This window comes from Panthera uncia, chromosome B1, assembly GCF_023721935.1.
Source record: "Panthera uncia isolate 11264 chromosome B1, Puncia_PCG_1.0, whole genome shotgun sequence".
Lineage (NCBI taxonomy): Eukaryota > Metazoa > Chordata > Mammalia > Carnivora > Felidae > Panthera > Panthera uncia.
In genome coordinates this window covers 160370519-160442607 of record NC_064811.1, presented here as the reverse complement: position 1 = coordinate 160442607, position 72089 = coordinate 160370519, and the positions used below count along the sequence as shown (strand labels likewise).

The window sequence follows — 72089 nt, the reverse complement described above, 5'->3', positions numbered from 1 at the left end:
AATTTCATCCACTTCCCTTGAGAAAGTAGAGCTAAAAACAGAAACGCTGCTGAGGTCACAAGATAGGATAGTTAATGTTGCCGTTAACGTTCCTGGCCAAGAATGGCCAGATGGCCTGGAGGGTGGCTTGGCCAAGCTGCCTGAGATTCAGGGAAGGGCTGCAGCTTAGCAGCAGGGAGAACATCCTTCATTAGGCTACAAAATGAGAACTGCCCCGAGGCTCCTTCTGCCACAAAACAGAAACTTAATAATGGTTTATTGGTTTGGTTGTGATTCTCAGTTAGCCAGGACAGAAACTGTTATAAGTACAATATGAGAGGTTTCAGAAGGTTACTTCACACAATCTAGTGAGATACCCTAGAAGATATTTTATCTTCTGTTGGAATAGGCGCATAAAGGGAGAATCTCCAGGTCCCTGCCCAGCACGTGGAATCAGCAGAGCGATGGCTCCATCTACCGACTGTGGCTAGAACAGCAGTCAGCTTGTGTGGCCAGGTAGGTCCTTGAGCTCCTTCTCAATGCCCAAGGGATCCACAGCACTGCGGAGGAGATCTGCTGTCCTGAGAGACAAAGTGGGAAGAAGTTTCTAAATATTTCCTTTAAGGTTCCAGCCCATCATTCTTGTTTATTTATTTTTGATTTTAAATCAACTGAACAGCTCCAGAAGCCACCAGAGGTGCAATGGTTTTATAACGGATCAAGTGCTGTGAGCCTTCCTCCAAGTCAATCACATAGTCCCTGAAAAAGAAGGAAAAAAATGTATCCACAGAGTTGAGCTGGTGCCCCAATGGAGTAAGATTTCCCATGGTCAAGGACTCACCTCTGCTCGTCTGTTTCTGGTTCTACCAGTATGTTTTCCTGTCGTACTTTTACTCTCAGAAACACGTATGAATCTAGATCTGGTTTGGGAACTGCCAGAGAAATGATAATGCAGTCAGAAAATGTTCAGCAGCTCACAAGATCAACATGGGAAAGTTGCTGGGATTAACTGTCCCGAGCACTAAGGGACCCCTGATGTGAAAGCATTTTGGGGGAGGGGTAACTTTGAGGAGATATCTGGCTCTTTATGGGAACAGCACACTTCCCATCCATGGTTTCACACAGCAACAGCTCGTGCAATAGATGACAATATGTAAAATGTGCTGGGAATCCTGCCACACACCATGGAAGACACAAGCAAGCGTAACACATGGTCTCTTTGGAAAGGGCTACCAGCAGCATCTGATAAAGCCTCACAGTGGTGGCACATTCACTCAGGGAAGTGGGGAGAAAGGAGTCAATGCAGACTTAATGAGGAAAAGTGAGCCTGGGAGGTAATACCAAGGGCCAAGGTAGAAATATACATGACGTTCTGGGAGGACAGAGTGTATAAATCTAGTGAGCAATATTTTTATACAAGGGAGTGGGAGGAGGGAGAATGAAAAAGACTGGGTGATGGGATAGTCTTGAATGTCAGACTACGGAATACAGGCTTTCACCGTAAGTGGTCCTTCACTGGCTGATTACAGGGTAAGAGGCTGTTGCCTCTTCCACCATCAGCCAACATTTCATGTAAGGAGGTGCCCTGTGCTGGGTTGCTCGACAGCTCTTCACTTCCCAGAGCTCCATGTGTGCCCAGAGGACTCCCATCAGCTGCAGGTTCTGAGAACCTACTGGATAACTCTCAGTTCTAAGAGGCTAGCTCAGCATTCATGTTGCCCTTGATTCCCTCACCCACAGGTGGGGGTTCAGTATAATTGGCTCAAAGGTGTAAGGGGGTTCCCCGGGCCGCTCCACAGTTTGGGGCCTGCCAAAGAGACTCCAACTTCACAGGGTCAGTTGCCCCCACTGAGCAGCTACTCATTCTAGGGAACCCAGCTTAGACTTCAAAATGCCTTCCCCCACTCTGCCGGTGGGGTCTACAGTACTCCAGAGGTCTGAGGGGGACTCAGGGCACCTGGGCTAACTAAGCAAGACTGATTTCACTGGGGCAGGCGGATCCCCCTGCAAGCTTCCAATTCCAGGGGGCCTGGCTCTAGTCCTTGGAAGGGATCTGGGGCAAGTGGCATGTGAGTGTTTTAGAAGGTGTCCGCCAGCAATGAGTAGAATTCAGTTCAAGTCAGTTTCAGGAATTCAGAAGCATGCTCATGGCTGTTTGAATCAACTAGATTCGATAGCGCTGGGCAATGATTAGGCATACGGTCCTTGCTTCATTCCTATTCTTCCAAGGTGCAGACAAAAGTGGCCGAACTGGACACGGACTGGAGCTTTTGTTTTCCTCAGGCAGGTTCACCAACTGACCACTTCAGAGTTCCACAAATCTGCTATGGGTCTGCCTTGCTCCTGGTGTCATAGGCTGCACTGTGTCCCCTCAACACTCATTTGTTGAAGCCCTAAGCCCAGTCCTTCAGAATGGGAATGTATTTGGAAACAGCCTTTAAAGAGGTAATTAAGCTGAAATGAGACCATTAGGGTAGGCCTAGTCCAGGATGACTGGTGTCCTTATAAGAAGAGGAGGAGACATGAGGGGTTTGTGTGCACAGAGCGGCAGCCATGGGGGAGGCCCCAGAGGAAACCAAGCCTGCTAGCACCCCAATCGCAGGCTTCTGGCCTAGAGAAAATAAATGTTTTTTAAGCCCTCCAGTCTTCGTACTTCATTATAGCAGCCTGAGCTGAGACGCCCGGGCAACGATCCTCCTGCCACAGGGGTCACAGAGTGGCCCCCAGCACAGGATGCGTGGGAGATGAATTCCCAGGGCTCAGTTGTACTTAAACTTGTGGCCTCAGCACATTACATGCAGGTTGTGAACAAGGTGGATCCCAGAGAACGGTTTCATTTGGCCTGGCAATTTTGCTGGATGAGGTTCTGCTGGGATATGTCAAGCTACCACCAGCTGAGGGCCATGGACTTTAACCTACACGTCAGGGGTCCCCAACTGGCTGATCCAGGGTTGAGCGTGACTACCGTAACTCCCTTCCCTTGGCTCAGCAGGATGTTTGGGGGACTGTGCGAGATGAGCACAAAGGTGGCTTTGGCTGGGTTTCCCTTCTCCCGGCTGCCTTCCCTTTCTCCTCTCGTTCTCAGCCCTGCTCCCCTTTCCATGAGACACCCCACACAACAAAAAATACTGGGAGCCCTTCCTCTGGGTGGCTGGGAAGTGAGTGGCAATCACTGGAGGTCTGTTTAGCCTATTTAACTCCTCCTTGGTAGCTAGGGAGTCCCTGCATGGGTTGGAATCTGTGGAAAAGTGCGAGCCCCTTGAATGTGGAGACCTTTGCCTCCTCAGTCTCAGAAGAGTGTAGCATGCTGTGGATGCCCAGCAGATACCGACTGAAGGAATGAATGACTGAACATGAGCAAGTCTACATTTTTAATGGCAGTCATAAGAATTTCAGCCTAAGCTGAAGACCACAAAAGTCATGCTGAAATGGCTACCCTTACACCTGCTTTTAATGATTTGTTTTTAATGCACAACACTTCCTCTCTTCCCTTTTCTGCTTATCTACAATACTTACTTTTCCAGGCTTGAGAGTAAACATGAAGATCTTATTCCAAGGCACCTGAAGCTATGTCTGAAAAGAGAGCGTTCTGCTCACCTGACCTCAAGAGGTCCACCATCTGTAAGTTAGGAGGCATATGCTTTAAGGCAACATTCTTGAGGTACGTCTCTGTGTTAGCCATGTACCTGAAAGACAGGAATCCAAATTGCTGTGACCACATGACTGGCAGGAGCTGCCGGGTTGGTGGACGCACACCATGGCCCAGTCATCGGATCCATGGAGACAACCACCAAAACTCATGCTCACAAGCCAGGGAAAGAAAGCAGTCCCCCTGTGTCCTGCTTACTCACTGTTTGGCAAAGACCAGCTCCTCTGGAGAAAGACTAGATAGCTCCCCTTCGTGGGCTGTTTTCTCCTTTTCGAGGATATGAGGGAAAAACTTCTCTATCTGAGGATAAATAAAAATTGTGAAAATGTGTCAGGATTCAAGAGTCAAATATCCTAGTCTTCTGAAATGGGTTGAGGTTAATCTAGAATTGACTTCAAAAAATGGCAAGTCTTGGGGTGCCTGGGTGGCTCAGTCGGTTAAGCATCTGGACTTCAGCTCAGGTCATGATCCTGTGGTTCGTGAGTTTGAGCCCCATGTTGGGCTCTCACGCCGTCAGCACAGAGCCCACTTCAGATCCTCTGTCCCCCTCTCTTTCTGCCCCTCCCCTGCTCGCTGTCTCAAAAAATCAAATAAACATTAAAAAAAAAAAAAGCAAGTCTTCATGGTCATGACCCTTTCTAGACTTTCAAGATTTCAAGAAGGCAGGTTTCAAAGAATTCAGAGCAAAGATAAGTGCTCTAAAAAGGAAGACCATTTAAAAAGGATGAGAGGAGGGGTGCCTGCGTGGCTCAGTTGGTTAAGAATACGACTTTGGCTCAGGTCATGATCTCGCGGTCCGTGAGTTCGAGCCCCGCATCGGGCTCTGTGCTGATAGCTCAGAGCCTGGAGCCTGCTTCGGATTCTATGTCTCCCTCTCTCTCTGCCCCTCCCCTGTTCATGCTCTCTCTCTGTCTCAAAAATAATAAATAAACATTAAAAAAATAAATAAAAATAAATTAAAAGGATGAGAGGCTTTCATGAAAGAAAATCTGAAAATACAGTTGTAAATGATATTTATGAGGGAGATAGGGGATATCACTTAACATTTCTAGGTAACTGTAAAGGTTGTTTTCTATGAGATAGAACATACAAAAGCTGGAAAGATGAATACAGAATGCACAAGCAGACAGAATAGTGACTCTTAATTATAAGAATATAACTAGCAAGGATGAAGTCCACAATGAGGTGAGCTTGGAAAAATGTGGAAGGAAATGCAAGTAGGGAAATGACAATGGGAAGGACCTGGAGCCGAGATAAATGAGCGCTTATCTGTTAAAAGGAGTTTAAGTTTTGCAATTTCACTGCAAAGTTAGACATAAGTTAGACGACCTCAGAACTATAGCTGAACGTCAAGTTATCAGGGTCAATTTGACACTGGCGACAAGATGGGTACAAAATAATTTCTGAAACTGGTTTTCCTTTGGTCATTATTCCCTGGCCAACTGATGCAAACAACTCTTCAGGACTGCCATGCTGTAATTCAATGGGGCACCATCCACACAGCTGATAAACAGACTATAAATGTGTCCTCAGAAGTGTGCAACACATGTTCCATTCATGCTTCTCCAGAATAATCTTTTGTCCTCTTTACTCTTTAGCTACCCTGATACTGGTCTTTGCAGCACCTTCAGGCCCCGGGTTCTCCCAGGCCCCAGCCCAACTTCTCCCCCAAGACACTCAATCTATATTACAAACTGCACTGCCTTAACGCCCACAGGATCTCCATGTCAAACCTTCATGAGCCGACATCGCAAGTAGCTGCTAAGGACATAGCGGATCCTCTCCATCTCCATTCGATGGATACTGACCTTCAGGTCCCCTTTCTTGGCTCTCCTGAGATTTTCTTCCTGTTAAAAGAGAAAATGAAGTGTATAAAAAAAGATGATATTCAGACTAAGGACCTTCTTTGTTTAATCTGCACAATTCCACAGGAACTATCATCCCTGGCAGTGTTGAGGACTCAAAGACTACATTTAGGTCAAAGGAGAACCAAAAAACTCCTGAGAGTTCTCATTTGCATACACAAATAATATAGATGTGACTACAGCCTCATTATAAAAAGTTCAAACAATTCTCATTTACTTTTAGAAAACAACCATCTGAATCAAATCTGAATATGGTCAGTCAGAAGGGTCTAGAAGAATTCTGGTCTAATTGTAAAGGAGAGAGTATAGCAGAAAAAATGTCCAAGAGCAGTGTTAAATCACCAGTTGAGAAATGGTATAATACCAATGTTTTAAAGGTACTCTGAGGCTGATAAGGACTTAAGCTCAGCTCATGAAAGCCAAGGGCCACAAACTCAAGTGTCTGTGGGGGTCAGGCAGGCAAGGTATCTGAGAAAGGTGGGCAGTTAGGGACTGTGGGGAGCAGATAGCACATGAAAGGTGGAGGGGGGGGGGTTGCCCTTACCCAGCTCTGGTCAGCTGTTCTCATATAGAAATGTGGGTCTGGTATTGACAGGGTTTTAGACTTTTCATGGAGAGCTGATGTCTAGATATTCAAAGGAACACTCATGCTTTAGAAATGTAGGTAACCAACTCAATATTAAAAACAAAACAAAACAAAACAAAACAAAACAAGGCTGGGCCAAACAAAAAAGACTACAAACAAAACAGGCTACAACCTCTCACTATGCTGACAAACGCTTTTAAAGTTCTCTTCCTTTGTAACCCTGACATAAGCAATTCTTACCATGTGGTCTAGCTGTTCCATGACACATTCTACAATTTCAGACTTGCTTTCCAGCAGCTCAGGGGCAAACTTTTCATTCATCCAGGCCTAAAAAACAATGCCCCCCCCACCATATATATCACTATCATTCACAATGGAGCAAAATAACCCTGTGCATCTGTACATATCCCATGAAAACCACAGCTATTTCTGACAAAGAAAACTGTTTGCCTGTGAGTTGGAAATACTGGAAATGCTTTCAAAACAAGCTACGTTTATGATAGCTTTTCTATTTTTTTAGAAGGTAGGCTGTGTTTACAATCTTATAGTTAACCGACATTACAAAAAAAGAAAAATCACTTCATTCCAAAAATGTTGTCAGTATGATACCTACTACTGAGAGTAACACCACCTGGTGTTCAAACTGTACCTTTCACCAAATAACAACACATTTCTACTTCTTCACCTGCTACTTCCCACCAGGGGGCACCAGCACCATTCTATTGTAAGAGATGAAGTAACACATAAATCCACACATCTCCTCATTCTTGAAGCTTAGAGCCAATTTAAAAATACTTTTTCATTCATCACTATACCATCTGAGAGGAAATGGATACAGTTATCCTTATCTTATTAACGAGAAAACACAGATTATTTACTAACCGCCTAAAAGTATAGAGGATCACAATATAAAAGGATATTCATCTATTAAATAGTTTTGGAACAAGAGGTTAAATCCTTAATTTATGTATGACTCAGGCCCAGATGCTTGGTACATTTCAGAAATTACCAAGGCTTAGAGAACTGAAATATCCACGAGTGACTGAGGAAAACTAATCTTCTCTTTCAATTATAGGAAATTTAGTTTCAGCATAGCTCAGAATTACATGCCAATCAGGCTCACTTTATTCCTTTTGATGTCCTTGAGTCTCTGCATCTCCAATTATCACCACGAAGACACATTATTAAATACTAGGTACTGGTACTATCATAAAAATGTTTCTCACATGCTCAAGCACCTGCAACCAGACAGTCTGTATTTTCAAGTAGCATTATACGTAAGGAAAGCCCAAATTGTCATACAGGACTAATAAAGCAGGAGTTTTTCTTTTTAACTGATTTTATTAAATACTGAATAGGTACAGTAATATTTAGTACATACAACATGAATGGAAATATAAATACCTGTGTGCACAGAACTTCATTAACACGTATTATCATTACTTTAAAAGTCTCTGTGTCTCCCTCCCTCTTCAAAGGTATTCGTTAGCCTGACCTTAGTATTTAATTTTCTCCACAGTGTCACTACATTTGTTTGTATCTCTACATAACAATTCCCAATGATTTCAAAGAAAATGAAAGCACTTTCTGGGTATACACTGGGGTGAAATGGGGTAGATAAGGGAGATTTCTCATTGACATTATGAAATTATTTTGATAAAAATGTACAAAACATTAGGAGAAAATCTGTAGAAGTGTAAAACCTTCAAAAAAAAGTTTTTAATATATTTAGTGAGAAACTTACATTTAAATCCATGGGCTTTTTTTAACAATCAGGTTCTATGTTTGAAATAGCTGTATCTGGTTCCTGATCAAAAATTTTAATGACAAGCTGTTCATCATTATGGACTAAATTGTGTCCCCAATCCATATGTTCAAGTCCTAACTCCTAGCACCTCTGAATGTGCCTGTATTTGGAAATAAGGTCTTTACAGAGGTAATCAAGTTAAAATGAGGTCATTAGGTGAGCCCTAATCCAGTGACCTATGTCCTTACAAGAGGAGGAACTCTGAACACAGACACACATGGCAGATCATGTGAAAACACAGGGAGAAGATGGCCATCTACAGGCCCAGGAGAGAAGCCGCAGAAGAAACCTACAGTGCCATCACCTTGATTTCAGACTTCTGGCCTCCAGAGATGAGAAAATACAGGTCTGTTGTTTAATCCACCCAATCTGTGGTGCTTCATTATACAGCTTTAGCAAACTAATACAATCATTAAAATGAGAAAATCTGCACTGTAGGTAATAACTTTTAAATCATTTTTTTAACAGGTATTCATGAGTATCCTATACATGCTTCCGGAGCTGTGTTTATCAATGGCCTGTCAGGCTGCTCCTCAGGCCATGCTGTGCAGCCTCTGAGTCTGTGTCCGGCTCTGGCAGCTGTCCAGGTGGTGGACCCATGCCATGGCATACTCGGGGCACTGCAATGGAGCTTCAGGCCCGAGATGTGAGGCATGCTCACCTTCTGCCAACCGGGGCTGTGTTGTCAGACCCCACTATCCTCAGGCTTCCTTCCAAGGAGCCCCTCGTACCCACAAGAGGCAACCAGCCTGGGTTGCCTCTGGCTGTCCCAGAGGGTAGATGGTTAACATGATATGGCACGGCAGTGCACTAGTATGTGCCACAACGTCGGCCTCGAACAACAGTTTTGCAAATGGTGGAGCTTAACATAAATTGTTTCTTCAAAAACTTACTTTTTATTGTTCTACATTATTCTCTTGAGAGTGACCCATGTTGTGGCAGGAGCTACCTTTCACTCATTTTATTGTTGGTTTTTTCCCTGCTGTGTGTGTGTGTGTGTGTACACACACACACACACACACACATACATATATATATATATCTCATGATTTTTATTCATTCTATTGTTGATGGATATTTGGGCTATTTTTGGTTTTTAACTTTTGCAAGCAATACTATTAACATTTTGTGCATGTCTCCTGGAAGTTTTTTCTAGGGTTGTCCCTGGGAGTAGAATGATTGGGACACAAGATATGTATGCTTTCAACCTGACAATACAAGAACAAATTATTTTCCAAAGTGCACCAATTCACCACAGTATATACAGGTGTGCAAATGGCCCTACGTCCTTGCTTTATATTATTCACCTTTTTCATTTCTGCCAATCTGACGGGTATGAAATGGTTACCTTCTTGGGATTTAAATCTTCATGTTCCTGATCACTAAAAAGATTGAACATCTTTTTCATGGTATTACTGGCCATCCGGGTTTCCACTTCTGGGAGATGCCTGTTCGGACTTCATTTTTTCTATTGAGTAGTTTGTAAAGTTTGTTTAGATACTGTGGATACTAATATTGTGAACAATTTTCTCCCAGTTTTGCAGCGTGTCTTTTTACTGTCATCAAGGTGTAAAAAAAAAAAAGTTCTTAATTTTTTTTTTTTTTTTTAATTTTTGTACGAGCATTCATCCATTTTTTTTTCAACATTTTTTATTTTTTATTTTTGGGACAGAGAGAGACAGAGCATGAACTGGGGAGGGGCAGAGAGAGAGGGAGACACAGAATTGGAAACAGGCTCCAGGCTCTGAGCCATCAGCCCAGAGCCTGACGCGGGGCTCGAACTCACGGACCGCGAGATCGTGACCTGGCTGAAGTCGGACGCTTAACCGACTGCGCCACCCAGGCGCCCCAAAAAGTTCTTAATTTTAATGCAGTTGAATGTATCTGTTTTTTCCTTTATGCTTTGTGCTTTTGGACTTTTGTTTAATGAATCCTTTCCTAACAAACAGGGGCTCTTAAACTAGGTGGGCAGATTTCAGGGTGTCTGTGAATCTCCTGAAATTATATGTAAAATTTCTGCATGTGTGTGTATGCATATGTTATTCTGGACAAAAGAGCCAGTTTTCACCAGATATTCAAAAAGGTCTGTGATATAAAAACAAATTAAGAATTACTCCTTAATTATCATCATAGATTATCATATAAGGATACAGTTTTAAAATTATCCTTCTTTTGTCAGTCATAACATGCATGGTAGGACACAATGAAGAATACTAAAGTAACAAACATGAGGCAGTTCTGGAAAGGGGCTGTTAAAGGGAGAAGACAAGAATAAGGCAACGAGTGTAGTAGATGAAGAGCACACATTTTGGAGTCAAAGAGACTTGATTCACATTGGACAGTAACACCTACATTATTGGATTATTGTAAGAATTATTACTACTCACAGCTAACATTGAGTGCTAATCTTGTGTCAAACAATATACTAAGTGTTTTACATATATCATTTCATTTAACCCTCACAGCAACTCTGTGAAATAACCACCGTTATTAATGCGTACCTGCTCCAGCCTTTCAATGAGCTCTGCAGGAGTCAGGACCACCTCTTCACTACCCCCATCAGAGTCCTGTGCTGTGGGGTCCAGTTCCTCTGTCATCTTCTCTGAAACCAGGAACCTAATGGGAATAAAAGAACCAATACCCTGCAATGTGTTTTCCATATATTTGCAATAATATGCAACTGTATATCTACAACTGGTGTTATAGAGGCTCCCTGGCAGTGGCTAGTCAATTCATAGGCTTTGAATTTTTCCAACTCTTTGCCTCTTCTTTTGAACCTTAAGTCAGGTATCAGTTCCCCAAAGAGGTCACCCCTTAAAAAGTGTTTCCAGGTACATCTCGGATTGAGCATCTATCACACCAGGCAGTAACTGTTTGTCTTCCTGGTAGAAGTCCTTTCCTTGCGGGCTGTGTTCACTTCAGTTCAAATATAAATCACGCATCTGCTTTGTCCCTGGCACTTCTAAGTACTGGGACATCATTACCTGTGTACTCCTGCGCTTAGCGCCGTGCTTAACTCACTGGAGACACTTAAAACTGTTGGAAGAACTAATGAATGCTTAATTTCCTAGAGCCACAAGGCCCAGCAACATCAGACCAGTGATCCCAAAGGCTAAGAAGGTGGGCGGCGGGGACGAGAGGATGCCCTCGGAGCATCCGGGAAAGTGAGCATATTCCTCCCGCTCCTCTCGTCTCTCGGTGTCACAGGAGCACAGTTATCCCCTCCTCCAACACACACACACACACACACACACACACACACACACACACCCAGATGTCCCACTCGCCCACTTGGATGCTCACCTGGGCACCGGGGAGGCAGAGAGGCACTCCCAGGTAGCAGGCGGTACTGGAAACTCGTGGGGAGCTGCCCCAAATTCCCAAGGAGCAACTGGCGGTGGAACGACAATCTCAAGGCCTTTCCCGGATGTAGCCGACCCTTCTCAACTCCCGCGCTCTTCTCCCAAATTTTCCGCCCCCCCGCACGACGTCACCACGCTCGGGCGGCGCTGACCAATCACGGCCGGGGGCGGGGACTCGGCTCTCCGCGTCTAGCGCGCCCTGCGGCCTCAGGAAAGGAGGTGAGCCCCGCCCACCTCGCTCGGCCGCCTTCCTGTGAGTTCGCGTCTGACACCGCCCAGGGAAGGTCTGGAGGGGGCGTCTCGTGACTGCGGGAGTGCGTCGGAGGCAGCCTTCGGGTCCCTGGAATGCAATGCCCCGAGAGCGCGCCCTGGCCAGCAGGGAGGCCATCAAGAGAAATGGGCTTTGTTAAAATCAGGCCACTTCCGTCTCTTGGGTCATCTTCTCTGCCCACCGCTCTTGTGGCCCTCTGGTTCCTTCATCCTTGCCAGGGCTTCACTGTGGCCACTACGTCCAGGTCTAAAAACCTTGAGGCTAGTGGTTCTTAAAGGGTGGTACCAGACCACAAGCAGCAGCATTGCCGGGAAACCCGTGAGAAATGCAGATTCTCAGGCCTGACCTAGACGTACTGAGTCAGAAACTCTGGGGGTGTTTCAACAGGCTCTCCAAGCCAAACTAACGCAGGTGAGGTTGTAGAACGCTGCTTTAGGCTATGCTTCTATCCTAGCTGCTTCACTCTCCAGGTTTTGACATTTACTGTACTGCTATGCCTTATACATTTTTTAAAACGGTTATTTATTTATTTTGAGAGAGAGAGAGCACTCAGGGAGGGGCAGAGAAAGAATCCCAAGCAGGCTCCACGCTGTCAGTGCAGAGCCCGACATGGGGTTCAGTCCCACCAAGGGTGAGATCATGACTTGACCGGAAATCAACAGTCTGTTCCTTAACCTACTGAGACACCCAGGCGCCCCATCTACCTTTAATGTAGGACAAAAGCATATATATGTATATATATATTTTCTTTGCGTGATGTCAGGTTTTCTCTGAATTGCTGATTCTGTTCCTCTGCTCTGTTTTCTGTGCAAAGTGCCAGTCGCTGCTCCCCTGAAGTGTCACTTCCCCAGCAGTCAGAAGACTCTTTTCCTTGTGATGTTTCCTATGCCATACTCATATTAGAAAAAGAAGTTTGGCTAATTGACAGGTGGGTAGTACCTGCCTGATTACAACCATGTTTTGAAAATGGAATATACTGATTGGAAGAGTGGGAGTATTTACAAAGGGCTATAGAAGCTGGGGGGACATCAAAGAGGGATTCCAAAAGGAAGGGACATTTACATTTGAGCTTGTCTTCTCAGAATGAGTTTTGTTAGTGACAAATGGATGGCCTTTTCAAGGTCCCTTTCAACTCTGTTTCAATGGTTTGGTAGTCCAATGGTTTTCAGTCGTGACAGATTATGTTTTCCAAAGACAGATGCTCTGGTATAGATCTCATCCCATATATTCTTCTTACAATGTTGATGCTCTTCCACCGAGAGGTGGGGGTCTGTGTTCTTGCCTCTTAAATCTGGGAAGACCTTCTGAGACCACTATAGAAATGTAAAGATGGATGGAAATCAAGATGTAAACACTTCAGCAAGGCTTGACTTTCAACTGAACAAATTTTTCTTTTCCTAATTCTTGAAGCCTCCTCCTCCCCTTCACTTGTTTTTCTGTAGAATCCTTTGTTCCAGGAACTTGGTATTGATGCTGACATCTCACTGATCCTCAGTGCATACTCAGAAATGAGACTGGGATGGCCAGTGCCAGTGCTAGTCATGAGACCAGCTTGAGGGCATAATGAAGGTGGCTGGCAGCATGTACCAGATTCCTATTGAAACTACCTTGATCCTATATTTTCTTGTGAAACCCTTCAGCCTTTTACTGTGGGTGGGCTTGCAGTCCTGGGGGACATTAGCCTGCTGCAGCCTCTATTCCCTGGCAGAGTAGTAAACTATCTTCCTTCTTTGTACCCAAACTCTGTCTTCATGTTACATATTTTGGCTCTGGAGCCAAGAGGTCAGTTTTTGACAACACTTTGTAATTGTCTTGATCAGGAGAATGTGGCAGAAGTGATGCTGAATGACCTCCGGAGTTAAGTCGTAAATGGTTGTGCAGGCTCCACATGATTCTCTTTCTTGAGCTACATCCCTTGGGAGCAATGAGCTGATACGCAAGCTTGGGTCTCCTGTAGCTGCCATGCTGAAAGGTCCACATGGAAAGGTCACATGGAGATAGAGACTGCTGTCTGACAAGCCACAGCAGTCCCATGTTCTGTCCTCCAGATGCCTGAGTTGAGTGACCCTTGAGATGATTCTAACTCTCAGACTGTGAGCAATCCCAGCTAACATGGAGAGATGAGCTGTCCCTGCAGAACTCTGCCTGGATTGCAGATTTGTGAGCAAAATATTGTTTTCAGCTCCTAAGTTTTGGGGTGGTTTATTGTGCAGATTTAGATGATTAAAACATTAGTCTTTGAGCTCAATCCCATTCTTCCATAATTTTCATTACTGCATAGCTTTTTAGTGTCATTACTAATATTCTTAAGTGTTGTAGATTTGAGTCCAAGCCCTGATAACTTCTCCACACAAGTACCAATTAATTAATTTACTGACCCAGAGACTTCCCTTCTCTGGTGCCAACTGCCTTGTCCAGTCTCCCTCTTCTCCTTAACTGGGGAGCAGGGGTCCAATTCCTGCTTCCTTACTCAGTAGAGGTGTAGCCATAAACAAGTCACTTCTCTGGGCTTTAGTTGCGCTGCCTGTTAAGTGAGAACAATAGGTGTCTTCCTGAAGTCACAGGGATAGATAAAAAATCGAGGGGCCCTCTTTTACTTCTAAGATCTTTGACTCCAACTAACATGCATCAGACAAAACCACATTAGTAAAATGAGTTTTCAGAGAAAGATTTATACTGCATCAAAAAGGAGAATTTAAGATGTCCAAAAAAGAATACATAGAACTACCTGGGGAGAAGCAGCACAAACAATGATGAAACCGTTGGTCACATGGCAATGTCAAGTTCAGGAAGGTGGGAGAAAAGACACGTCTTAAGTTACATTATGGACAATGAAGACAGCAATCAGGAACACCTGGTTCGTGTGCACCCACTGTCAAGAAATTAAAAAAAAATGACTACATAACCATATAAATGGAATGCCATTCATTAAAACAATCACACGCAGAAGAGAATCACAGAGGCTATGATAGCAGTCGGGTGCAGTTTGATAAATGCAAGGCAAGTTCTGATGATTGAAGGGATTGAAGATGCACACGCTAACCTGGATTCAGACAAGTTCAACATGAAGCCACAAACATGGCAAAAGAAGGGAAAAGCTACTGCCCAAAGTTCCAGAAAATAGGACCCTGTACAACTGAAGAAACTGAAAAGTCCATGTAGTTTCTGGGTGTTGCTTAGTGAAGAAATTAATTGCAGGTATAGACACAGCAAATAGAAATAGCCAAAATATTTGTGGATCGCTATGGAAATACACATTAATAAGTGTGAATCTACTTTTTTTCAATCACCAAAGATAAGAGACAAAATATACATAATCAATACTGTATGGCAAACCTTTTGGAGTCGGTTGCTTAACTGACAGAGCCACTCAGGTGCCCTATTGTGTCTCTTGTTGAGTTCAACCATTCTGACAGGTGTGAGGTGATACCTCATTGTGGTTTTTATTTGCATTTCCCTGATGGTAATGATGACGAGCATCTTTTCACATGTCAGTGGCTTCTGCATGTCTTTTTTGGAAAAATGTCTGTTCATATCTTCTGCCATTTTTAAATTGGATTATTTGTTTTTTGGGTGTTGAGTTGTCTCAGTTCTTTATGTATTTTGAATACTAACCCTTTATTGGATATGTCATTTGAAAATACTTTCTCCCATTCATAGGTTGCCTTTTATTATTATCATTATTTTCTTTTGAGAGAGAGGGAAAGAGAGTGCGTGCACATGTGCAAGTGCAAGTGGAGGAGGGGCAGAGAGAGAGGGAGACAGAATCCCAAGCAGGCTCTGTGCTCTGCACAGAGCCCAATGTGGGGCTCGATCCCATGACCATGATATTATGACCTAAGCCCAAATCAAGAGTCTGATGCTTGACTGAGCCACCCGGGTGCCCTTTATAGGTTGTCTTTTAGTTTTATTGATTGTTTCCTTTGCTGTGCAGAAGCTCCTTATTTTCGTGTAGTCCCAATAGTTTATTTTTGCTTCAGTTTCCCTTTCTCTACAGACATATCTGGAAAGAAGTTGCTACGGCTGATGTCAAAGAAGTTATTGCCTGTGCTCTTTTCTATAATCTTTATAGTTTCAGGTCTCACATTTAGGTCTTTAATCCATTTTGAATTTATTTTTGTGTATGGTGACAGAAAGTTGTCCAGTTTCATTCTTTTCCAAGTGGCCATCTGATTTTCCCAGCACCATTTGTTGAAGAGACTTTTTCCCATTGCATATTCTTTCCTGCTTTGCTAAAGATTGACCATAAAATTGTGAGTTTATTTCTAGGTTTCCTATTCTGCTATTTTACATGGTTGACATTTTCCTTAGAGGAGAGTGAACAGAACACCTGTAAGGCCAGCACCTCCTTGCGCTTAGGCCTAGACTCCCGCACTGGAGCAGGCTGTTGGAGGACAAAGTAGACTCCCTTGAGAGAAGTAGGGAGGCTGGCAGGTGCCGGTGTGATTTTAGTCATTCTCTTGGAAAACAGTGCTGCTGATTTTCTTGTAGGATAGGTCTTCCTCCCTTACACCCTCTTTGCTCCAGTCCTGTTGAACTACTCAAGGACGCGAGGGATTTTGTCTCCTTTCTTTGCACATGCTGTTCCCTCTTTCCAGACTTTTCTCTTTTTATTTAACCTTGTCTGATGAACTCCTGTGCATCCTTCAAGACTCAGCCAAAGTAACTATTCCTCTGTGACTGCATTCATAACCTATCCACCCCTTCTTCAGGTCACCAATATACCTTATACTATTCTGGTATTACATTTATCATGCTACATTGCAGATTTAACATGTGTGTTTCTTCCAGGAGACTGTGAATTCCCCGAAGGTAGCCCTCAAATCCAGCACAGTGCCCATCATTCATGCATGCATTAGTTTCTTCATTCAACAAATATTTCTTGAGCATCTAGTGATATGAGTATCCGCTGTCAGGCTCTGTGTAGGTACTAAAGAAAAAGCAGTGAATAGGAAACACAGACTCTATGGTGGAAGACAGACAGTAAACAAATAACTATTTGTCAGGTGGTATAAAATAAAGCTGGGTAGCAGAACGTTGAGGGTGGGAACATTTTAGAAGGTTGGAGTAGGCATCTGTTTCAGTCCATTTGGGCTGCTGTAATAAATTGCCATAGGTTATGTGGCTTATAAATAGCAGTGATTTGTTTTTCATAGTTATGGAGACTGGGATGTCCAAGATCATTGTGCCCACAGAGTCAGTGTCTGGTGAGGGCCCACTTTCTCGAAAGCTGTCTTTTCACTGTAACCTCACATGGTAGAACAGGCAAAGGAGCTCTCTGGCTGCTTTTATAAGGGCACTATTCTCATTCATGAGGGCTCTGAATTAGGGGTTAGGATTTCAATATGAATTTTGAATTTTAAGGGGACACAATCATTTAGCCTATAGCAGCTTCCCTGAGGAGGTAGCATGTGACACAGTTTGCAGAAAGAATGAATAAATTCTGAGAGGGATGAATGGGAAACACTGTGGTGAGATATAAAAACAGTACTGTCACGTGCTCATTGCAGAATACACAATGACCACGCCTTTTCCTTTCTTTATTTTATTTTTTATTAAAGTTTATTTATTTTGAGAGAGAGAGAGAGAGAAGGAGAGAGAGAGAGGCAGAGAGAGGGAGAGAGAGAGAGAATCCCAGGCAGGCTCCACACCATCAGCGCAGAGTCCAACCTGGGGCTCAAACTCATGAACCATGAAATTGTGACCTGAGCCGAAGGTGGATGCTTAACTGGGCCACCCAGGTGTCCCACATTTGCCTTTTTTTTTTTTTTAAGCGATTTATCTTCTGAAAAATTATGGCCAATATACTACTTATCAGGTTACATAAAACTATTTTCTAAATTTCTGGATAAGAGTCTGCAAAGAGAAATGTCATCTTTCCATCAAAAAATTCATGTGATTTTAGGTCATGGGCATCTGATGAGAAGCTCATATGTCTAAGTGCTGGCAGGTCTTCGTGTTTATTAGGGTCTATGTTATTTATTTATTTATTTATTTATTTATTTATTATGAAATTTATTGTCAAATTGGTTTCCATACAACACCCAGTGCTCATCCCAACAGGTGCCCTCCTCAATGCCCATCACCCACTTTCCCCTCCCTCCTACCCCCCATCAGCCTTCAGTTTATTCTCAGTTTTTAAGAGTCACTTGTGGTTTGCCTCCTTCCCTCTCTGTAACTTTTATTTTTTCCTTTTCCCCTCCCCCATGGTCTTCTGTTAAGTTTCTTAGGATCCACATAAGAGTGAAAACATATGGTATCTGTCTTTCTCCGTATGACTTATTTCACTTAGCATAACACTTTCCAGTTCCATCCACGTTGCTACAAAAGGCCATATTTCATTCTTTCTCATTGCCAAGTAGTATTCCATTGTATATATAAACCACAACTTCTTTATCCATTCATCAGTTGATGGACATTTAGGCTGTTTCCATAATTTGGCTATTGTTGAAAGTGCTTCCATAAACATTGGGGTAAAAGTGCCCCTTTGCATCAGCACTCCTGTATCCCTTGGGTAAATTCCTAGCAGTGCTATTTCTGGGTCATAGGGTAGATCTATTTTTAATTTTTTGAGAAACCTCTACACTGTTTTCCAGAGTGGCTGCACAAGTTTGCATTCCCACCAACAGTGCAAGAGGGTTCCCATTTCTCCACATCCTCTCCAGCATCTATAGTCTCCTGATTTGTTCATTTAGCCACTCTGACTGGCATGAGGTGATATCTCAGTGTGGTTTTGATTTGTAGTTCCCTGATGAGGAGTGATGTTGAGCATCTTTTCATGTGCCTGTTGGCCATCTGGATGTCTTCTTTAGAGAAGTGTCTATTCTAGGGTCTATGTAATTTAGTGAATTATCTTTAGGTCTAAATGAAAACCAGGCCAAACTCAGTATTTCTAAATACTTACAGCTTAGGACAGTGCACTTTTGTTTTTGTTTTTGTTTTTAAGTATGTAGCCATAGGTAGAGGTTTGATGATAGTCATAGGAAGAGGTTTAAAAGGTAGCTTTGCTCGAGTGCACCTTGTATCAAAGTTCCGTTCATTGGTTTTTATTTGAATGCCTTACTTTTTTGCATGTTAGTGGATCATGGACATGGCACCATTTTGAGAACTTCATATGACTAATGAAATGGGTCATTCCACTTCAGAGTAAAGTTTATTGAAGTAATTTTTCTGTGTAGGGACAACTTTTAGAATACAAGTGAGACTCATCTGTATATATGTGATGGTTTTCCTGAGCTGACCAAATACATTAAGATTTATTTAAAATTTTTTTTTAAGTTCCAAACTTTCTAGTTAGAACTACAGAGATGAAGTTTTATTGTCATTATTACCATTTTATTTTATTTGTACATGGAACATTAATATTACACATCTCTGCAGATGTCAGTGCTTGAAATAATAAGGAATAAGAGCCTGGATAAATATAAAAGTGTGAAATTAAAAAATTTATGACATGTTACAAACCTCTGGCATATGTCTAGGTTTCTTCATTTAAATACTTCTTATAGGGGTGCCTGGGTGGCTCAATTGGTTAAGTGTCTGACTTCAGCTCAGGTCATGATCTCATGGTTTGTGAGTTTGAGCCCCGCATTGGACTCTGTGCTGACATCTCAGAGCCTGGAGGCTGCTTCAGATTCTGTGTCTCCCTCTCTCTCTGCCCCTCCCCTGCTTGCACTCTGTCTCTCTGAAAAATAAATAAGCATTAAAAAAAAGTTAAAAAACCCCACTTACAGGTTTCTTGTTGGAGCACTAAAGATTTTAATTGAGTGTTCATTAATTGAGTGTTCATCCTCTATCAAAGGCTAAAGAATAGATGATTAACTGTATTCCATATCACAGAACATTATCTGGGTATTTTACTATTAAATTAGCTAGCAAAGATAATGTAACAACTCCACCTTTAGAATAGTATCTCAAAGTGACAAAAACTGTTAAAATTTTCAGTTTCTGTTAGATCCAGTTCAGTTATAAATATTATCAGCTGAAAATACTGAAGTCTGGTCATGAAATTGTGTTAACTGTTGATATTAAAAATTATTTTAAGTGTTTATTTAGAGAGAGAGAGGCAGAATGTGAGAAGGGGAGGGGCAGAGAGAGAGGGAGACACAGAACCCAAAGCAGGTTCCAGGTTTTGAGCTGTCAGCACAGAGCCCCATGCAGGGGTTTGAACTCATGAACCCTGAGATTATGACCTGAGTTGAAGTCGGATGCTTAAACAGGTGAGCCACCCAGGCGCCCTAATGTTGATATTTTCTGAAACAAGACCCAGAAGCTTTGGGTCACTTGGTCTATTGCAGCTGGTGTTGCTGTGAGCACTGTCCTATGAGCTGCTAACTTGTTAGAATCAGTAAGCTTTGGATGTGACCCATGGAGCTCTGGGAAGGCTGCAGTGACTTTGGACTTGTCCCTCTTTATGGGGAAGTGAGATCATAAGTTTCCTCATCAGCCTCTCTTTCTTTCATCTTAGACATGTTTACATGAGAAATTCAGCTTAACCCTGAACTTCCTCAGCTATATACTGCTTCTAGGCTGGAAGTTTAATTCATTTATTTTAAAGAGCTCTTCACCTGTCTGTAAGCAGGAAAAAGCCATTTGTCCATACTTTTCACTTTTTTGGGGGGGTATAATTAGAAGTAGCAGAATGCAGAGGCCCGTGCTTCTTGACAATGAGACCAACAAGACAAATATGCTAGAATGTTTAGAGAAAATTGAAAATAGAGACCTAAGTGAAATCCCAGGGGGTGGTGGGTATTGTGTCCAAATTATCAAAGCCCATGGTGATATGAGGATGTTAGCTGGTGTGTATACATAGTAATTTGTATTGACAAATACATGTGGTTGTTTTTGTAATAAAATTTATAAAATTTGTAAACGTATAGAAAATAATAAGCCATTTCACATTACAAATTCAATCTAAGCCCTATGCTCCTTTTTCATACCCCATTATCTTTCCTCCCTCTCTGTGGGTAACCACCAGCTTCAGTCAACTTAGTGTTTATTGTTCCCAGGCATATGGACATATTTTACCATATATGTGTGTATCCAAAAATAACATGGTAATAATGCATGAATTGTGTGTACATATATCAATTAGTATAACCTATGGAATGTCAGCATAAAGCAACTTTACTTTTGTCTCCAATATTATTTTTGTGCCTTTACATTGATTTGTTGGGTAAAGTTCTTCCCCTGCCCATGGATGAAAACTGAGGAAGGTCCATGATTACTCTTGTCACTTTTGGTTGAAAAAAAAAAAATCCCATGATCATTATAAGTCACAAAACACAATCCCAATTCAGTAATTAAAATGTCTAGGGGACACCTGGGTGGCTCAGTCGGTTGACGTCTGACTCTCGGTTTCGGTCAGGTTGTGGGATCGAGCCCCATGTCGGGCTCTGCACCGAGTGTGGAGCCTGCTTAAGATTCTTTTTCTCTCTCCCTCTGCCCCTCCTCCCCATCTTAAAAAAAAAAAAAAAAAAGTCCAGTTTGTTATTATCAGAACCCCCTCTGGAGAATAGTGCCCTGTTCGGGGCTTAGCATTGACCTCTGTTTGCCATTCGGGCACTCAGCAGTGGCAGTACCCAGATCAGTCACAATGAGAGGAAGTCTGTGTTGTTGAGTCATAGGTAACTTCCACCTGTGCTGCCATGATTAGTTTACATGGTCCCATGGTCCCATGGGGCTGGGAAGAGGCTGACTGCCACCAAAGGACTCTCCACTTCCACAGTGAGAACCTCTTTGCGGTGGATGCTATATCTAGTGGGCATTTACATGGCATATGGATTTCTTCACACTCTGAGACCTTTCCTAGAGGTTCTTCCAGAGTGTTCCTCTACTCACCAGCCTTCCACTTTTGTCTTCCTACATCCCCAAGCAGCTGGCCAAGTAGCCACCCCCACAAACCAGTGAACCATGCTTAGATTTCCTGCTCATTCATTCCTCTCATTGGAAGCCAAGAGAGCCTGGCTGATGCAGTCCACAGGGATCAGTTTTCTAGAACATAAAGGAGCACAAGGAGGAGAAAGAATCTAGAGGGGCAAAAGGAGACTATCCAGCCCACCACACATGCTTGAGTCTGCATCTGGGTCTCTATTCTGTTCCATTGTTCTGTGAGTTTGTGCTTGTAACAGTGCCCCATGCTCAGTACTGCAACTTAATAGATCTTGCTAGTTGTAGGGCATGTCTCACATTTTCTAGAACCAGCATGTCAAGTCCCATAAAAAAATCGTATTAGAACTTTGCCAGGCAAATAATTCTTTAAGTTCTTAATAAGCCTATCTTTGGAATGAATTGATTAGGCTAAATTTGTCCCTAAGTGCTCCCTCTAGTCCCAGAGGCATTTTTCCTTTCTGTCTTTAACTGTTCCATATAGTTAATATGCAGCTGCATTGTTATCCTGACACCACACATTTCCTTGATAAATAGAAAGATTGTGGTGAATTCCAAGTCTACATAGAACTTGGGAATAGAAATCAGTGTATACAAGCAACTTTTTCTCCCTCCTCAGAGTTTTCTCACAGAATCTCTATCAAGGATGATATTTTTAATATGTAGCTCTTGCCGGCAGGGTTTGGTGAAGTTTCTGTCAATATGGTTTCTGTTGGGAATTCTGGTTACTTAAAAGGCGATTTCTCCTATCCTGATGTAGTCCCTCCATATCATTAGACATTAAGTGAAGATCTTTTTCTGCAGTATTAAAAATGCCCACAACATGCTGTTAGGCCTTTCCTAATGGTTTAACTGAAGCATCACTCATTTTAAAAGTAGACAGCAACATCTATAATCATGTTGCTTTTTCAAGCACATAATCCTAAGAAATTAGGAATTAGACTAAAACATTTGTACATTGTATGAGATATTATGCAAATGTGCACACCAATCCTTTAATTGGAAAGAAAAGGTCACATTACATCTGTTTTTGAGTCCTTATATATCACAGAATCTAAGCCTCTATGGTTATGTTGTTTGACATTTGGCTGTTCTCAGAAGACTAATTGCCAAAACATTTTGAATACAAATTATGATGTTCATTTCCTGGCAATAAATGGCTCTGTGAAAATATGGGGTAAGAACATATATACATGGACAGAAACATTAAGATCAAGAGCAGATCTGGCAACCAATGGACTAATTTTTTAGCTCCCCCCTGCCCACCTTCTTTTTTAAAAAAGAACTCTTTGTAATTGAAACAAAAAAATTCTTCAAAGACAGGTGATTTACGATTCTGAAGATTAAAGATTTCACTACCAAAGCAAAAAGTGGCAGTACAAAGTTAAATAAGTTTTTATAAGGTCAGTAAATACTTCTATTGCTTAGATGCTACTTTAAAAAATCAGAAAATTCTGCTGGCATAAATTCATTTTAACTTGACAGTGACTCTTAACCAAAAATCATTGGTTGTGCCTGATTTATAAAATTATTTCTTTTTGCACAGTAGAGGCTTTTTTTTTTTTAAAGCAGACATTCAATTCCTACAGGGCTTCCTGGTTGTAGGTAGAATTTCATAGAACTTCACATCTGCACCATTTGAGATATATGGGAAGAACTTAGGATACAATACAGAAGAGCTATAACCTTTATTAATAATTCTGTGTTTACTCATTTTGAAGCTAACGATCCTAGAACTTAGGTGGTTAAAGAACCTACCTTTTGGCATTTATAATTCACAGCCCATGTTTGCTACCCTGTACACATTTCCAAGTTTTGAGTACTGTGGAGTACTGTTGTAAAACCACTTACTACAGCTTTGGTGGGAGGAAGAATAAAATCCCTCACACCTTACACATTTGCAGATTAAAGTTGGTTTCTGTGTAACGCTTATATTTATTGTTTATCCTCCAACCAAACACAGATGAGGACGAGGATCACTTATTGGCAACGTCAATGATACACAGAATAATAAAAAGGACAAAGTAGGAGTTGGTGGCTTATTCATTATTTACATACCAATGTACTTCAGATTTTTTTGAATGTAATTCCTTTCCTTTCCCTGGGAATTCTTATCTACAGGACACTGGAATCCTCAAGAGTAGTTATCTCTATGCAAGTCTACTTTAGTGGAGTTTAAACCGCAGAGATCTTTCTAGTCTTAGAACTTTACAAGGGGAGTATACAAATCACTATATTATCAAGTCAAACACCTTACTAATCAAGATGTAGTGAAGTAACTCTGCTAATGACCAGTCAGCCTATATCTTACTCACTTAACAAACCTGTTAAATAGATTTAACACCCTGCATGATGATGCGTGGTTAGGGATAGATCCAAGGGTAGGTAGAAACCACTTCTGCCCTCATGGAGTCTGAAGGGTTAGGGTGGGGCAGGGAAGAGCAGTGTATAAATGAAATCTAGCACCAACACTCTGACCTCCCTTATATGGACTTAAAACAACAAAACAGGAAACAAAAGCATGTTACTCTTGACAAACTATGACTTTAGGCTAGGAGCCAGGGCCAAGTGGAATACAGAAGGAACTTAATTCAGGTCTAATGACCTCCTTTCTGAATACTGGCCACCTGAGTACTATTTACTATTTATTAGTGTAATTGGGAAGCTGAAAATCTTATAAAGAAAAATAATTTCACAAAAATCAGAATATGGACTATATAAGCAGTTATTCTCTACAAATGCACTTCATTTTAAAAAGTCATCAGATGATCCAAGATAGCTAACAATAACTGATTTTTTCCTAATGAAACATCCTAATCTTCAAATTTTTTAAATGTTTAATTTTGAGAGAGGGAGAGAGAGAGAGAGAGAGAGAGCGCGTGCGCGCGCGCGTGCAGGAGTGGAGGAGGGGCAGAGAGAGAGAGAGAGAGGGAAATACAGAATCCGAAGAAGGCTCCAGGCTCTGAGCTGTCAGCACAGAGCCCAACGTGGGGCTTGAACCCATGAACTGTGAGATCATGACCTGAGCCGAAGTTGGACGCTCAATCGACTGAGCCACCCAGGCACCCCAAACATCCTAATCTTTTATTTCCTTAATCGAATACATTTTTTACTATTAGGGACTATTTCTTGGTGTTTATATTTAGCTGAAATATCTGCCTCTTATGAGATAAAGCATATAAACTGAAAAGTGTGATGAATGTAAGGTGTTTAAAAATCGTCTACACAGATTCTACAAGTATTATCTATCTGCCAAATTTAATACTGTATCACTTTACCAAATCACAACAAATACGACACAGAGACAATTTGTTTAAGAAAAGTTTTACTAATGTGTTATTATTTCAGCAAAGTTATTGCAACAGGTTTAAAAGGCAGAGAGATACACTATCACAGGCTATAAAGTAACAAAGGAATTTTATACAATTAAAATATTACACAGACTGATGGGATTTACTGAATAACAGATCCATAAAAGAAACTAAATCTGAAAGATTAAATCCAGTATTAGCACCTACAGTATCTCTGAAAGTAAAACTTTTAACTGTTTCATTCTTTCCTAATATATTTCTTAACTTTCTTGCAAATACAGTGCTCTCAAAACCCCGAAGATGAATGGAGGGCATAAGAAACCCTGACACTAAGAACATACAGCCAGAAGAACTATAAACACGAACTCGGACTTGAGAGTTTTAGTTGGAAATCACTGAACTTACTGTACTTGAACCAATCCTAAGATTTCTGTGCACTGAATACTGTATATGAGGAAAAATCTATGAATCATAAGGTTTGCCAGTAGGGACAGTTAAAAATTAGCAATATACGGTATTATTCCTATCAAATTTTTTTCTCATAAGTTATATTTATAACAAAACTATAATTAAAATATTTATTATACTTGCTTATTACACATTCAGGGACACAGCAGGGACATTTATGTGTTTGATGGTTTAGCATCCACTTTATTGTGCTTACTTATTTTTGTAAGGAACACGCAACACATACTACATCTTCCCAACATTCAAGGTAATGCAATAACAAAATTCTCCAAAGAAAAATAACTGGAAATTGCATTAAATACTGTTTTAATTAGGAATAACTGTTATAATAGAACAAGTAACATTATACATTGTTTTTCCAATGAGCTTCCGTTGAAGAAACTGAACAGCAGAAATAGATCTTTAAGATTTTGGCCATGGCAAAACTGGTAGGTCTATGAGATCTGGGAGATGCGTTAGCAAAACCACAGACACGGCCTACCTTTCACCAAAATCCCGGAGAAAAGCATTTTCTGAATTTGGGGGAAATAAGACTGAACACTGGCTAAGATGGGACTCGCTGAAGTCTCAAGCCACCTGGGAAGCTGGCCCCAGGAATGAGAGAACCACTGTCCTGGTGGCAGGTAAGAAATGAATTTTGTGTTGGGCTGACCAACGGCTTATTTTATTAACGGCTTTGAATAAAAAAAGTGAAATGCTTCATTATGTTTTCTCAGAAACTAATCAAGAGATTACAGAGTCCTACACAATTTGGAGACACAAAGTGGATGCTGAGTGACCAGAGGTCACTCCAGGTGTGGAATTTTAGAAAGTTAGTCCTTGGAGTAAATGGCACCGTGGCTCTGGCAGCAGATACAAAGGAATGATGCTCTGGAGAGGAGGTAGGGGACACTCTGTGATCGGCCAGTGGATAGATGAGGGTCCCAGCTGGAGGAGGGATCTGTAGTTAGGAAAAGGAGGAGTTTTAGAAAGGGATGCTAAAAATAACCTCTAAAACAAGTCTCTCACACCAACTGATCAGAGGTCCTAATAAGTGCGCTACGGTCTATCTAACAGAATACTTGGATCTGTACTAATTGACTAAGCAAGTACATAGCCCAGCAGTCCAGAAATGCAAGCCCTGTATATTTCTTATTCTTTTTTTTTAAGAAGGATGATTCTTTTTATTTATTTTGAGAGAGAGAGAGAGAAAACAAATGAACACGAATGGGGCAGAAAGTGAGGGAAAAAGAGAATCCCAAGCAGGCTCTGCACTGTTAGCATGGAGCCTGACATGGGGCTTGAACTCATGAACTGTGAGATCATAACCTGAGCTGAAACCAAGAGGCAGAAGCCTAATCAATTGAGTCACTCAGGCACCCCAAGCCCTCTATATTTCAATCTCTGACCAATCACACCATAAAATATAGTACAGCACAGGGTGAAGTAGCAAATCTGGGGCCAGGCTGCCTCAACTGCTGCCTACTAGTTTTTAGCTTTAGATAAGTAACTTAAGTTCTCTGTGCCTGAGTTTCCTCATCTGAAAAAAACTGGGATAATACTACTACTTTGTAGTGTTGTTGTGATGATTAAAATTAAGCATTTAGAATAGTGCAGGCACATAATAAACACCAACAAAAGTTAGCTATTTTTATCATCACTAATTTATTGTGACAGAATGATACATTCCAATTTTTTAAATAAACAAGATAATCCAAAGAGAAAACACCATCAATCTTTAATAAAGATATTTTAAGTGTTTTTTTAATAAAGGCCATCTCCATGATTTGTGTATTTTCTTTTTTTGTTGTTGTTAAAATCATTAGCTCTCATATAATGCTTCAACCTGCAGAAAACTTAGAGACTTAAGAAAAATGGCAGAATCGAATTAATTATTCTTACAGTTTCTCCCCCTCCTCCAAGACCTCAGCCCATGCTAGATCCTGGCCCGAGGAACACACAGCTCTAAAAACCAAATTGAACAAAAATATTTGCATTCATGAAACTATCCAGAAGTTCCTAAAGTAAATCTTTCCCATTTCAAAATTTCACAGTTGCCTAACTATTGATAGATTAGTCTCTGGTGTGTAATTGCTCAAAACCCCACACCACCTCAGAAAGACATTATATTTAGCAATAATAGCTGCAAAACGAGTCATGACAAATGGGTTGTGCCAAGTCAACACAGCTGCAATTGATAAAATAAACTTATTCCAATGGCACATAACAAAAACCACACTTTAAGGTTCCCGGTTGCTCAACTGAGAAATGCCAGTTTGGAAATTGTACACGAGAAAGTGTATGAACAAGTAACACTAAGTGTTCCCAAACAAGCCCTTTTTAAAAGAAATGAAACACATGGCAGAGGATGTCATTATTTAGATTTTCGGCTTTCAAAGTCAAAGAATTCAGGTGACAATTTCACTAGTGCTAAAAGGCGGCAGCCTTGGAATGCTGGTTGGTTTATAGGGTTTGATAAATTGTGCAGGGGCAGACAAAATGTATTTTTAAAGAAAGTCTTGAAAAAGAAAAGGGGAAGATAAATAATAATCTGATGAACTCTTCCCTTTCCCCATGTTTCTGCTGCTGCAAGTACTTATACGAAGTATGGTGTAAAAACTGGTTTTCCAGTCAATCAGGCTTGGGTTCATATCCCAAAATGTGTTAAACTGAATGATTTTGAGAACACCATATAATCTGTTTGTACCTTGGTTTGCTCATCTGTGAAATGGAGAAAATACTTTGCAGAATTCTTATAAGAATGAGAAATACCATTTGTATAATACCTGGCACAGAGCAGGTGCTCTCAAAGTGGCAGTTATTATTGTTGTTGCCCTGGAAGGAAGAGTATGTCTGCTTTGGTAGCATCTGTTTCTGTGCTGTGAGTTAGTGACACATACCTGCAAACGGCCAATCAGGAAAGTACGGTAGCAGAGCACTGCAGAAAGTGTGCGTGACTGAAATCAGCAGAAACCATGAGGTACGATTTTCTGTTACTTAGAAGGCTATGCTCATGTACTATGGCTTCCACGTGATTTGCTTACAGACTCCCATCAGTATTAACTAATGTATTTCTCACTTATTCAGAGTCATTATATGGATATAGAAGAACATAAATATTCTAAACAAAAGAATTACATTTATGGTTCTACCCACTAGGGGTATGGTTTCTTCTACAGGGCAATGAAGCCACTTAAATAAATGAAATATTCAGAATCTCCCCCTCCACTCTGAAATGTTTCTTTGGTTATTAAAGCCATTCATCATATGGGCAGGGCAATCACTGAAATTATTTTTATATGCAAAATCCAACTATTTGAATGTCTAGGATTGCCTTGAAATACTAAAACAAGAACCCCCCCCCCAAAAAAAAAAAAAAAAAACCAAAACATGCCCTAAAACAAAGTAAGAAAACCAGTCTGAAAATAGTACAGGGGGAAAAAAATCAGGATTAAATTCTAGATCACCAAACGGAATTTGGGCTAAATACACATTTTAAATATAAAGCCAATATAGGGACTATGCCATAATCTAAAGATTTACTTACCATGCAGGAAAGAAAATTCACGCATGCTATAAATGATAAAAACTGCATATACGTCATATAATTTTATTTTTACCTTTAATTCGATGGTTTATCTCCCACTGCTCATGCCTCTGTCTTCATAAATGGTGATTTCAATCTAAACAGCATGGCTGTTAAGAAAACACACTGTAGAATGGAACATATAAAAGGGGACCATGGCAAGATGGTGTGTGTGATCTGTGCAGACTTTGCTGTCAATTCGCTTTGCTCATTTTTAAATTATTAAGGATTTCTCCTACCCAAGTTAAACATGATGCTTTCTCCATCTTGCCAAAAACTTCAAGAAATGTAACTGCCTGCAGTACTCCACATGTCCTCCCTCTCAAACACTGATTATTTATTTTTTGAAGAAAGAAAAAAAAAATTCTGGAAAAAGATGCTATAGTGTAGAAGCTAGAGGGTTCTTGGCTGAGAACTGAAGGAGGTAATGAATTCAGGGGTTCAAAATGCCCTGAAATTATTTGCTAACTTTTTCCTGGGAGAGGGTTCATGACCTCTAAAAGTTTAAGAACCACTGCTGTGGAAGATAATAAAACTGCTGAAATTATTATCAGCTGGAAGGCCTGGGATTATCTGACCTAGGTTTTTAAAAAAATTTATTTTACTCATTACTCCAGTTATCAAGTTAAATTAGTTTTCTTGCAATTTTATTTACCAAATTCACTTAGTGAGTTTCAAAGCTTACTGCCTCTAAAAATATGCACAGTATGTCAAAGGTAATGAAATGATACATTTGGCAGCTGTAACTGATTTCAACTAGTCAGATGAACCCCCATGGAACTGCAATTCATTTGGATGACAAGTCTCACCACACATTATGAGTTTATGCATTTCAAAGAGGCTATAGGTTCAGAGTTTCTGCAGCTGAAATGCATTACTCATACCACCCCCATTATTACTACAAGATGCCCTCAGAACCACCAAGAAAGACGGTAACCAGAATATTAAACAATCCAGAGACCTGCACAATTGCAAAGGAAGGAGACTTGCTTTAAGAAAAATGTTGGAGACAAGAGGCTTATGGTAGGTATGCAATTCACACAGAAGATTCCTAGGGCAAATAAATACATGAGAAAGGAGTTAAATTCTCTCCAGGTGATGCCCAAGAGTACCGTCAAAATTTTCTTTTTATAGATATTTAGACCTTATGATCTGGACTAAAAAGATACAACTCGAAGTCCTCTCTCAATGGGATCTGTCAGGAGGAGGCCTTGGGGAGCATATATCTTCTCATTCTGCTCTTGAATGTATTTGGACACTTTCTTCAGAACCTGACAGAAAAGAAACACCACAGCTTTTTATGTCATCATCAGATTTTACCTTAAGTAGCAGCTGGATCTCCAAATACTCAGGCAGTGGAATTAGTTTTCAAAATCAGAAATAGATATTCATATGGAGGGATACAGCTCTGAGTATGTGGCACACACCAGTTGTACACAACATTCAGCACAGTTTGATGGACTCGGCGAGTCACAAGTTATCTTCAATACGGTGAAAGTGCAAATGCACACAAAAGCATGAGTGCCGGCCCCTCCTCCCTGCCCCCTGTCATCTCAATCCTGGATACAGAGAAATAAGTGGATGCTCACATACACAAAAGTTAGTTGTACTTTTCCCTTTCCCACTCATAAGGTGTTGTCAGTGTGATACCTTCTAATACCAAGAGTAGTTCTTGGCCTTCCGTCCCCTTTAACACTGAAGAACTGCTGTTTCTCTTGTTTGTATGTTTTCATCAATTGTAAGTAATGATACAAAGTTAGCCCATAACAAAAGATAGAAGATAGCCCAGTTAGTTTAAAACGGAAAAGTTTATTTCCTTTGTAAAGCACGTGACTGTCAGTGGCTATGGAGTTTCTGATGACAAGTGTCTTCCATCATTTCCGTGTCTGCATATAGTGCTACTCTGTAGTTTGCTCTTGTGTCCTCGATGGGAACTTCAATTTATAAGTTTAGCATTAAGGTTGTAAAAGTCAAAGCAAATGCAGACAAAAACCAGATAGGATACAAAGGAACTTCTGGAAATTGCCAAATCTCCAGCTTTAACAAGGGCAATTTTGAGACCGATAAGCTAGGGGAAAATAAATCTTAAAAGTTATATACAAAATCAAAGAGTTACATGTTTTATTTCAGATTCAAAGTCATCATAATAACCCTTTTTTGGCTCTAATGTTCAAAAAGGCTTTGATCCAGTTCTTTAATTACTATATATTTTCTTAAATTCATACTACCAGAATACAATAAAGTCACAGATAAGCGCAATCACAACATAAAGGGGAAAAAGAACTGTATGAAAATAGTTGGAAATTAAGAAACAATTTAAGAGTGGGTCTACAATGCACCGGGGCAAACTAACAAAATTAGGATGTTACAATTTAGGTACTTTCGTATAAATTGATTTAGAATTTTAAACACTAGGTAGTCTGTATAGTGGATTTTCTTACTGAAGGAAAGTGAAATTTAAATAAATTCATTCAAGTTACATCTTTGGGAATACTACAATCTCATGTTCTAAAAGAGCATGATATCATTAAAAGAACAGTCTGCAGGGTTAAGTAGTGAATTAAGAATACCACCACTTCTGGGGCAGCTGGGTGGCTCAGTCGGTTAAGTGTCTGACTTCGGTTCAGGTCATGATCTTGCAGTTTGTGGGTTCGAGCCCTGCATCTGGCTCTGTGCTGACAACTCAGAGCCTGAAGCCTGCTTCACATTCTGTCTCCCTCGCTCTCTGCCCCTCCACAACTCATGCTCTCTCTCGAAAAATAAACATTAAAAGAAAAAACTTAAAAAATACCACTTCTGAAGAATTTTTTTTTTTAACCTAATTACCTAGATAATAGAATTATCATTCTATTTTCAACTCACAAAGAACCTGAGTAATGCTTGGTCTTTATGGGCAAAAAAAAATCTTAGGTACATTTTATCAGTTTATCAATCATGCTAAAATAACAAATGTAAGGAAGTAGCCCATAAAGGTGCCCAAGTCAGGACGCTCAATCTTCTGTCCAATTTCTTTCCCAGCTTATCTGACAGAACTGGAAATTGGAGAGTCGGTGTACCCTCACTCCAGTACCTTTACACTAGGGGGTGGCAGTCAGAAAAGCGTCTGCATGGCTGGTTGCAAAGAAAGGATTCCTTCAGAACAGCTTTCCTCCCTCACTCCTTGGGCACAGGTTACGGGCAAAGAAATAGCATGCCTTTATTTGATTCAAGCATTAACTTTGATGTGCAAAGTTTTTACTTAAACTTTAATAACATTCATGTGCACTTAGGTATCAGTTCAGAAACAAAACAATGTCTTCTTTTTGCATAAGCTCCAAATCCTCTTAATATTGCTCTGGGGAAGGCAGGACTGTCTTAGTCTCTTCAGCAACAAGAAAGCTTTAACATGAGTAAACTCACACTGCATCCCAGGCAGGACAAATCAGCATGCTCACTCCTAGGAAACTTTATGTTGACGTTTTGCTCACAGTTTATTATTTTTGGTAAATCAATGTCAAAACAAACAAGAATATTGGACAAAATTATCTGTTATCCTCAAACCCTCAACAAAACCTCAATCTGTGTAATATTTACAAAGCTGAAGACAATCCAACCTCAGCAAAGACTATTTATTATCCTCCTTGAGAATATTAAACTGGAGAAAGCCTCAAGAAGAAATACAGACCTTTAAGAAAAACTATCCTAAGTGCGGCTAAGCAAGAACAGCAGGATCTTAGTATTTTCAGAAAATATCTAAGTTCCTTCTAATTTGTTCCTTTTACAGATTACAGCACATAAGCAGAAAGGATGTTATGAACCAGGCAGACAGCTACTGAGAGGAGAAGCTTCTACAAGCCCATTTGTTCCCCAATTATAATGGCCAGCAACAATAGAGAAATAACACTGAAGTCTTTATCTTCATTTTAAATCAATAAATAGCACATTACAGGGGAAAAAAGCATGATTGTTCTAGTGAGTTTTAAAAGGCTTATTTACAATTTCAAAAAATTTAACTCACATGACAAAGCGTAAGTACTATTATATTAGGCTTTCTGTTTGTAGGTTAAAAATTTTAGTCTTTAAAACAATACAGACTAAATGACTCAAGCCTGTTCTTTCATAAAGTAGAAAATAATAGCACAGAAATTCCTAAGGGACAAACTGGAGGGAGGGAGAAGGCAGCTGTTCTTACACTTTTATCATTTTATCAAAACTACAAATATACATTTAAAATTTTTCTTTTGAAAGTATAAATACATTATATCTTAATTAGGACCATTCCAGCTGTTCACTTTGCGTGATCTAGTTATTCATTGTCCAGTAAAATCACCTACTTAAAACATGTAGCCACACCTTAAATTTTGGTTTCTTGACTAATTTTATTTGGTCTTTACTTGCTTTATAAAACCCCATAAAAAGAAACTTTGGTTAGACATATAAAGTAGTGCCTTCTATATTGCCTATGAACCCAAGTGAAAACATATATTAGGATCAATTTCCACTTTATTTCTGATACTGAGAACTGCCTTTCAAGACTAGTAATTAAAGGGATATATATATATATATATATTTTAATTTTAATTAATTAATCAATTTTTAGTAGGCTCTGCACCCAATGTGGGACTTGAACTCACAACTCTGAGATCAAGAGTTGCATCCTCTACCAACTGAGCCAGGCAGGTGCCCCCAGTCAAAGGGATTTTAATTAAAAGCTACCAAATGTTTTAGCAGCTAAATAAGCCAGCAGCTGCTAAAAAAGATTACTCATATTTGAAAAAAAATTGTATATGAGTTCACAAATACCTGATTAAAACATGTATGTGTGTATATATGTAAACACTTAAGTTAGTGTATGTGTATATATGTATATACACTAAATTCTCACTTATTTTAAAATTTTATTTTTATAATAATATCTCTATTTTTATTTTATTTTAGAGATAGAGAGCACATGCACACACTTGTGCAAGGGAGAGGGCCACAGGAAGAGAGGGAGAGAGAGAAAGAGAGAGAGAGAATGAGAGAATCTTAAGCCGACTCCACGTTCAGTGCAGAGCTCAACATGGGGCTCGATCCCACAACCCTAGGATCATGTTCTGAGCCAAAATCCAGAGTCAGATGCTCAACCAACTGAGTCACCCGGGTACTCCTTAAAGATTTTATTTTTAAGTAATCTTCACACCCAACGTAGAGCTCGAACTCGCAGCCCCAAGATCAAGAGTCGTTCGCTCTACTGACTGATCCAGCCAGGTGCCCCTTATATTTATCTTAAGAAAACACTATTTATTATTAAGCATCTACCATATGTAAGGAAATACATTAATTCTAATACCCATTTTATAGTTGAAAGAATTCAGATTAATTTGTCCATGATCCTATAATTAGTGAATGAGTTGGCTGGAACCCAATTACCCACTTCTTTTTACAACTGATATTAGAAGGAGGTTTCTGTATCTATTTCAGTAAATGCACATGGATAAATAAAAGCTAACTGAAATTGTATTAACAAATGTGAAATGTAGTGAAATGACAACTCTACCAGGCTTGAACAAAATACTCTCTCTGGAGGATGTAATTCTACTTTAAATTGGCAATATTACATACTTCTTTAAATGACCATCCCCGGATGACCTAGTTTCTATCCATATGAATTCAGCCTTACCCTCCCCTCCTACATCCAGCTTCTCATTCAATCTTGGTTCTACTATCAACATATTCCTTGAATTTGTTCACTTCCTTCTATCTCTACTGCTCTGTTCCCTGTCCAAGCTATCGTCATCTCTTGTCTGGATTTCTATGGAGCATTGTACCTGGTTTCCCTACTTCCACTTTTGTATCTTTTTTTCCCTCCAGAGCAAAGAAATTGCTTTAAAATGAAAATCTGATCATATCACTCTCCCGCTTAAGACCTTGAAATAGCTTCCCCCCTGCACTGAAAATAAAGTCTGAATATCTTTCCATGGACTACACACTCCTACATGACACAGCTCCTTCCTTACCTCTCCAAATTCACCTACAGCCCCTCTCTTCCACACTGGCCTTCTTACAATTCCCAGGACCCATCATGCTCTTTGGGCCTTTTTATTTACCATCTCTCTGCCTGAATGGTCTGGACGATTTGTAGCCTTCACTTAGCAGCTTAAATGTTACCATTTCAGTGGCCTTTTCTGACCACACAATCTAAATTAGGTCTCTCCTATTATTTTCTATCATGGGAAAGTTTGTTTTTTTCAAGACGTTTATTGCCATTAATAATTTAGTTGGTTTTGTTTCCTTAACATCAGTTGTTACCACTAAATTATAAATACTACAAGGTCAGTAATGATGTTTGTCCTATTCCATTATATCCCCTGTGCATTGTTTAGCACATAGTAGGCTTTCGATAAATATTTATCAAATGAATGAAACCCTTGTCCCTTCACTCAGCAAGTGTACTATTAAAGAGAAGCTGCTAAGACAAAACACAGACTGAAAGCTGATACTGATCCTTTACAACTTCTGATTTTGAATATTAAACAGGAATGAAAGTTGGCTGGTTCTCTGTATAATAGGGAGAAAAATATAACAACTAATTTAGTTATTTAGATATACCCTTTTTAGTAAAACTAACACAATTCACGTCAGGATGCTAATGAATATGGCAGCATCTCCAGCCAGTAACTCACAAAAATAATTTAGCTGCAACTCTCTGCTCTCTACTACACAGAGTGCAAGACAACCACGGGGACAGTTCTGTTGTGTGGGGTATAGTACAGATACCCGTATAGCATTTCAGTTGCTAAACATGCTCAAAATTAAACGATGTATTAGGGGTTTACTCTGATTGACTTAAATTCAATACATATTCAGTGAGCACCTAATGCACCCAGGGCATGGTGTTATGCATGAAGAGGGACACAAAACAGTTAAGGCACTGTCCTTGACCTCAAGAAAAATACATACTTAAAGGGCAAATAAGAAAGCAAACTGCTACATTCAAAAGTCCAGAGAGGTAAGTGCCAGGAAAAGAGACATAAATAAAATGCGGGGATACATAGGTCAGAAAGATACTAATTAGAAGAGTAAGGAAAGGTTACAGGACAGAGGCACCTAAGGGTTTGGTGAGACTTGAACACAGGGAGAGTGGCATTATAGGTGGAGGAAAACCTAGGAGGGTATGCTTGGTGCCCAGCGAGGAAGTGGGTTTGGCCAAAAGATACAGTGAGAAAGGGGCGGGAGAAAGCTGGAAAGGGAGGCCTGAGGTCAGTTGGAGAAAGGGCTTGAGCTCTACTCACTGGCAGTGAATGGGAAGCCAGGAGAGGCCTCCGAATTTATAGGAGTGCTAGAGGAAGTAATGCAGTGTCCATGAAGGCAGCAATAGATGGTTTGGACAAGTGAAAGAATGGAAGAAATGAAACTCATCACACTATTTCGACAGTCTAAGAGGTAATAAGGGCGTACATTAGAGCATTGGCAGAAGAAATCATGAAAAGTTAATGAATGGGAAAATGGCAGATATTTCAGTCTTTGACAACTGATAAATTTTTCCCTCTTCTTCATCCCCCACACCTAAAGATGGTACTGAAAAAGGAAGGGTGTTATTAAACAAAATGGGGAGGTGTGAGGTTTGCCTTTTGGACATCTACATTGAGAAGCTGGCACCTCCAGGTCTAGCAGGCAGTTGGAAAGAAAAGAGAAGAACTCAAGCTGGAGGATAAGACTGAAGACAGAGACTTGGGGAAAAAAGTAAAAGGATTCTCAAAAAGCTAGATAGAATGAGAATACAGATCTTCTACAATCTTAAGTGTAAGTCAATTTGAACATTGGTATGTCAACTCTATGTTAACAGATGAATTTTGACTGGTTTCTGAAGACTCAGGAATCTCTACTATGTGCTCTCTACACAGGAGCAATGACAGAATTTGAATTATTATTATAAATGCCCTTGAAATTTTATGGCAACTGTTATAAACATGGATATATCAATTCACCTTTTTTATGATTTTAAGAGATTTTGTGAAAACAAAGGTTGGCTCACCTTCTCATAATGAGTTTCCATGCATAAGAAGATGGTGTAGGCTGTTAGGCAAGCCAAACAGCCTTCAAGATATGATTGGCCCCCAAGCTTCTCTGCTTCTGCATAAAGGTTATTTAGAGTTCGAACTGTTTCTTCAAACTGCTGCCTATCAATCTGTATGGAAAAAAGAATTTAAAGTAAGTTTTGGGTAAAAGATCAGCCACTCACTAATGCTGGCTATCACTAATTGATTCTGCTGTTCTGTCAACATTCTTATCTAATAGTTGGCAAACCTCCTGGATGATTAAATCAGGACCTATGTTACTGAAACTGCTTAGTTTTTTTTTTTTTTTTTTTTAAATCTTATCCCTCTTATGGACACTGGATATCTTCAAGGCTCAGTATGGTGTCTCTTTATTCTCTATACTGAGTTTCAAGTAACTTAATAAAATTATACAATCCTTCCATTTTCCATTCACTTATATTCACATTTACTGAGCACCTATCATCAGATGTTAGGACAGGCCTTTGAGGAAGATGAACAAGACACTCAGTCCTCCAGGAGTTGACAAGTCATGTAAGCAGAACAGGTATGTAAACATAAAGACATAATAAATTGATAAAGTACTACAGTGGGCACATATATAAAGTATGGCGGGAGCACAAAAGGAAGGAGAAGTTCTCTTTATCTGGAAAGGACAGGTAATCTTTTTATTGTTTTAAAGTTTTTTTTTAATCTAAATTCCAGTTAGTTAACATACAACGTAATATTAGTTTCCGGTGTACAACATAGTGATTCAACACTTCCATACATCACTTGGTGCTCATCACAAGTGCACTCCTTACTCTCCATCACCTGTAAGTTGGTTTGCCTCTCTCTCTCAGAGCAGGTAATCTTAAATTGAGTCCCTAAACACTGGAATTTACTAAAAGCTCACACTGAACAAGGCAAAATCTCAAACTATCACACAATTCTTCACACCAAGTCATTCCTGTTACCCTTCTATTCAGTGACACCATTATCTCACATTGACCCTAATACTACCATTGTCTTCCATTTTCACTCTAATCATCTGCTTTCACTTTCTTCTGCTAACAGTACTTTCACATCTCAGTGCTCTACCCTAGGATTTTCATCCCATTAGTAGAGTATTTCATGCCACACTATCATTCTTGACAACAAAGGACAACTTATCTGTCCTTACTATAGGGCCCCTCTCACACAAACTCCCTTATTCCTGAAACGAGTAGAGTAACTCCTTACATATGAATTCTCTCCTTTATGAAGTCTATACATATAGACTCAGAAAAAAGTCAAAGGACTTCAATATACAGTTTGAGACAAAACAGTCCCACGAACATAATTTTTTAAAATGTAAAACAATTTATGGTCATCATCCTTAAGCTATTAAAACCCTTTAGGTTAGAGGCAGTTGTGATCATTGTTTTGTTCTGAGCGTGGAAAAACTGTGAGGATGTGGTGAGCCAACGGCATGAAAAACTTTAATGTGAACTTTAAAATGGTGGTGGCTCTCCTGCTTTTTCAATAGGAACTACTTTTAATTTCCTAGAATATTAAGAGTTTCTGAAAAGGGCTGGATGGGCAGAGATGGTGTGGGAAGCCGCCACTTGAAGAACGGTCATTTGGAGAATTGACGTCAGAGTTCTCATTCCCTGAAAATGAATTCTATTCACTCTGCAAATAAATATTTGTAACAAATTGTTATCTTTACCCAATTATACCTAAAATAACACCTTCAGTTTGTCACATCAGCAAATCCACAAAAGTCTAAATAATTTCAAACACTCACAATTGATTTACTTAAATGTTATGATCTGATAAGGAAGGTTCCATGAATTATTTACATTTCTTTGGCTTTGTGATTCAAAACCATGGGCTCCAACCCAGAAACATCTTTTTTCAGATCAGAATTACTGATCATACTAGAAACAAGAATTCTTAAAAAAGCTATTCCAAGACAGTAATGCTTTATAGGATGGAAACAAATCATAGATCATTAAAGAAAAACAAACCAACCAACCCACCAACATGAAGGACTTTTTTAAAAGGTTAAAAAAGAAATTTAAAAAGTCAGGAATTTCTTTGAAAGATTACTAAAAAAGGAAAGGGGAAAAAAGGTAAACAGCATGGTAGACAGCAGCAAGAGCAAAGGACCTAACATATGAGGGTTCAACAGAACAAATGTGGGCATTTTTCTTTCACTCCCTTCACTATGAAAAATACCTTTCAGTATTCTCTCTTGGGTACCTGAAGACTGATACAGATGCTATGACAAAATTGGGAGATTTGTGAAGTGGGAGCCCAACATAAATTTGGACTAATAAACATTGAAAATCAGAATGGAAATAGGAATCAGACTCATTTTCCCAGAAATTTTGTTTCTTGTTGAATGATGTGGTAGAAAGCATGGGGCTGAAGCTTAAAGTGATCACAAGTCAAAGGTAATTTCTATGAACCAGATGCAGACACATATTTTAAAGGTATGTAGGGGAACAAATGCTTCAATTATAGTTGACTCATTTCTCTCCTACCCAGACCCAGGGTGTCTAGATGTCTGTATTTTGGCTAAAGTTAGACTAAGGCTTTCTTTAAGAATTGTCCGGGCAACAAAGTACTTAAGCATCAAAGTATTACATTCTAACAGGCAACGGAAAAAGTAAACTTGTTAACAGGCAGAACGTGCCCTCACTCTCAGATTAAAGGGTACAAATGCCTCTGTGTGTGTGTGTGTGTGTGTGTGTGTGTGTGTGTGTTGCTTTAAAGTAATACAAAACATTGTATATTAGTTTCTTCCTCTATTAAATTGCCAAGTGTGATGTTCTCACAAAAGGAAAATCAGCCCCAGTGGCAGAGCAATCAGTACAACTTCTAGGGTAAGGAGTAGAGAAACAAAGACAGAAACCTTCCAATTTTCCATCAAACAAAGCAAGGAAAATTTAAACCTGTAATTTAAATTTGATTTCAACACATTAAAAGGAAAATCAAAAGCTCTCCCAAGCAGTTTAAAGCATAAACTAGTGTTTTAACCCAAACATTTAAAAAGAAAAAAAGAAGAAAAATCCCTCAAAGACACAACTGAACAGCACCAAATAACACTCCGTATAGTACTCAGAGTCATAAGCAGTTCTGGTCTATAATCTGAAGTCAAAGAAGTAAAAAGGCCTCCAGAATTTAGAAACATCAATTTTCTATAAAAATCAGTGGAGTACTGTGACTACATTGTGTTTCTGTATTCAGACTATAAAATAAAGGCTCTACCACACAGAGTGGAAGGCTAATGTGTTTCTGCATACATATATTTGGCTTAGTTATGAGTTAGAAGTTTGACTTTAAAACCTTTAAACAAAGAAATCTTGTAACATCCAAGTAAGTGTATAGTTTACACTATGATTTGAAAGTACATAAATAGTGTACATCAGACTTTCCATAAGAGGCTTGCAAATAAAACATTTGATCCATTTCATACAAACCCTAACACAGAAAACATGTATGTTAACTGTGATGTTAAATTATTTAAAGAAAAAAAAACAAAACAAAAAAAAACATTTGGTAGCTCTAGCCAGCAGGCATCGTGCTCAATTTCTACCTCTTCAAACCACAGTGGAAATGTCCAGCCAGTGTCAAGCTGAGTTAACTCATAACATTGCAATGATAAACTGTAGCATTTATGTGGCATTTCACAGACAAACTAATATGAAATCTTCTTTAAAAGGCATATCTGATCTGGGGCACCTGGATGGCTCAGTCTTATTAAGCGTCCTACTGCGGCTCAGGTCATACCTCGCAGTTTGTGGGATTCAAGCCCCGTGTGGGGCTCTGTGCGGACAGCTCAGAGCCTGGAAGCCGGCTTCCCACTCTGTGTCTCCCTCTCTCTCTCTGCCCCTCCCCTGCTCATGCTCTGTTTCTCTCTCTCTCTCTCAAAAATAAATAAACATTCAAAAAAAAAAAAAAAAAGAAAGAAAGAAAAGAAAAGCATATCTGATCTTTCATTTGCATTTAAAGAAACATACTTGGGTCACTAACTTGACCACAGTGTTGAAGGACACTATAATTGATATACATTGATTTCCCAAACTTGGCAATCAGGTAGAACCACCTACCTTGTTACAAGCTGATTTTAAAGGACTGCTACACATTTCTCTAGCACAGAATCATCTACACCCACTTATCCCATGACCAGTATTTCTTACTCCCACACCCACAGCACACCTCATCACCTCAGTCGCTCACTTCCCAATCAAGGAGAAAAGAGCACAAAACTCTGCTCCCATCTTACCAGAAACTGATCTCTGAAAAGTAAACTGAATGTAAGGTAACATGGCTCAAGACCAAAAGATCTTTCTTTGGGTAGGTGAGCACATGCGGGCCCAAGAAAACACACAGTCACATATGCTCACTTCATTGTACTTTTAAAATAAAATTCACTGATTTTTTCCCCCTAACTCTTAAGAAAGAGGAAACAGTGCCTTCTTCCATTTCTGTGTGCAGAGTTGTCTAAGGGACCTATATCCTGAGGACAGTTTCAATATGCAAGCATCAAAACGCAGGTGGCTCCCAGTGATCTTAACTGGGAACAACAAGTTGAAGGCCTTGTTCGGAGATATTTCCCTGTCCAGGCCGATCTACTGTTCTAGGTTTTTCAGGTTCCAAGAAAGCCTGTCTGTAACTGTCTGGCACAGCATTTAATAAACCCTTTCTGCTGAGCAGTGCGACCAGCACAATGGCCACAAACGCCAGTCACAAGAATGATGATGATTACTCTTGCGTGGCGAAGTAGGAGGTCATAGTTTACAACATGCTGAGTTAGGTGGCTTGGAACCTCAGGAATTAGTTCCTCATCACTGTTGTCAATAACCCGGGTGGAGGTGTGGAGACGGCCAGGTAAGAAGACAGCTGGCCGGGTACAGATTCCCGGCACTCGGCACCACCGAGTTCTATAAGGCCATCACACTCAGGGGCTTGGCTTTATTTGTCCTCCTCCAAACACCGCATCTTGCTTAGTGGCTCTCCTTTGACCAAGGCACCTCCTTTGCCTGCCCCTCCTCAGAACCGCGAGGCAGGCATCAAACGGGTCTGGTGTCGGCCCATACTCCCTCCCGTCCCTGAAGAGTCCCCCTCCCTCGCCCCAGAGCAGGTGTGGGGAGCCAGTCTGCGTACCCGGTTCTCCAGCTCCGCGGGGAACTTGGTCTGGAACTGGCAGCGTGTGCCACTGCTGTAGTCTCGCTGAATGAATACCTTCCCGGACACCGGCGCCTGCTGCGGCCTCATGGCGAGGACAGGACCGGCGCGCTGCGGGTTCGGGGAGACACCAACCACGGGTCAGATCCCCGGCCTGGACCAAAGACAGCCCCCCACCCCCCCTCCCACCGGCCAAAGCAGCCCAAGGCCTCTTCCGCCCCACTCCCCTTCACCCATGCTGTCACCGCGGGCCTTTAGCTACAGCCCCGGCCCAGGCCCCGCGCCCCCCACAGCCCGGTTCGGCCCGGGAAACACGAACCCGCCTCCTCTGCCCTCCAGCTGCAGTCGCACCGCCTACGCCGTCACTTACGTCTTGCCGCAAAAGACCTCTTTCCCCGCCCCTCAGCTCGGCGTCCTTCCTCGAGGCGAGGACCCACCCTCTCCTCGGCCGTAAAGCGACTCTGGTGAGGCTGCGCGCTGCGGCGTGGAGGCGGGCTCAGCGGGCGGGGCCCAGGCTGACTCCGCCTCCCGCCCCTCCCGGAGGAGTCAATAAGGAAGGAAAAGCCTGGGCGGGGCGGGGAAGGGGAGAACTTTGGAGCGCGGTGTCTTGCCGATGGTTGCTGAGGTCTAAAACTCGGGATTTTCCACGTTGTGTCATTTCCTTGTCACATTGTGTCATTTCCCTATTCATCGTCCAGGTAGTTTTTGATCACTGATGTAAGGTGTTATTTTCACTCTTGATTGGATGTCCTAGCTTGCACGTGGGACACCACCCAACTCTATACCAAATAAACTGCTCACACAAATTTGTAAACAGAAAGCAGAAGCCTAGGGACTTCTTTTGGCAAAGGGGTGGGAGGAAGAGAGGACAAAGAACCTGCTTGGGCTTTGTCATCCAGCATCCTTCCTCCAATTCTCTGAGGTGTTACTGATCCTCCTACCCCAAGATTTTCATTCAGTACCCCAGTCTACATCCCTCAGGTGGCCTGAGAGGACAAGCAGTTCTCATTTCCTTGACCACTGGGGCTCTCACTTAACTCAGCATACTTTTGCAAGGCAGCCAAGGAGACCCCACCTTAAACTTGTCTGCTGGTGCTGGCTGATATAACTTGTTAGCACCACTATCTATCTCATCCTGAATTTTATATATTTTAAGAATATTCTCTTACTGTATTTTTAAAAGTTTTATGGAAATATAAATAGCATACAATAAACGCAATGTATTTGAAGTGGACAATGTAATAAATTCTGACATATATATACAACCTTGAAATCATCTCATCATCTCAATCAAGATTGTGAACATTTATCTCCCTCAAAATTTGAGATTCCTTATGCTCCTTTGTAATCCCTCTGCCCTACCCTTTTCCCCAGGCACTGATCTGCTTTCTGTCACTATATGTTAGTTTGCATTTCCTTGAATCTTATGTAAAATGAATCATACCATTTGCTGTCTTTCACATAGACAGTATTTTGAGATTCATCTGTTGTTGTGTTATTATGAATTCATTCATTTTTGTTGCTGGATAGTATTGCATTGTATGGATTTCCTATTGTTTGTTTATTCATTCATCTGTTGATGGACTTTTGAGTTGCTTCCAGTTTGGGGCTATTACAAATAAAGCTGCTATTGGACATTCATATTCAAGTCTTTGTATGGACATATGATTTCATTTCTCTTGGCTAAATATCTAGTGTTTAACTTTTTAGGAAACTGTCGAACTATTTTCCAAAGTGGTTGTACCATTTTACATTCACACCAATAGTATATGAGGGTTGCCCCATGTTTGTATAGAGATATCCTCTTGTAGTTATACATTTCATTTTTCTATGACTAATGATTTTGAACATCTTTTCATGTACTTATTTGCCATTCCTATATCTTCTTTGATGAAGTATTTGCTCTAGTTTTTTTGCAATTTGTGTTTGTTTTCCAATTATTGAGTTTTGAGAGTTTTGTTGTATATTCTAGAGACTAGTCCTGTATCAGATATACAATTTGCAATCTTCCCCCCCCCCCCCCCCCCCCCATTCTGTGGCTTGAGTTTTCACTCTCTTAACATATCCTTGGGTTTGGAACACATTAGGGTGCAGATATCTCGGGAAGGGCATTATTATGCCTACCACAGGTATGGATTTAAGTTCATTTTTTCTCCTCATATAATTATCCAGTTATTCCAGCATTATTTGTTGAAAAGACTCTCCTTTCTCCACTTCATTGTCTTTATAGCTGTGTCAAAAATCAGTTTTTTATATGTATATATGTGGCCATTTCTGGATTTTCTATTCTGTTCTATCATCTGACCCTGTTTTGCATTAAAGACTAGGGTTTGTCTCTGAAGTTGATACTTTTTTACTGATTCAGTAAGATCTCCTTGACCTCTAGCCCCTAGTAATCACCATTATACTGTCTGTTTCTGTGAGTTAGACTTTTTTTTTTTTTTTTTTAGAGTCCACGTATCACTGAGATCATACAGTATTTGTCTTTTTGTTTGACTGATGTCACTTAGCATAATGTCCTCTAGATTCATTTTAGGTTGTTGTAAATGGTAGGGTTTTCTTTCTCATGGCTGAATAATATTCATATTATATATATTACATATAATATACCTATTATATATATGTATTATATACATATATGTGTGTGTGTGTGTGTGTGTGTGTGTATATATATATATATATATATATATATATATATATAATTATATATGACATTTTCTTTACCCATCCATCTGACTATGGACATATAGGTTGTTTCCATATCATGGCTATTGTGACTAATGCTGCAATTAACATAGGAGCACAGTTTTGTCTTTGAGATACTGATTTCATTTCCTTTGGATGTATACCCAGAAGAAGGATTGCTGGACCACATAGCAGTTCTATTTTTAATTTTTTGAGGCAACTCCATGCTGTTTTTCATAGTGGTTGTACCAATTTACATTCTCACCAACAGGGTGCAAGGGTTTCCTTTTGTCTACATCGCCCCCCACCCCCCACCCCAGCACTTGTTGTGTGTTGTCTTTTTGCTAAAAAGCCATGCTAACAGGTGTGCGGTGTTATATCATTGTGGTTTTGATTTGCATATCCTGGGTGATTACTGATGTTGAGCACCTTTTCATGTACCTGTTGGGCATTATGTGTCTTCTTTGGGAAAATGTCTATTCAGATCTTTTAATCCATTTTACAATTGGATTGTTTACTTATGCTTTGCTATTGCACTGTATGAGTTCTTTATCTATTTTGAGTATTAAACCCTTATCAGATATGTGGTTTGCAAATATGTTCTCTTATTCTGCAGATTACTTTTTAAATATATTAATTGTTTTGTTTAGCTCTGCAGAAGCTCTCTAGTTGGATATAGTTCCACTTGTTTATTTTTGTTCTTCTTGCCTGTGCTTTTGTTGTCATGTTCAAGAAATCATTGCCAACACCTATGTCAAGGAGCTTCTCCCAGTGTTTTCTTCTAAGAGTTTTATGGTTTCAGGCCTTTTTTTCTTTGGCAGCATTCCATGCAGCCGAGGAAGCTGGGCTCTCTTTCACATGCTCTCACTTTCCCTGAGGGAGAAATCACAGGCTGGGAATGTCTCTCTTGGCAATTAGCTGTGCATCTTTTGGGGGAGAGGTGGTGTAGGCAAAGTGAATCTGTTCCTTTTATCCTCTTCAATATGTCCAGTCTTGGATTCTTTCTTTCTTTCTTTCTTTCTTTCTTTCTTTCTTTCTTTCTTTCCTTTAAAGGTGTGCTGGAACTTCTCCACTGGACTCCCAGACTTACCCAAAAACACTCTCATCCCTGGATGACTGTCAAAATTGGTGTTCTTTGGGGGAAAAGACAATAGAAAACTCCTATTTTTCTATTTTGATGATGTCACTCATTTCCTGTAGGTATTTTATTATTAAAAATTTTTTTTAACATTTTATTTATTTTTGAGACACAGAGACAGAGCAGGAGAAGAAAGGGGCAGAGAGAGACGGAGACAGAATCTGAAGTAGGCTCCAGGCTCCAAGCTGTCAGCGCAGAGCCTGACGCAGGGCTCAAACCCATGAACCATGAGATCATGATCTAGGCCAAAACCAAGAGTCAGATGCACAACTGACTGAGCCACCCAGGCATCCTGAAACAAATTTCTTTAAAAGTACAGAGTAATATAATGGCAGACAAATCCTCTCTAACTAAACTGTATACTCTACCAAGAGTTTTCCTTCCTTTAAATTGCCCTGAGCACTTGTGAATACCATGTGTGCTACATAATCATGCACTCACTTTTGTGACTCCTTGAGATTGCTTTCTTAAAAAAAAAAAAAGTGTATATATATATATATATATATATATATACATATGTATAAAAGCTGTGAGAATGGATATTGTTAAAGAAATAATTGAACTCTAGAGTGAGAAAGAAGATGTTAGATGTTACCTGCCTGTCTTCCATTTTGTGTGGAAATTCCTTCTACAACCTCTGTTTGAGTACTAATTCTAGAGACTGGTAGACTACAGCTGTTTGATCTGGGTCCACTTGTTTTGTTAGGAAGATAACCTCTTACTGATGGGAAATCCACTCCTGTGTAACTTCTGAGATGGTATGTTACAATGAAACTTAGAATTCCACCAAGCAGATGCTAAGAACAGTAGCTTAAGCTGGGTATTTGACTATCTATATGGACTTATTTAGGAAATTGAAAAACCTACCCTATCTGCATTAGCCCATCACCCATCTCTCTGTTACCCTTGAGAACCTTCTTTACTGAAGGATTAGTAGAGCGCTGTGGTATCTCCTATCAAACAAAACTAGAGGGGATTCAAGACACTTGAATTCAAGACTAATATTTTGAGAGCTTTCAGTGTGTTCCCTGGTGTTTGAGGACATCATTCCTGAAATGTTTAAAGGCTGGAGGCTGTGCCCATAGCTGCCCCTTTCCAGTGACCTACTTGAAGAGGCTATGTTGGGAAGGAGCTTCACTTTCTCTGTTTTGGTGCAGCAAAGGTACGTATTTTCCAGGGGTCCAATGGTCATGTGGTACGGAACTGGTCTGGGTTTCCTAAAAGAGATCCAATGGAAGAGGGACTTCTGGAAAGGCAAAGGGATCCCAGTAGACAGTGGTGGCCAGGGAAAGCTGTAAGCCACTCATGGGAGGAGAGGCATTGACTCAGTCAAAGGAGCTCAGTGTGACACCTGAGGGGAAACCCCCAAGTGCTTGTGAAAGAAACATAATTGTCCTTCTGCCCCCAAGAGGGCACTATTGCCAGATGTCACCTATATCTACCACTTTGCCCTTTGTCTCTAATCTCCTTTCCCCTTGGGTTTGCCCTGAAAGGAGGAAACATGGTGACTTGGCAATCTGGGGAAGGAGATGGAGCAAAGAAGAGAGACTAAGCCCCAAGCATCCGTCTCCAAACGTCCCGTTAGCTTCCACGTTGCAAAGGGAGAAGCCCTAAGTTTAGATGAGCTTGGAGAGTTGATGTTACACTGAAGGGATATTTTAGTTACTGAAACAAAACTGTTCAGTTGATCAAAAGGGCCCGAAAGCTAAGGGGTCTGCTGGAGATTTCACTGAGGGATGGGAAAGAACAAGCCCTGGAAGTAGCCTGGGAGAGGCAATAGGAGGAAGAATACCATTATTCATTCTTCTACCCAATAAAACTTCCAATCCCTGATCTCTATTTTCTCCCCAAAGTATCACAGAATCAATCTACTTTCTCTTCAACATTTTGACAAATCTTAGATATCATAAGAGTTCGCAGACTCGTGCCCCTCCCCATCCTCTCAGATTAAGTACTATCTCCTGTAACAGAGTTTTGGTGTGACATTGTTATCTCCCAGCTACTTGTGCAGGAGTAGTATTACTGCCTGGGGCTTGAACACCAGACCCTCATCAATGCAGGGCATCACATGGTTGATTTTTACTCAGTTTTGTTTCTTTAGACCCTCTGAATTTTTCACATGAGCTGCTTTTAAGTCAAGCCTTCCCTCTTGTTTGTGTATTTTTAAAAACTCAAATGCAGGACTTTATATGTTTTTTTTTTTTTCCTGTGAAGTTTTATTTTAAAGATCAATAGATTTTGAGTCATGCCTGTTGAAAGTATTCTGGATCTTGATTCTGGCATCCATGGCAAGAAGTCATCCTTCCTGGCTTGGTGTCATTGGCCGATCTTAAAGGCAATCCTTCCCTGACTTCATGGAAATGATTGAGAGGGAAGATGTTGTGGTGGTCATGAGAATGGACTCTGGAGCCAGATTCCTTGAGTTGAATTCCTGGCTCTTTTAGCTATAATTGTGGCACATTACTAAACCTCTCTGGGCCTCAGTTTCTTCATATGTAAAATAGGAAACTAATAATAATACGCTATTATGATTGTACCTACCTGTGTCCTCTAGCTAACAAAGTACCTCGAAACTAAGTGGTCTTTGACTACAATCATTTACTTAGTTTATAATTCTCAAGTTGGCAATTTAAACTAGGCTCTGCTAGTCAGTTTTTCTGGTCTGAGGTAGGCTCCTTCATTTGTCTGGGGCGAGCTGCAGATTAAGTAGGAGGTCTGTTTTTGGGGGTGGGCTAGCCATTAGTTGAAATGTCTTAGCTCATTTTCCAGCAGGCCAGCTTGGGCCTGTTTTCATGACATGGAGAGGGAAATCATGGAGGGCCTCAAGAGGGTGGGAGAGGGAGGGGATGGTTATAAATTCTTTCTCTCTCTCTCTCTCTTTCCTTTTTTCTTTCTTTCTGTCTGTCTTTTAAATACAGTGTTATATTAGCTTCAGGTGCATAACATAGTGATTCACAATTCTATAAATTATTCAGTGATCATCATGATAAGAGTACTCTTAATCCCCTTCACCTATTTCACTCATCTCCCTCATGAATTGGGACCATTTTTGTAATCAATCTTCCCTTTGCCTCATATGAGGTTAAGAAATAAATGTGTTAATATATATAAGGTGCTTAAATTGTGCTTGGCACATTGTAAGTGATATAGAAATATTAGCTAGTATCAATAATATTCACTACTTGGCAAACAGTAAAAGAAAGAAAAAAGGAAAGAAAGAAAGAAAGAAAGAAAGAAAGAAAGAAAGATTATCATCAGAGAACTCTTCATGTTGATATCAATATGCTGATTAGCATTCTTGGATGGCAAAAGATAAGCCAGCTGTAAATCTATGGAGCAGTCTGCATGTTAAGAACATGGGTTTTGGGGTCAGATAGACATGAGCTGGGATGTGAGTTCTGCACTTCACTAGATTTGTGTCCTTGGCCAAGATGTGTAACCTCTCTACATCTCAGTTTCCTTACTGTAAATGAATGTAATAATTTCTACTGTATTAGTTTCCTAGGGTTACCATGGCATTACCACAAAATGGGTGGCTTAAAAAGCCAAAAATTTATTTTCTTACAGTCTGGAGGTTAAGAGTCTAAAATGAAGGTGTTAGCAGGAACTTGCTCCATTTGAAGGCCCTAGGGAAGGATCCTTCCTTGCTTCCTTTAGCTTCTAGTTTCTGATCGTTGACTAGCCTGTTAACTTGAAACAGGTGCACCTCTTGGTGGATGTCGAGCCAGAAGACACAACCAAGCCAAAGAATGGGAAAAGGGAGTTGGGATGAGCACTGGGTGTTATATGTAAGTGATGAATCACAAAGTTCTATTCCTGAAATTATTATTACACTATATATTGACTAACTTGGACTTAAATAAAAAAAATAAATGATAAAAAACAAGAAAAGGGAGCGTTTAACTTGCAACAAGAAAAGGAGAACCCTAGGAATATTTCCTAAAACAGTGTATTCTTGAACAACAAAGCTGGGGAAGTTTTAAGCTAAGGGCACATACATGTTCATGAAGGGGCTTGTGCAATGGGGCATTCAGGATGGAACTGAGGTAAAAAATCATCTTAAGATGACAGTGTCCAGGTCTTAGTTTGTCAGAGTGCCAAGGGTTAGCAAAGGTCAGCATCAACAATTCTCTGGCTCCAGTTGGTCTGGTATCTGAGTGCTCAAAGGGGTTTAGATCCTGCAAAGATAACTCAAGAATGTATGTCAGGTCAATCTTTACTTTTGAATCAGCACTGGGAGTTCTCCACAATACGTTGTTCCTGATAGGATTAGGTTCTCTCCTGGCCCCATAATGGCTATTTGTTCTTACAGCCTTTTGTTCCCTTAAGGTAATTAACTAATGAGGTCTATTCTGCAGTTTCAACACGTCTTGGGAAGTTCTTGTAAGACACAGGCTTTGAGCAAGTCATGCTGGTGAGGCATAGAGTACAAGACGGCCAAGTGGCCCAAAGTGACTTTTTTTGTGTCAAGAAAGCTATGTTTCATCTTTCTTTTTCTGGGGACCCCTAACTCCTTCTGCTTAGAATTCATGGCATTCCTTGGCTTGTGACCGCATGACTCCAGTCTCTTTATGCAGACTTCTCCCTTTTGTCTCCTCCATGTCTTCAAATTTCTCCTTCTAGGACACCAATCATTGGATATAAGATCCACCTTAATCCAGTGTGACCTCGGTTTACCTTGATTACATTTGCAAAGACCCCATTTCCAAATAAGGTCACATTCCGAGGTTCCTGATGGACATGAATGTTTGGGGACGCTATTCAACCCAGTTTGCCTAATTGCAGGGTTTCAATATGATATTGTATGTAAAACACTTAGGATGTGTTTGTCACATGATAAATAAGAAGTAGTGGTCATTGTTTTTATGATTATTGCTGTTATATCACTAGAGTTAGTCAAATATCTTGCTGAAATCAACATAATATACCAATAGCTATCATTTATTGAGCTACTAGTGTCAAGAACTAGGTTGAGTAGCCTATATGCATGATCTCATATAATCCTTACTACATCTAGGAATCTAGTACCCCTGGCCAAAGAATGATAATAATATGAATCAGAGACTATCTGTGATCCATGAACCTGTGCTAGCTCCAAACAATCATCTTATTCTTTTATATGTTTTAAAAATCTTTTAAGATTTTAAGATGCTGAAGTCAATCTTTCACCAGTTAGACTCCAAGCAAGACCTGAGCTTTACTGCCCACCTGCTTGTACTCATAGACATTTGTCCCACAGTTTTTCTTAAGCTCTTCTTCCCAGCTTATCACTTAACTCAGGCAAATGGAAAGCAAAGCTGCCCCTCCAGCAAGTGATAGCAACTGCTCTGACAAGACCACCCGCTGGCCCAGACCACCCAGACCAGTTTGAGCTTAATACCTGACTCACACAGAGGCAGATGGACCATGGAGAGACCTCTAGAATGACTGATGACTATCTTTACCTAATTATACTAAAATCTCCACCCAAGGAAAAGCCTCGGCCTCATTTACATAACATACGATCCATAAGACACACGTGTGACCTCATGCTTGCCTCCATATGTGATGACAAGGCATCCCTATCTAAATTTTCATCCTAACCCTAAATGAAAGGAACTCATCCACCCTTGCTCAGAGAGTCATGGCTTTGGAAGTTATTCCTCATGATCTCCTTATTTGCTGTAAATAAAATCTTCCTTGTGTGACAACTCCATCTGGTGCAGTTTCTGACTCACCAAGGAACAAACTCACATTGGTTCGGTTACAAAGCTACAGGTCTATAGTTTTAAAAATTCATTCTTTCCTCCCTGTTGGAATTTGAGTTCTTTGTATCTCATTTTTTTGAACCCTACATATTTATTACTCTGTTCATGATAGATTTTCAAGAAATGATTTGAAAGTAAATTCATTCAACAAATATTTATTAAGCACTTACTCATAACAGCTGGGAATGAAAGGACAAATAAAGCCTGGAATAAGTCCAATCACATTCTCATGGGGGCCAGGAGGGTGGGGAGACACTCAGCATCACTCATCAGGGAAATACTAATCAGAACCACAATGAAGTACCACCTCTAAAATCAACAACACAGGAAACAGCAGCAGTTGGTGAGGATGTAGAGAAAGGGGAACCCTCTTGCACTACTGGTGGGAATGCAAAATGGTGCAGTCACTCTGGAGAATAGTACGGAGGTTCCTCAAAAAGTTAAAAGTAGAACTACCCTACAACCCAGCAATTGCACTACTTGGTATTTAGCCAAAGAATACAAAAATACAGTTCAAAGAGGAACATGCACCTGGATGTTTTTAGCAGCATTATCAACAATAGCCAAACTATTGAAAGAGCCTAAAAGCCCATCCACTAATGAATGGATAAAGAAGAAGTGGTATATATGAACAATGGAATATTACTTAGCCGTCAAAAAATGAAATCTTGCCACTTGCAATGATGTAGCTGGGGTTAGACTGTATTATGCTAAGTGAAATGATTGAAATAAGTCAATCAGAGAAAGACAAATACCATATTATTTCATGCATATGTGGAATTTAAGAAACAAAACAAGTAAGCAAAGGGGAAAAAAGAGAGAGAGGCAAATCAAGAAACAGACTCAACTATGGAGAACAAACTGATGGTTAACAGAGGGGAGGTGGAGGAAAGGTTAAATAGGTGATGAGGATGAAGGAGTTCACTTGTGTGATGAGCACTGGGTATTGTATGTAAGTGACGAATCACTAAATTCTACACCTAAAACTAATACTATACTGTGAGTTAACTAACTAGAATTTAAATAAAAACTTCAAAAAAAAAAAAAAAAGAATATGGGAGGGTACAGATTGTAAAATGTAGGTTAATTTGAAGGAGAAGACGGATTTTTAAAATGATTAAAAAATTTTTATTTTAGAGATAGAGAGTATGTGAACAGGGGAGAGGCACTGAGGGAGAGAGAGAGAGAGAGAGAGAGAGAGAGAGAGAGAGAATCTTAAGCGATAAAGAGAATCTATGTGCTGAGAGTGGAGCCCTACGTGGGGCTCCATCTCGTGACCATGAGATCATGACCTGGGCTGAAATCAAGAGTTGGGTGTTTAACTGAGCCACCCAGATACCTTGAGAAGAGGGTTTTTAATAGATGGGGAAGTAATTGGATATCCCAGACCCTGTGCCCAGGGAATAATGAGGTATCTGCTATGATGGTTAACTTTATAAGTTAACATGACTGGGCCAAGAGATGCCCAGATAGTTGGTGAAACAGTATTTCTCTCTCCCTCTCTCTCTCTCTCTCTCTCTGTGTGTGTGTGTGTGTGTGTGTGTGTGTGTGTGTGTGTTTGAGGATGTTTCCAGAAGAGATTAGCATTTGAATTGGTGGACTGAGTAAAGTTGATTGCTGTCTTCAATGTGGATGGGCATCACCCAATCCACAGAGGGCCTGAATAGAATAAAAAGGTGGAGGAAAATGGAATTTGCTTTCTGTCTGCCTGAGTTGAGACATTGATCTTTCCTGCTTGGAGTGATCCTAGTTCTCAGGCTTCCACACTCAGACTGGGTTCTATGCCATCAGCTCTCTGGCCTTCAGGCCTTCAAACTACACCACCAGCTTTCCTGGGTCTCCAGCCTGCAGACTTTCTGGATCTCTGGAAAGCCTTGACTAATATACCTGTAGTGACAGAGTTGGTGTCTGCTTGGGTGAGGGCAAGGTGGGGGTAGGGGTAAAAGATCTTCTTTTTTTTTTAATAGTCTTTTTTTTTTTAAGTTTATTTATTTCGAGAGAAAGAGAAAGAGAGAGAGCAGCAGAGGGTCAGAGATGGGGAGAGAGAGATAATCCCAAGCAGGCTCCTCACTGCCAGTGTGGAGCCAATGTGGGGCTTGAACCCATGAACCATGAGATCATGACCTAAGCCGAAACTAAGAGTCAGATGCTCAACTGACTGAGCCACCCAGGGACCCCAAAGATCTTTAATAAAGAAGAGAGTGATAAAATTGTAACATCCTTTTACTTGCCCCTCTATTGTTTCTTCAATGTAGACGAGCCAGTTCTTTTTGTCTTGTATGGTAGGATCTCTTTTCCAAAGCTTCAGTCTTTTTGTAAGCCTCTCATAACTTTCTGGTGTTTAGAACTAAGATACAGAACTCCAATAACCACATTAATCTGTGCTGAATGTTATCGGAGACTGGCCTGTATTCCTTTCATTTAAAAAAAAAAAAAAATCTTTTTTTTTTTTTCCTGATCAGAACAAAGCAAGCTTTTCAATGTAGGTCCCATTCTGCATCACCGGCTCACGTTCGGCTTGCAACCCAGAGATCATTTTCTGCCCTGCTTATGAACAGTGTTCCACGCTGCAGTTTATTTCTTCTCTGCAGCTCCTGTCATTTCTGAGCTTTGTTCTGTCTGTGTCCAACCACATCCTCCCAGGCCCTTCATAAAAGCTTAAACCGAAAGATGTACTTACACTAAAGAAATTTTAAGTGTTCTTGGCCGTGCTCACCAACCCCTCTGTTTCATCTAACATTGCTTGTTTTGTTTATTGTTCTTTCCTTCCAAGGCATCAGAGCAGCACGGGATGGGAAGATCAGATCTGTGTTCTTAGTTTTCATTTCTTGCTTCTAGGGTGTGCTCGCACAATGGACAGAACTCCAAGGACCATCGCCTCTTTGTTTTCCTGCATTTGTTGGTAATTTCAAGTCTGCTTCTGTTTCAGAAGCTTGTATGTCTTTACTGCATTTTGAGTGAACACTATTAGCATACCTGAGTAGACAGCGTCTGTTCCTTCCTATTTCAGTCTCACCATCCAGAGCAACATGTGTCCTAATTTCAGGAAACAGGCTGAACAGATGTCCGAACTGTTGTACTGAACACTTCTCTGGGGAGAGCAGCTCTCGCCTGCATTTTTGTTTCTTTCGCTGTGAGTGAGGAGAGTGGATTGAGCCATGTTGTTAATGGAGGTCCTTTGCCTTTATTGTCTGGGCTCATGTTGCAACCTTCTTGTGTCTGCAGTGGCTGGTGGCAGTGGAAGGTCTGGAGATTTGACTCTGTACCAGCACAGTCTTGGAGCTGGAAGCAAGTCCAGCTTTGAGGGCCTGAGGCCTGCAAGGTCTCATGGAGCTCCACACCTCCAGGGGCCCCACGCTTGGCTTAATGTTCTGCTGTCATCATTTTGAAATTCTGAATTTCTGAACTTGGGGTCCGCCTTTTCATTTTGCACTGGACCTCACAAATTACAGATGGGAAGAATGAGAGGGCCTCTGGTGAGGGCACACCATCGCTCTCTGGGATAGATGCCTAAGTTTCCATATCTCCACAGAAACTGGTTCAATGTGAATTTTGACAAAGTGAAAAAGAAAAACAAATCTCCCTTAGAATTGCATCTTTCTAGAGTTGGAAGTGCCCGTCAGGTGTGTGTTTCAGGCACCTGTCTTAGGCTAACTAGGGCACTATTTGAAGGATGGCATGATTCCCTAAGAGGTCCTTTCAGGTTGACTCACATTTATTTATTTTTTGTGTGGTTTCGTTTTTTAAAAAATTTTGCCAAATAAGGGTATTTATTTATTTTTCTTTTAAAATTTTTAGTTAAATTCTAGTTATTTAACATACAGTGTAATATTGGTTTCAGGAGTAGAATTCAGTGATTCATCACTTACATACAACACCTAGTGCTCATCACAACAGATGCCCTCCTTAGTACCCATTACTCATCTAGCCCATCTGCCACCCACCTCCCTCCATCAACCCTCAGTTTGTTCTCCATCATTAAGAGTCTCTTAAAACATGGAAGAACTTTTAATCACAAAAATATCTTTACAGGGGCGCCTGGGTGGCGCAGTCGGTTAAGCGTCCGACTTCAGCCAGGTCACGATCTCGCGGTCCGTGAGTTCGAGCCCCGCGTCGGGCTCTGGGCTGATGGCTCGGAGCCTGGAGCCTGTTTCCAATTCTGTGTCTCCCTCTCTCTCTGCCCCTCCCCCGTTCATGCTCTGTCTCTCTCTGTCCCAAAAATAAATAAAAAATGTTAAAAAAAATATCTTTACAGTAACATGTGTGCCAGGGCATTGGCAAAATAGGGATTGAGACTGTAAATTTAAGAAATTTTTTCCCCCTGAGAACTAGCCTGTCGAAGAAGGGATGCATATTTAGATCTTGGCTTTGGGGGAAGTAAAGTTGCTCTCCTCTGGACATTTGGCCATGGAGACATATTTACAGAGGGAAGGAGTTGGACAGCTCAGGGCTGGAAAAGAATCAGGAAGAATGAATGAAGTGAAGAACGCCCTGAAAAAGAACAGAGAAGATGGAAGGCCTTAAAGAGGATTTTTTATGAGAAGGTCACATCAGTGGCCATAGACTCAGAATTCTGTTTGGTATGTTCTAGAATCCTTTCTGCTTTCTAAACCATACATCCACATGTTATTGAACTCTTCTCTGTAGAAAGCACTGCGTGCTCACCCTTTGAGCCCCTCATACCTTTTCCTTCTGGGTGATATTGAACCATATGATCTCCATATTGTTTGTGGTATGTTTTTAGTTCTGATGTAAGATTTGCATCATGTCCCTTTTAAACTCCCTTTTACCCTTGACAATCAGTCTCATTTGTGGCTGGCCTAATTTAGGGAATCCCTACACTTAGTCAACAGGGTTTCTAATCCATCATTTAAGTCGCTGATAGTCAGGGTCACTGAGTAATAGAGGTTAAAAAAAAATCATTGTGTAAGTGAAGAAATGGCCCAAGGCCCTCCTACCCAAAATACTCTATTAGATTTGCTTCTTTGATCTCAAACCTTTTAACCAGGAGCACACAATTGATGAATGTAAATTTCTTCCCCAGGTACATTTACGAGAGGAATGTGTTAGCTTAGATTGATTTCTTTCTTTCTTTTTTTTTTTTTTTTTAATGATTTTGTATTTTTAATCTCTACACCCAACACAGGCTCCAATTTACAACCCTGAGATTAAGAGTCACATGTTCTTTTGACTGGACCAGCCAGATGCCCCTGATTTCTCTTTTTCCTAGAAGCCTGGAGGACTTGAGAGGGTACAACAGGTTGTGAGTGAGTTTTCTTTCTGTGTAGAAGTGTTAAGGGGAATAGTTGGGGCACAGAGACTAACCCAAAGGAGTCTCCAGAGGGTTTCCTGAGCACCCCAAGACTACCTAAAGGCTTATGGTGCCTGGGAGAAGGCATGAATAAGTGGTTGTGGGGCTTATTTGGGGTGAAGCGCTCAGTAACAATTATTGCTTAAAGTTAGTCCAGGACAAGACATTTATTTATTTATATGGCTGTAATGGCAGAGAAGTTACCTTTCTCCACTGTCCCTTAGTAGCTGTCAGATTAGTCAGTGACCACACAGGGCCATGGAGAATAGGACAAAGGTCAGGTGAGCCTGGACTAAGCAGAGGAAGAAGGGAGAGGTTTGAAGTAAGTGGGCTTCTGTGTGATGATCCTTAACAGGAAGGCAGGGGAAGGACTTGGCAAGGGAAAATGGGGGGCGGGTGCCCTCAAGACAAATTTTCCTACTCTTACTGGCATTGTTCTGCCATAAGAGATAGGATCCTTTCAAAAGTAAGCAGATTGTCAGAATAAACTGCTTCAAAATATAATGGAGTCGAGAAGGGGTGACCAGGTTTGCTGGTATTAAAAACCAGGTGTTCTCTGATATGTTGTATGTCCAGCCAGGTGAGGTACACCCTGTCCTTGAGAAAAATGGGCTCTTAATCTCATGCTTCTGAGGATGAGGGGGTCCTTCTCCATGGTCCATCTCTAAGCAATACCTATTCCTTGAGATCTTTCTTTCTTTCTTTCTTTCCTTCTTTCTTCTTCTTTCCTTCCTTCTTTATCTTTCTTTCTTCCTTATTTCCTTCCTTTCTTCCTTTCTTCCAATTCATCCAGCATGTTTTAATGGGCAAAAACTCTATACCCTTAATTTCCTTATGTGAAATCAGACACAATTAATTACTGGCCTCACAGGTTGTAATGAGGATGAAATGAGATAATTCAGGTCAAGTCTCTAACTCAGCTTCTGGTAAGTCACTGGATGTTAGTTTGGTTCCCCTTCTAGCATTACTTTTCATTCATTCTTTCACAAGTATTTGTTGAACACCTTTGGTGTGTCAGGCACTGTTTTGAATTCCTTTAAATAATATTGTCTTAAAAAAATCGATAGTACTAGATTACTTGTATTTCAGCTGGTATTGTCAATATTAACCGTATAACCAATTAATAATATAATCATTAATCATTGAGAACATATGTCCATATAAAGACCTGCACATGGATATTTATAGCAGCTATATTCATAACTGCCCAAACTTGGAAGCTTTAGATTCTGTAGGATTCCAACTCTATGGCATTCTGGAAAAGGCAAAAACTATGGGTACAATGAAAAGATTAAGTGGTTGTCAGGAGTTAGAGGTCAGGGAGGGCTGAGTAGGCAGAGCAGAGAGGATTTTTAGGGCGGTGAAACTGTCCTGCATGATGCTACAATGGTGGATACATGTCATACATTTGTCAAAATCCCACAGAATGTACACCACCACGAGGAATCGCATGAATATGGGTGATGAGGGTGTGTTAGTGTATGTTCACCAGTTGTATCAAAGGCACAATTTGGGGCAGGATGTTGATATTGGGGAGGTTGTGCATGTGTGGGGAGAGAGGGCATATGGGAACTCTGTATTTTCTGTGAACCTAAACTGCCCTAAAAAAATAAAGTTTACTGATTTAAAAGCTAAAACCACAACCCATGGGTAAATGTGAGTTATGGATAGGAATTGTCATCTGCTCCAGGTTTTGCTCCTCTTCCTCTCATTCCCCATCCCCATGGATGACACTCCCAACCGTTTCCCCTATTTTATCTCTGGTTTCTGTTTGCTTATTTTCCTTACGTCTTTTTACTCTGTCAGAGTCCATGGAATGTCAATTTCCTATCATGACGTTTCTGCTAATGTCCAATTTCCATAGAAAATACCCTCTTACTTTTCTGATGCCCAATAAACTTTAACTCCCTCCCCAAATCTCTCAAAGCATAGGCTTTCCGGTTCTTACCAGTCACTGGTTTAATTCTATTTAATTGGGTCTGTCCTTTATACATTGCCATATGGCTTCAATATGTACGTTATCAGTATCTCCTAAAATGTTATCTCCTAGACCCAGAGCGTTTATAAAGATGTCGCAAATGGAATTTAATTAAAAACAGATGGATCGTCTTTGAATGGCTTCCTTTTCAATTGACAATACCAGCTGTCTCACTAATGCAATCCTAGAAGAAAAAGAAACCATCTAATCCAACTCTCTCCTTTTATAGATGAAAAAACTAGAGACCAGAGATGTTTATGTGACTTTCCAAAGGTCACACAGCTAGATGGTGACAGCACTGTGCTTTGTCCCAGTTTCTATCAGCAGAGACTGCTTTCCACTTGGGATGTGTGTTTGCAGGGACCCCACTGTTGGGGCAGCAATGGTCACAAGTAAGGAAGTTCATTCATTTTCTGCTGATTCTCTCTTTCTTCCTCCTCCTTCACCTCTTCTTTCTTTTCTCAGACAAATAAGACTTAAATGCATTTTTCAAGATCTTACATCTTTTCCTTTAAAAAAAAATAAGAATACAAAGATCATTGTGAAGATTTAAGAGGTGATTGAGTCTCAGCCTGTAGTTTTACAGATGAGAAAATGGAGGCTTAGAGAGTTGAGACGACTTGCCTCAAGTCACACAGAAGGTGGGAAATCAGAAATTAGAACCCAATTTCACAGACTTCTAATGGAGTGCCTGTCCAGTGTCCCGGCAAAGCCACATCTTGCAGAACTGCTTTTTTTTTTTTTTTTTTTTTTTTTAAACAAGCCATGGGTGGAAGGAGGGTTGGAAGCAACGAGGAAGGGGCACTTAGGAAAGATTTGGAAATATACCATCAATTAATTTTGTGTGAAGAGGAGCCAATGCTTTTAAAAACATGTCCCTGGGTCAGAGATAGCACTGTTGCGCTGGACAGCCCAGAAGATGAAAAGCAGAAGTTTGTATTGGCAAAGTCTCTTCAGTGCACGAAAAAGGAAACATGTCCCTTTTTTTTTTTTTTTTTTTTTTTTTTTTTTTTTTGGTGCAGAAACTGCTTGGATGGTCCGTTTCATTGTATTTTTCTAGGAATTTGAGACGGTGAGAACAGAGTGGCTTTTACTCGCACATTATTTCTCAGTTTATTTTGCTTATAAACATATTAGCATTTCCAGACTAATTAATCTTTGACCTCCAGAATCCTGCCTTCACAGGACACAAGCAAGATCAAAGGTTATTTTGTTCAATGAAACATTGGGATGGGTTGTTATGCCACCAACTCAGCTGTTCCAAAATGTGTTTCATTCCCCCTTCTTATACCTATTTTTAGAGGTTTCCTTGATAAAACCAAAGCCCATCAGATTTTTATAAATAGAGGCAATATTAATTACTTGTGAATTACAGCATTTTTTAAAATAATAAATTTCAACACAGATTTTCAGCCCTTGGGTTTATAAATAGCATTTCTCAGAAACTTTTCTGCACTAATAACCCCAAAGATATTTTGGATCTTAAAAAGCATTAAAAATGCTTAACTAATGCTTAACTTGAAAGCTTGGTCTTTGCTTCCTAATTACCTTGATTTTAGTCTAAATCAAGTAGCAATTTCAACACTGTGTGGTAGGGAGAGTATTACAAGATGAGTTGTGTGCCCCCCATGAACCAAATTCCTGTGTTGAAGTCCTAACCCCTAGTACCTTAGATGTCACTATGTTTAGTGACGGGGTCCTTAAAGAGGTCATTCAGTTAAAATGAGGTCATTAGGTGGGCTCTAATCCAATGACCGGTGTCCTTACAAGGGAGGGACTTTGAGCACAGACACACATGGAAGAGCATGTGAAGACACAGGGAGAAGACCTCATCTGCAAGCCCTAATCCTTGCAAGAAGAGGAGATTAGGACATAGTGGTGCCTAGTGGAAGGATCACATGAGGACGTGGGAAGAGGTGGCCATGGACAAGCCCAGGAGAGAGGCCTCAGAAGAAAGCAGGCCTGCTGACAGGTCAAGTGCAGACTTCTGGTCTCCGGGACTTCGGGACAATCAACGTCTCTGTTTCAGCTGTCCAGCATGTGGCATTTGTTAAGGCAGCCTGAGCAGACTTCGATGAAGAGGGTTCTTAGAAGCACAAGAGGCCCTGTGTTCTCCCCCAGAGGGAGTAGGACATGTGGCTCTCACTTGCCTTCCAGGGCTGACAAGTGCCCTAGTGTGATAACGCATGTGAATTCGGTTAGAAAGTTGTAAATCCCTGCCTGGCTGTGTGACCTTGGACAAGTCTCCTCTGCCTCTGGGAATCAGTCTCCTGTCTTGCAGAGTCTGTCGATGCTCTGACCTCTGTGCACCTTGCCACCCCCTCCAGCTGGGGAGTTTGAGAAACACACAAATTCTTCGGCCTGCCTGAAGATCTCCTGGATCAGGATCTCTGCAAGTGGTACACAGGGATCTTTCTTTCTTTCTTTCTTTCTTCCCAAAGTTTATTTTGAGGGAGAGACACAGAGAGTGTGAGTGGAGGAGGGGCAGAGGGAGAGGGAGAGAGAAAGAATCTTAAGCAGTCTCTGCACTGTCAGCACAGAGACCAATGTGGGGCTTGAGCCCACGAACCAGGAGATCATGACCTGAGCCCAAGTTAAGAGCCAGACGCTCAACCCGTGGAGACACCCAGGTGCCCCAGGAGTCTTTATTTTTAACAAACTTTCCAGCAGATATTGACAGGAAACCCAGTTTGGGAATCACTGGATTCGAGCACCTCAAGCTTTCTCTGCTTGACATTGCCTTCTGTGTTCTGTGCAAAGGGTTTTGATTTCTGACCTCCAACAAAGAAGCTGGAACTTGGAAGAAAATGGGCAATGGAACCTTATCCCTATCCTACCCTGATTTTAGTCCCATTTTATTGCCTGCACACTTCCCTGCCAGTCTCAGAAGTCTCAGAAGAAAGTTCACAAGACAGCCTACTCTGTGAGGGGATCTCATGGGAAGGGGAGTTTGGGTTTGGGGGCCTGGCTGTTGACCTGCCGGCCTGAAGAATGGGGTTGGTTTTGAGTTCAGGTAAAAGGATCAGCTCTAGGTGTGGTGTGGAAAGAAGGCACTGTGAGGCCCAGGGCCATGGTGGCATATCAACAGATCTGTTGAATTGTTATTTTTTTTTTAATTTTTTAATGTTTATTTATTTTTGAGAGAGATAGAGAGGAGGAGGGTCAGAGAGAGAGGGAGACAGAGAATCTGAAGCACGCTCCAGGCTGAGCTGTGAGCACAGAGCCTGATGTGAGGCTTGAACTCACAAACAGTGAAATCATGACCTGAGCTGAAGATGGCTGCTTAACTGACTGAGCCACCCAGGCTCCCCATGGATAGGCTGAATTCTGTTCCCAGCTTTGTAATGTACTAGTTATGTGCCCTTGGCCAGGATAGTATGGACCTCAGTTTACTTACTTGCAAAATTCATTTATTTTCTGCTTTGCCTATCTTATGGGACTACTGGAATGATCAACTGAGATGATGATTATCGAAATGTCTTGAAAATAGAAATCCTAGGGGCACCTGGGTGGCTCAGTCGGTTAAGCATCTGACTTTGGCTCAGGTCATCATCTCGCAGTCTGTGGGTTTGAGCCCCACATCGGGCTGTATGCTGACAGCTCAGAGCCTGGAGCCTGCTTTGCATCCTGTGTCTTCCTCTTTCACTGCCCCTCCCCTGCTCATGCTCTGTCTCTGTCTCTGTCTCTCTTTCAAAAAATAAATAAACATTAAAAAAAAAATAGAAATCCTTTTCACCAGGCTCTGTTTCTGTCATTGGAATATAGTAGTAATAATGAGCTAGGGCTGGACATGGCCAAAATCAGCAGTGTGGCTGGGCCACAGCGTAGGTCTTTGGAAAGCTAGAAAGACGAACTGGCTAGTTTTTTTTTTTTTTAAAGAAAAACTTTTAAGTTTCATTATTTATTTTGAAAGAGAGAGAGAAAAGCATGAGTGGGGGGAGGGGCAGAGAGAGAGGGAGACAGAGAATCCCAAGCAGGCTCCATACTGTCAGTGCAAAGCCTGATGTAGGGCTTGAACTCACATACCATGAGATTATGACCTGAGCTGAAGTCAGACGCTTAACCAACTGAGTCACCCAGGCACCCTGAACTGGCTAGTTTTAAGCACACTTTCTGACATATATCTAACTAAACTATGCAGCTTTGGTTAGTGCCTAGTCAACGCTTGTAATAAAATAAAATGACTCTGAATCCAACACAGGAAGAATGGGTTTCTATATCAGACACTGGCCAAAAATACGGCAGAGTTAGAATATACATCTAGGTATTCCTTCCCTACATGACGTCGCCTCTCCCTGAGTGTAAATGTTGTGCCACTGCTAGGGGGTCTCACTCTGTAGTCATACCCCAGGATGGGCAAGTTCCAAAGAGAATCCAGCAAGAGCTGCCACTTTTATTAAATCCCTTCCATACACACACCCTGATTTGTGGAAGACCTGGCCTGGTTTCTCTGTACACCTCAGGCACATTGATATTTGCACATCTGGTTTTCAATGATTTTCAGCCTTACAATATTTACAGATGCTAACTAGTGAGTCCTTGGAGAGCCCTCTGTGAGGCTGGCAATTCTAATTTCAGTGTTACAAAAAGGGCAGTTGCAAAACAAGGGGGTTTTCGCTAAGCTGCTATTGGTAGGGAACCTGAGTTTAGAAAACTGATTATTTTAGCCCAGGCTATACAAACTCATCTGGCATATCATCTAGCCCTTAGTTACCTCTCAGTTGGCTTTGGATCAGTTTATCTATTTTATTTAATTCTTTTTTTTAATGTTTACTTATTTTTGAGCGAGAGCGAGAGCGAGAGCGAGAGCGAGAGCGAGAGAGAGAGAGCATGAGTGGGGGAGGGGCAGAGAGAGAGAGGGAGACACAGAATCCAAAGGAGGCTCCGGCTCTGAGCCGTCAGCCCAGAGTCCTACGTGGGGCTCGAACTCACAGTCTGCAAGATCATGACCTGAGCTGAAGTTGGATGCTTAACCGACAGAGCCACCCAGGCACCCTATTTTATTTAATTCTTTCTTTCTTTCTGTGTGTGTGTGTGTACCCATGAGTATATATATCTACATAAATATAAAAATAAAATTTTTAGGGGTGCCTGGGTAGCTCAGTCGGTTAAGCATCAGACTCTTGATTTTGGCTCAGGTCATGATCTCATGGTTTCAGGAGTTTAAGCCCCATGTCAGGTTCTGCATTGACAACGCTGAGCCTCCTTGGGATTCTCTCTCTCTCTCCCTCTCTCTCTGCCCCTCCCCCACTTGTGCTCTCTCTGTCTTTCTCCCTGTCTCTCTCTCAAAGTAAATAAATAAACTTTAAAAAATAAAATAAAATAAGTTTTACAAACATACATTTTCCCCCACTTGTCCTAACAATATCTTTTGTTGATTATTTTTGAACCAAGATTTATACGTTGCTTTTGGTTTTTAGTGCTGGCTAATCTAGAGCAGTCCCCTCACGTACTGACTTTTTCAGGATTCCAATACAGATGTTTTTTATTTATTTTATTATTTTTTAATGTTTTTATTTTATTTTTGAGAGAGAGAGAGAGAGACAGAGACAGAGACAGAGAACAAGCAGGGGAGGGGCATAGAGAGAGGGAGACACAGAATCCGAAGCAAGCTCCAGGCTCTGAGCTGTCAGCACAGATACTGACACGGGGCTCGAACCCATGGACCGTGAGATCCTGACCAGAGTAGAATTTGGATGCTCAACCAACTGAGCCACCCCGGCGCCCCTCCAGTACAGATGTTTTATAGAATATCCAATATTCTGGATTTGTCTGTCTTTTGGTGGTGTTTTAAACATGTTCCTCTGTCCCATGCATTTCCTGTAAAATGCAAATTATGACCCAGGCTTGATTAGACCCAATGCTGTGTCCCTCACATGGCGCCACATAGGGAAGCACATAGTAGCAGGTTGTGCCCAATCAGTGATGTGCATGATCACTTGGTTAAAGGTGCTAATGGACATCTTGCAGTTGCGGGGTCCATTTCCACCCTTGCAATCTGTGTGGTGAGTCCTGGGCACCCTGGGAATCTCCTGTTCTCAACGTCTCACTAAATGGCTTTAGTACCTTGTGATGCTCCTGGCCTGACTCACTTGGTCCTTTGGAGGTTACAAAGCAGGGATTGCTAAGTATATCATTTCTCCAATATTCTCTGGCCTCTGTAAAGAAGAACTTTCCTTTGAGGCCACCCTCCTCTGCTTCTCTCTCTTTCTTTGAGGATCACTGTGGACACCTGTGTTGTATTTACTTAATATGTTCCATTAAGTTACTTAACATTTTTTTAAATGTTTATTTATTTTTGAGAGAGAGAGAGAGAGTGAGTGCACGAGTGGTGGAAGGGCAGTGAGAGAGAGGGAGACACAGAATCCGAAGCAGGCTCCAGGCTGTGAGCTGTCAGCACAGAACCCAATGCAAAGCTTGAACTCATGAACCATGAGATCACGCCCTGCGCTGAATTTGGACACTGAACTGACTGAACCACCCAGGTGCCCCAAGTTACAATGCTTAAAATTTTGCCAAATTTAGACAGTGGGAGTGCTTTCAGGTTGGCTCCTGTATCCTTTGGATGTGACCTTAGTGGTCTTACAGTGCTGTCCTTGCTTTTGGGCACATCGTGATATCTCAGTCTCCTTTATTCTCTTCTTACCTCAGGCCTGAAATTAGCTATTACTCAAAGAGCCCTGATTTCTCAATGGGAAAGACCATTAAACACCAAGATCTGACTTATGAATACTGAACTGTACTCTCAAAAATGGTTAGTTAGGGGCACCTGTGTGTCTCAGTAGGTTAAGCATCTGACTTTGGCTTAGGTCACTATCTCACACTTTGTGGGTTTGAGCCCAACATCGGACTCTGCTGACAGCTTGGAGCCTGGAGGCTGCTTTGGATTACAGGTCTCCCTCTCTCTCTTGCCCCTGTTCCCTGCTTGCTGTCTCTCAAAAAAAAAGTAATAAAAATAAAGCATTAAAAATGGTTAAGATAGTGAATGTTATGCTTTGTGTATTTTATCACAACTAAAAAAAAAAAGTAGATTCTACCAACCACAATTCTGGTGCCAGGTAGGTATGTTTATCATTACTGTCATAGTTTCTACATCCTTTCAGTGGACAGAGGTAGGAAAGAATGTTTTAAGAAATGAGTTTATGTTGATTGCTGATATTTCCAAATCTAATCTAACACTGTAGGTTTTTCTTTACTTATTTTATATAGGTATCTCTGCTTTCTTGTCCTGAAAATCTTGGTTTATAGAATAACTTATTTTAACTTATTCTTTTTAGTAATATCTATAAAATAACTTCATGATTATAATCACTATATTGCTATTAACAACAAATTTACCTAACAAGGTTTAGTATTTCTTTGCAAGGCTTTTTGTTCTTAGAATATAGTCATACAGAGAGAATAGAGCCATTGAAGATGTACGAGTACAGTATTCAAAAATTACTTGAAATAATCTCATGTTGTGCATTTGATAACCAGTTAAACTAATTTGTTTCTGTTTGTGTTCCATTGAAGGTTTTAGATTTTTTTCCCATTTTTGATTTAATTTTAGTTTTTGAATATATAAAATATTTGTAAGGTTTAAAGGTCAAAATAATATAAAAATTATATTTGGAACATCCTTGATCCTGTTTCTACCCCCCCTCCTCATGCTGCACCCTACTCCCAGAGACAACTTTTTTCATTTTTTCTGGTTTATATTTCCTATATTTCTTTTTGAAACAGCACTAATAATAACTATATATATATATATATATATATATATATTTTCTCTTTCTTTCACACACAAAAAGTATGTTATACTTTCCTCTTGTGTTTTTTCTTTCATAAAAAGAATAGGTAATAAATATACCATTTACATTATTATTGACTTTTTCTTTAGTGAAGATCTTAGGAGTCATTCCATATCCATTTTTTAGAGATCTTCATTTCTTTAAGGTTACATAAAACCACAGTAGGTAGATGTACCATAATTTATTTAATTGGTCTCCTTTTGATGGACATTTGGATTGTTTCCAGTCTTCTGCTGTTACCTTAGTCTCATAATGAGTAAATGTCTGTAGATGCCACATATGTATTTGTTGAGCTGTATCTTCATCATAGATTCCTAAGAGGCTCAACTTTTCCCCTTCCCTTCTTTGCCACCCTTTAACTAACACCTCTTTGTTTCCTCCTTTAAGTGCTTTAGTGTGTCAAAATCAAAGCAAAAAAGTCATATGGGATATAAGGATGGGGATTTTGGATACTTATCAGGGAGCACAGTAACTGAACAAAGAATTTTTAATGTTAAAGCCTCACAAGAACACACACTATCCTGCACAATCATTTGTATACCTTATAGTTCATACTTATAATTATCTTAGGGGTTGAACTACAACGTAGGAATTGCAGTCCAATGGTATTTCAAATCTTGTCCTCTTTTTTGGCTTGTGTCCTCTTCTAATGCTTGGGTCTTTGCTATTCTGTGTTCATAAATTCTAACCACATCATAGAAACTGGATTTTATTATGTTTTTTAAAGTTTTACTCATAGTGGTTATACCTTAGGCAAACGTAGTTCCACTGAACAAAGTATGAAGTTTTGCTAACTTGGGCAACTCCCTTATTACCGAGGGTCACTGCTCAGGCATTCAATCATGTGCTCATGCTAACTCCTTGACCTCTTGGTAATTAAGATCTCTCTGCTTAGATATAAGTTGATAGTCTATAATCCCTTTACTCACATATGTCAATAATATTCATTAACTTAACTGACACCATGTTTAGAAACCATTGAGCTATCACACAACTCTTGTATTCTGAAGTAAACTTTAACTCTGTGCCCCATTCCTGATCCAATTTCTAAATCATAGAATTCTTCTATCATTTTTATAGCTGCCACTTCCCTTCTCGCTGTGAACATTTAGTTTAGGGAACAATGTGATTGATTCCTCCACGGGGAACTAGTTAGTTGCTGTCTCCTCTGTGCTTGTACAGTGTTTTGTACTTATGATTCATATATCTTTTATAGTGCTTAGACACGTGGACACAAAATGATGGCAATCCAGTGTGAGATTTCCCCACTAGGCTGTGAGCTCTTCAGCACTGTCTTGAGACTGAAGTCTGCATGCTTATGCTGTCATAGTATGAGGACACAAATGAATAAATGATGATACCTTTCCCCTATTCCTCCTGTGGCATTCATACTCGTCCACTGAGGTGATCTGTAACATTTTGGGACTACTCTGACGCAAAAGAGGACAATCAGCAAGAATCCAATCTGGATATCTGTGAGGAAATTGATGTGGGGGAAAAAAGCAAACTGTCATTTTGACAAATATGTGCCAAAGAAAGCATTCTGATCCAAATCATTAAGGGAATACTATAGAACCATAGGAATTGCAAAATGTAAGCTAGCCACCTCCATTCTATTTTCTATTCCTTTATAGGTGACCACAAATGAATCTTTGCCTGAGCCTTCCCAAATGTCCCCAATTATTCTAGGTTTCCTTTCCTTTTCCTTTACTATTTAAATAGTCATCTTTTCCTTTACTATTTAAATAAAGTGATGTGGCCAACAAGAAATTTATAGCCTCCTGCAAGAACTAAGGAGCTAAATCAAGCAAATGTTATTTGAGAAGTTTTCTGGGCTGTCTTTCCTGTTGTAGTGATTCAGTAATGGCGTGACTATTACAAGATCTGGGTGTCCTCCCTCTGGTATGGGGACATGGAGCTGGCCATACTGGGGCCCATCTCTCACCCCGTACACAGATTAGAGTTAGACTCTGTGTGAGTTCCTATTTGGGATGCCCAGACCCCACCCTTGAGGGCAGTTCTAGGTGGTCCTGGGATATGCAGATAAACACTGGGGTTCCCTGCAGCCTACTATGTAAACTTCACCAAGAAGTAGTAGAGAGAATAAGAAAGCAACTGGCCTGACTTATGTGGGGGCTTTAGGATTGCCACTGGGGATGAGATTTTGGAATCTGAAATCTGTAGATCTAGAAGAGGCAGCAAAAGAAGGAAAGGGAGGTACAGAGGAGGACACGCCTATGAAGTCTATTTCTCTGGTCTCTTCCTTTCCTCAAATGCTAAGAGGTTCAGAGAAGCAAACTGGCCAATTATGAGGGAAATGAACATGTAAAAAGGTAATAGCAACACAAAGTAGAGAGTACTATGGGAGATGGCTGATTTCCACTGGCTAGAGAGGTCAGAAAATGTTATCCAAGCAGAATAGGGCTTGAACTAGGTCTTGTGGATAGCACAAACTTAGAGAAGCAGAGGGCTGGCCCCACCTGTAGTTGGAAGATGGGAGGCATGAAGCATGCTTGTGGAGTGTGGAGAAGGTCTGGCTGAGCTGGGGGGAGGGCTCGGGTGGAAGATGAGTTTTGAGAGGTGAGTTGAGCTTGGTTGGCAGAGTGCTTGAATGTCCAACTTCATGTTGTACCCTAAAGGCAGGGGCAGATTCAGGTTTTGTGGCTTTTGAAGCTCATAGAATTTGGAGGTCACATTCTAAGAAAAAGAATACAAAACTATGAGAACAAAATTGCCAGGGCTCCTTCTAGGGGCCTTATGCAAATGACAGGCCAAAGGGATCAGGCTTCATTAGCTTCACTATAAATGAGGAGCCCTTGAATATTTTTGAGCCGTGGGTGTTTGGGGCTGGATGCAGATACGATTTTGGGGAGTGCCCAGATGGGTATCAGATGAGTTGGCAAGCTTCCGATGGGCTATACTGGTTTCCTGGAGTTGCTGGGACAAATCACCACTAGGAGGCCAGAGTTCTGAATTCAAGGTGTCTAGGGCTGGTTCCTTCTGGAGGCCCTGAGGGAGAAACCCACCCCTGCCTCCCTCCTAGCTTCTGGTGGTTATTGATAATCCTTGGCTTGTAGGCCTATTACTCCAACTCAGCCTCCAACTTTACCTTGCCTTCTTCTCTGTGTCCCCCCGCTTCTCATAAGAACATCTGCCAGTGGATTTTGGACCCACCCCAAATTCAGGATAATCTCATTTCGAGATCTGCAAAATAAGGTTACATTCACTTGTACTAGCAGGTTAGGACTTGGACGTATCTTTTGGGGGGATGCTATTCAACCCACTACAGGAACTAACAAAAAGGACTGCACAATTTAGCACCCGTGTCTTTACCATGGCCCTAAGATCTCTTGCTGTCATGCACTCATATCCTGTCTGAGTCTTAACTGTGAGGCCTTGGATGACTCACTCAACTCCCAGGCCTTAATTTGTTCAGCAGGAAAAGAGGCAATCAGCCTAGATTCTCACATGTTGCTTCACATTAGAATTTTAAAGTCTTGTTCAGGCCACATGCCATATCAAAGAGAATCTCTTGGGGGTGGGGCCTAGGCGTTAGTAAAAACAAACAAACAACTCTTTAGGTGATTCCAATGCCCAGTGAATTTGAGACTAGTGCTTCTCAGGTGTAAGTGTGCATGGGAGGAATTTCAATGGGGAGGATTTTGTGAAAATGTAGGTTCAGCAGGTTTGCAGAGGGACTTGAGACTGCATTTCTAATAAGCTCCCAGGTGATGTACATGCTGCTGGTCCCAGGACCACACTGCGTGTTGAGGGCTTGCATGACCTCACAACACCCTCCCAGGTGCTTACATTACCTGATTGGCTCCCCTGCTGTGGTACATTTCCAGTGTGTTGTGGAGGTGAAAACATCTGTTACAGGAAATAGCTTTTGCTGAGAGATAGTTCAGTTTGGAGGTGGTTTACATATTGGGAAAGCCTGGATGCTGCAGATAAATGGACTCTGAATCTAATGACATTATTTAGAAGCAGTTTAACGAAATGAAAGTAAGCAGCCAGCCCTGTGTGCGATCTGTCCCCAGTCTGGAGTGCTCCTGTTTAGTATAACAAGCATTAATAGGGACTTCCCACAGCCTCTGAAAAGGGACGGTGCCCTTTCAGTAAACCAAATGCCAGAAAAGCAGTGGGAAGGATGATGTAAACAGTCTCCCACTTTAGATTTTAATCTGTCAAGTGTTGGTACTGTAAAAACAAACCTCTCCTTAGCCCGGCTTTAGGGCCTGGGCTGTGTCAAATTTAAGTAACACTGTGTAAGTGTTTATACACGTCACCCAGGGCAGGTGGGGAAGGGAGAGGTGAGCTCATGTTCCAAGGTTTTCTGCTGTGAACTAAGACCACCTGACCAGATCTGAGAGATGCTCACCTGTGCTGAGACTGGGCTTGGATACTCAGCAGTGAGCCTCACCTATGGCTGCATATTGGGGAAATCCAGATGCAACCCAGACCCACACCCTCTCCAGGCCAATTAATACCAGGTTTTCTGGGGGCGAGGCTTGGGCAAATGTATGTTTTAAATCTCTTCAGATGATTTCAGTGTGTACCAGAGATACTTGCTGGTTTCTCTGGATGGCCAGGTTGTAGGAGAATGCACAACTAATCGGGCACATACTTTATAGTGCCCACACTATGTATACTGTGCTCAGTATAGGGGATGTGACAGAGAACAAGATAGCTTCTATTCTAGCCTGGAAGGCAGATGGAAAACAACAGATATGGAACTGATAAATTTCCATTGTAATCAAGAGCTATCAAGGTGATGTACAGGATACTACAGGAACATATTATGGGAACCATCCCAGTCTGAGAAGGAATCCTTGAAGAGGTGACATTTGAACAGAGTTCTGGAAGATGAGTAGGAATTATCTAGTAAAAGAATATGGGGGGAGAATGCTCTGGGTCAAGGGAGCAGCCCCAGGGATTGAAGGAACTGAGGAGGGAGAAACGTAGGAGGAGGGAGAGAGTCGACCACCTGAAGGTGGAGGGCCGGGGCCTCTGAACCATGGTGAGAATTCGGTGTTTACTGTTTTATTTTACTTATTTATTTTTTAAAATTTATTTATTTATTTTGAGAGAGACAGAGACAGCTCGAGTGGGGGAGGGGAAGAGAGAAACAGAGAGAGAGAGACAGAGACAGAGACAGAGATAGAGAGACAGAGAGAATCCCAAGCAGGCTTCCCACTTGGATGCTCAGCCAACTGAGCCACCCAGGTGTTTATTGGTTTGTAAATGCATAAATGTCTTCCAGAGGTTTTATGTTCACTCTTTCCCAATGAAAACTCCTCCAGAACAAAGTGCTTGTGTCTTCTAAGTTTGTTCTTTAATCTTTTTTCTTTCTTCACCTTCTCCCACCACCTTTCATTGGTACCATCACTGAAGTTCAAAAGAGCCCTCACCTACGTGTCATTCATTTAATTCTTACAAGGCTAAGAATAAATCATTGTTTCCAGAAGAGAGAGCTTCAATTTAGAGAAGTTCTACTTCTTGTCCAAGGTC

General features: G+C 40.8%; 2 protein-coding genes across 2 annotated transcripts in view; both read right to left on the bottom strand.

The window, feature by feature from the left end:
* Positions 1-11370, bottom strand: part of GINS4 (GINS complex subunit 4) — an 11588-nt gene extending 218 nt beyond the window's left edge. Inside the window, exons 1-8 of the mRNA XM_049631485.1 lie at positions 11190-11370; positions 10388-10502; positions 6320-6406; positions 5362-5475; positions 3831-3928; positions 3577-3665; positions 821-911; positions 1-738 (exon numbers count right to left, since the gene is read on the bottom strand). The exon at positions 1-738 is cut by the window's left edge and continues 218 nt beyond it. Coding sequence (XP_049487442.1) covers positions 642-738; positions 821-911; positions 3577-3665; positions 3831-3928; positions 5362-5475; positions 6320-6406; positions 10388-10483 — 672 coding nt within the window. The 5' untranslated portion in view covers positions 10484-10502; positions 11190-11370 and the 3' untranslated portion in view covers positions 1-641. The remainder of the gene's footprint in view (positions 739-820; positions 912-3576; positions 3666-3830; positions 3929-5361; positions 5476-6319; positions 6407-10387; positions 10503-11189) is intronic.
* A 13345-nt stretch (positions 11371-24715) lies between these two features.
* Positions 24716-42321, bottom strand: GOLGA7 (golgin A7). Its single transcript, XM_049631484.1, has 6 exons — positions 42246-42321; positions 41906-42037; positions 36748-36900; positions 29921-30022; positions 28786-28848; positions 24716-26126 (listed from the first exon to the last, which is right to left on the bottom strand). Exons 2-5 carry the CDS (start codon positions 42014-42016, stop codon positions 28801-28803), a joined length of 414 nt encoding a protein of 137 aa, XP_049487441.1. The 5' UTR covers positions 42017-42037; positions 42246-42321; the 3' UTR covers positions 24716-26126; positions 28786-28800.
* Between the last annotated feature and the right edge of the window lie 29768 nt (positions 42322-72089).

Coding starts and splice junctions, on each gene's coding strand:
- GOLGA7 (XM_049631484.1), bottom strand. CDS start 42,016: ATGAGGCCGCAGCAGGCGCCGGTGTCCGGGAAGGTATTCATTCAGCGA. Junction 30,023..36,747: donor TGGAAACTCATTATGAGAAG/GTGAGCCAACCT, acceptor CTTTTCTGTCAG/GTTCTGAAGAAAGTGTCCAA. Junction 28,849..29,920: donor TTGAGAGAGGACTTCGAGTT/GTATCTTTTTAG, acceptor CATGCTGTTTAG/ATTGAAATCACCATTTATGA.